General features: G+C 38.2%; 2 pseudogenes; both read left to right on the top strand.

Moving 5' to 3' along the window:
- Positions 1–15,680: 15,680 nt before the first annotated feature.
- LOC781441 (UDP-glucuronosyltransferase 2B17-like) lies at positions 15,681–44,614 on the top strand (annotated as a pseudogene).
- Positions 44,615–60,088: 15,474 nt separating this feature from the next.
- LOC781649 (UDP-glucuronosyltransferase 2B4-like) overlaps positions 60,089–70,131 on the top strand; it is a 20,965-nt pseudogene continuing 10,922 nt past the window's right edge.

The following is a 70,131-nucleotide window of genomic DNA, read 5'->3' as shown; positions in this document are numbered from 1 at the left end:
GGAATATTTATGGAATTAGGAATATAGCAACTGCTACCTGCTTCATATTATACAACTGAGATATTTCTGAAAATTTTTGATTCCATGACCTAATTCTCTATTTTTCATCATCTTTAAAATTAGTCACCTTATTGGGAATTTAAATTGGTACAACCACTGTAGAGAATCTTATGAAATTTCCTTAAAAATCTAAAATTAAAGCTACCATATGACCCTGCAGTCTACTCCTTAGCATGTATCCAGAGGAAAGCATGATCCAAAAGGATACATGCACTGTCATTGTAACACTGTTTACAATAGCCAAGGTATGGAAACAAATTAAATGCCCATTGATAGAGGAATGGATAAAGATTAGGTACATATATACAACGGAATATCACTCTGTCGTTAAAAAGAATAAAATAATGTCATTTGCAGCAACATGGATGAATCTAGAGATTGTCATCCTCAGTAAAATAAGTCAGACAGAGAAGCAGAAATATCATAAGGCATCCATTATATATGAAATCTGAAAAGAAATGTTACAAACGAACTTACAAAACAGAAAGATACTCACAGACTTATAAAATGAACTTATAGTTGTCAAGGGGAAGGATTGGGGGAGGGATAGTTTAGGGAGTTTGGGATTGACATGTACACACTGCTATATTAAAATCTTGTTGGATAACCAACAAGATCTACTATATAGCACATGGAACTCTGCTTAATGTTATGTGGGAAATGAATACATGTATATGTAAGGCTAAGTCCCTTCTCTGGTCACCTAAAATTATTGCAACATTGTTAATCATCTATACCCCAATATAAAGTAAAAAGTTAAAAAAAAATAGTTGCCTGGTTGCTTTCATTCCCATATTCAGCCCTTGATAAAGTGTAGACTAAGAAATAGACTAAAGACTTAAACATGAGACCTGAAACCATAAAGCTGCTATCTTAAAACAGGAGGAAAAGTTCTTTGACAAGGGTCTGAGAAACAAATATTGGGATATGACACGAAAAATACAAGGAACCAATGCAAAGCTCAACAGGTGGGGTTGTATCAAGCTCAAAAACTTCTGAAAAGGAACCTACAAAATTGGAAAATATTTTTGAAAAGTACATATCTGATGAGGCATTAATATACAAATATACTCATTACTTAATATCAATTTTTTTTAAATGACCGGAAGTACTGAATAGATATTTTCCCAAAGAAGACGTGCAAATGGCCAACAGGTACATGAAAAGAGACTTCATGTCACCAAGCATCAGGAAATACAAATCAAAATCCCACTTCATACCTGTTACAATCGTTGATGCTGTTCATTCACTAAGTTGTGTCCAACTCTGCAACCCTACAGACTGAAGCATGCCAGGCTTCTCTGTCCTCCACTACTCCCAAAGTTTGCTCAAATTCATGTCCATTGAGTTGGTGATGCTACCTCCTTGGAGTCAGCTCTCTCTGGGGTCACCAGAGATGCTGCCTCTTGGCTCAAGTCCTAATATTCCCATCAAATAAAACCTAACTCTCAGCTTTTAGGTTGTGCATATTTTTTTCCAGTCAACACTGCAAAAGGAGGTAAAATTTCAAAATGTATGTGTAATCAAGTGGGCTTCCCTGGTGGCTCAGCTGGTAAAGAAACTGCCTGAATGCGGGACACCTGGGTTCGATCCTGGGGTTGGGAAGATCCCCTGAAAAAGGGAAGGGCTACCTACTCCAATATTCTGACTTGTAGAATTCCATGGACTGTATAGTCCATGTGGTTCAAAGACTCAGGCACCACTGAGTGACTTTCAGTCTTTTCAGTCAGCTCCATATTTTTATAAAATTGCTTAAATTTTGCAAATTTTGCACTGTGTTGAGAAATTTATATGAATATAAATTAAGAAGGAGATTTTAGTATTATGACCAAGAGCAAAAGAATACCTAGACTCATCCATCAACCAGACTTCATCTCAATGTGCTCTGTGCTATGTTGCCTCAATAGTGTCCGACTTTTTACTACTCTATGGACTGCAGCCTGCCAGGCTCCTCTGTCCATGGGATTCTCCAGGCAAGAATACTGGAGTGGGTCGCCGTGCCCTCCTCCAGGGGATCTGCCTGACCCAGAGACTGAACCCATGTCTCTTTTGTCACCTGCATTGGCAGGTGGGTTCTTTATCACTAGTGCCACCTGAGAAACCCATTTATCAAAATGGTTTCTAATAAAATATGAAGCTTGCAAGCACCACGAGAGGGAGTCCTGCTCTCATTCCAACCACTTGCTACTCAGTGCAGAGTTGACAAGCTCTGATTCCAGGTTCCAAATGATTTTCAACTGTGCCCCTGCTCATATTCCCTTTTTTCAACTGAGTACCATATAAAATGGAGAATAGCATACTTGGTGTGTCACCTCAGACACATGGCATGGGCCACTATGAGTCCACTTAAACTGTTTGTGGAACAGAGATTAGAGACCAAAAGTCAGTCTAAAGATGGCTAGTTCCTCTCTGGTTTTAAGTGAGAAGAGGCAATAGAAATGTTAAGCCATAGTTTCCTGAATTTACTGTCTCTTCACTTGCCCATTCATTCAATAACTTATTTTTTTTTAATTTAATTTTATTCTTAAACTTTACAATATTGTATTAGTTTTGCCAAATATCAAAATGAATCCACCACAGGTATACCTGTGTTCCCCATCCTGAACCCTCCTCCCTCCTCCCTCCCCATACCATCCCTCTGGGTCGTCCCAGTGCACCAGCCCCAAGCATCCAGTATCGTGCATCGAACCTGGACTGGCAACTCATTTCATACATGATATTATACATGTTTCAATGCCATTCTCCCAAATCTTCCCACCCTCTCCCTCTCCCTCTCCCACAGAGTCCATAAGACTGTTCTATACATCAGTGTCTCTTTTGCTGTCTCATACACAGGGTTATTGTTACCATCTTTCTAAATTCCATATATATGCGTTAGTATACTGTATTGGTGTTTTTCTTTCTGGCTTACTTCACTCTGTATAATAGGCTCCAGTTTCATCCACCTCATTAGAACTGATTCAAATGTATTCTTTTTAATGGCTGAGTAATACTCCATTGTGTATATGTACCACAGCTTTCTTATCCATTCATCTGCTGATGGACATCTAGGTTGCTTCCATGTCCTGGTTATAAACAGTGCTGCAATGAACATTGGGGTACACGTGTCTCTTTCCCTTCTGGTTTCCTCAGTGTGTATGCCCAGCAGTGGGATTGCTGGATCATAAGGCAGTTCTATTTCCAGGTTTTTAAGGAATCTCCACACTGTTCTCCATAGTGGCTGTGCTAGTTTGCATTCCCACCAACAGTGTAAGAGGGTTCCCTTTTCTCCACACCCTCTCCAGCATTTATTGCTTATAGACTTTTGGATTGCAGCCATTCTGACTGGTGTGAAATGGTACCTCATAGTGGTTTTGATTTGCATTTCTCTGATAATGAGTGATGTTGAGCATCTTTTCATGTGTTTGTTAGCCATCTGTATGTCTTCTTTGGAGAAATGTCTATTTAGTTCTTTGGCCCATTTTTTGATTGGGTCATTTATTTTTCTGGAGTTGAGCTGTAGGGGTTGCTTGTATATTTTTGAGATTAGTTGTTTGTCAGTTACTTCATTTGCTATTATTTTCTCCCATTCTGAAGGCTGCCTTTTAACTTTGCTAATAGTTTCCTTAGTTGTGCAGAAGCTTTTAATTTTAATTAGGTCCCATTTGTTTATTTTTGCTTTTATTTCCAATATTCTGGGAGGTTGGTCATAGAGGATCCTGCTGTGATGTATGTCGGAGAGTGTTTTGCCTATCTTCTCCTCTAGGAGTTTTATAGTTTCTGGTCTTATGTTTAGATCTTTAATCCATTTTGAGTTTATTTTTGTGTATGGTGTTAGAAAGTGTTCTAGTTTCATTCTTTTACAAGTGGTTGACCAGTTTTCCCAGCACAACTTGTTAAAGAGATTGTCTGTAATCCATTGTATATTCTTGCCTCCTTTGTCAACGATAAGGTGTCCATATGTGCATGGATTTATCTCTGGGTTTTCTATTTTGTTCCATTGATCTCTATTTCTGTCTTTGTGCCAGTACCATACTGTGTTGATAACTGTGGCTTTGTAGTAGAGCCTGAAGTCAGGTAGGTTGATTCCTCCAGTTCCATTCTTCTTTCTCAAGATCGCTTTGGCTATTCGAGGTTTTTTGTATTTCCATACAAATTGTGAAATTATGTGTTCTAGCTCTGTGAAGAATACTGTTGGTAGCTTGATAGGGATTGCATTGAATCTATAAATTGCTTTGGGTAGTATACTCATTTTCACTATATTGATTCTTCCAATCCATGAACATGGTCTATTTCTCCATCTATTAGTGTCCTCTTTGATTTCTTTCACCAGTGTTTTATAGTTTTCTATATATAGGTCTTTAGTTTCTTTAGGTAGATATATTCCTAAGTATTTTATTCTTTCCGTTGCAATGGTGAATGGAATTGTTTCCTTAATTTCTCTTTCTGTTTTCTCATTATTAGTGTATAGGAATGCAAGGGATTTCTGTGTGTTGATTTTATATCCTGCAACTTTACTACAGTCATTGATTAGTTCTAGTAATTTTCTGGTGGAGTCTTTAGGGTTTTCTATGTAGAGGATCATGTCATCTGCAAATAGTGAGAGTTTTACTTCTTCTTTTCCAATTTGGATTCCTTTTATTTCTTTTTCTGCTCTGATTGCTGTGGCCAAAACTTCCAAAACTATGTTGAATAGTAATGGTGAAAGTGGGCACCCTTGTCTTGTTCCTGACTTTAGAGGAAATGCTTTCAATTTTTCACCATTGAGGATAATGTTTGCTGTGGGTTTGTCATATATAGCTTTTATTGTGTTGAGGTATGTTCCTTCTATTCCTGCTTTCTGGAGAGTTTTTATCATAAATGGATGTTGAATTTTGTGAAAGACTTTCTCTGCATCTATTGAGATAATCATATGGTTTTTATTTTTCAATTTGTTAATGTGGTGTATTACATTGATTGATTTGCGGATATTGAAGAATCCTTGCATCCCTGGGATAAAGCCCACTTGGTCATGGTGTATGATCTTTTTAATGTGTTGTTGGGTTCTGATTGCTAGAATTTTGTTAAGGATTTTTGCATCTATGTTCTTCAGTGATATTGGCCTGTAGTTTTCTTTTTTTGTGGGATCTTTGTCAGGTTTTGGTATTAGGGTGATGGTGGCCTCATGGAATGAGTTTGGAAGTTTATCTTCCTCTGCAATTTTCTGGAAGAGTTTGAGCAAGATAGGTGTTAGCTCTTCTGTAAATTTTTGGTAGAATTCAGCTGTGAAGCCGTCTGGCCCTGGACTTTTGTTTGCTGGAAGAGTTTTGATTACAGTTTCAATTTCCGTGCTTGTGATGGGTCTGTTAAGATTTTCTATTTCTTCCTGGTCGAGTTTTGGAAAGTTGTACTTTTCTAAGAATTTGTCCATTTCTTCCACGTTGTCCATTTTATTGGCATATAATTGTTGATAGTAGTCTCTTATGATCCTTTGTATTTCTGTGTTGTCTGTTGTGATCTCTCCATTTTCATTTCTAATTTTTGACTTGATTTTTCTCCCTTTGTTTCTTGTTGAATCTGGCTAATGGTTTGTCAATTTTATTTATCCTTTAAAAGAACCAGGTTTTGGCTTTGTTGATTTTTGCTATGGTCTCTTTTGTTTCTTTTGCATTTATTTCTGTCCTAATTTTTAAGATTTCTTTCCTTCTACTAACCCTGGAGTTCTTCATTTCTTCCTTTTCTAGTTGATTTAGGTGTAGAGTTAGGTTACTTATTTGACTTTTTTCTTGTTTCTTGAGGTATGCCTGTATTGCTATGAACTTTCCCCTTAGGACTGCTTTTACCATGTCCCACAGGTTTGGGGTTGTTGTGTTTTCATTTTCATTCGTTTCTATGCAAATTTTGATTTCTTTTTTGATTTCTCCTGTGATTTTTTGGTTATTCAGCAGCGTGTTGTTCAGCCTCCATATGTTGGAATTTTTAATAGTTTTTCTCCTGTAATTGAGATCTAATCTTATTGCATTGTGGTCAGAAAAGATGCTTGGAATGATTTCTATTTTTTTGAATTTACCAAGGCTAGCTTTATGGCCCAGGATGTGATCTATCCTGGAGAAGGTTCCAAGTGCGCTTGAGAAAAAGGTGAAATTCATTGTTTTGGGATGAAATGTCCTATAGATATCAATTAGGTTTAACTGGTCTATTGTATCATTTAAAGTTTGTGTTTGCTTGTTAATTTTCTGTTTAGTTGATCTATCCATAGGTGTGAGTGGGATATTAAAGTCTCCCACTATTATTGTGTTATTGTTAATTTCTCCTTTCATACTTGTTAGCATTTGTCTTACATATTGTGGTGCTCCTGTGTTGGGTGCATATATATTTATAACTGTTATATCTTCTTCTTGGATTGATCCTTTGATCATTATGTAGTGACCATCTTTGTCTCTTTTCACAGCCTTTGTTTTAAAGTCTATTTTATCTGATATGAGTATTGCTACTCCTGCTTTCTTTTGGTCCCTATTTGCATGGAAAATCTTTTTCCAGCCCTTCACTTTCAGTCTGTATGTGTCCCCTGTTTTGAGGTGGGTCTCTTGTAGACAACATATGTAGGGGTCTTATTTTTGCATCCATTCAGCCAGTCTTTGTCTTTTGGTTGTGGTATTCAACCCATTTACATTTAAGGTAATTACTGATAAGTATGATCCCGTTGCCATTTACTTTATTGTTTTGGGTTCGAACTTATGCACTGTTTTTGTGTTTCCTATCTAGAGAATATCCTTTAGTATTTGTTGGAGAGCTGGTTTGGTGGTGCTGAATTCTCTCAACTTTTGCTTGTCTGTGAAGCTTTCGATTTCTCCTTCATATTTGAATGAGATCCTTGCTGGGTACAATAATCTGGGCTGTAGGTTATTTTCTTTCACCATTTTAAGTATGTCTTGCCATTCCCTCCTGGCTTGAAGAGTTTCTATTGAAAGATCAGCTGTTAGCCTTATGGGAATTCCCTTGTGTGTTATTTGTTGTTTTTCCCTTGCTGCTTTTAATATTTGTTCTTTGTGTTTGATCTTTGTTAATTTGATTAATATGTGTCTTGGGGTGTTTCGTCTTGGGTTTATCCTGTTTGGGACTCTCTGGGTTTTTTGGACTTGGGTGATTATTTCCTTCCCCATTTTAGGGAATTTTTCAACTATTATCTCCACAAGTATTTTCTCATGGTCTTTCTTTTTGTCTTCTTCTTCTGGGACCCCTATGATTCGAATGTTGTAGCATTTAATATTGTCCTGGAGGTCTCTGAGATTGTCCTCAATTCTTTTAATTCATTTTTCTTTTATCCTCTCTGATTCATTTATTTCTACCATTCTATCTTCTAATTCACTAATCCTATCTTCTGCCTCTGTTATTCTACTATTTGTTGCCTCCAGAGTGTTTTTAATTTCATTTATTGCATTATTCATTAAATATTGACTCTTTTTTATTTCTTCTAGGTCCTTATTAAACCTTTCTTGCATCTTCTCAATCCTTGTCTCCAGGCTATTTATCTGTGATTCCATTTTGATTTCAAGATTTTGGATCAATTTCACTATCATTATTTGGAATTCTTTATCAGGTAGATTCCCTATCTCTTCCTCTTTTGTTTGGTTTGGTGGGCATTTATTCTGTTCCTTTATCTGCTGGGTATTCCTCTGTCTCTTCATCTTGTTTAAATTGCTGAGTTTGGGGTGTCCTTTCTGTATTCTGGCAGTTTGTGGAGTTCTTTTTATTGTGGCATTTCCTCGTTGTGTGTAGGTTTGTACAGGTGGCTTGTCAAGGTTTCCTGGTTAGGGAAGCTTGTGTCGGTGTTCTGGTGGGTGGAGCTGTATTTCTTCTCTCTGGAGTGCAATGAAGTGTCCAGTAATGAGTTATGAGATGTCTATGGTTTGGGGGTGACTTTGAGCAGCCTGTATCTTGGAGCTCAGGGCTGTGTTCCTTTGTTGCTGGAGAATTTGCTTGGTATGTCTTGCCCTGGAACTTGTTGGCCCTTGTGTGGTGCTTGGTTTCAGTGTCAGTATGGAGGCGTTTGATGAGCTCCTGTCAATTAATGTTCCTTGGAGTCAGGAGTTCCCTGGAGTCAGGGTTTGGACTTAAGCCTCCTGCTTCCAGTTATCGGTCTTATTTTTACAGTAGTGTCAATACTCCTCCTTCTATACAGCACCATTGATAAAACATCTACGTTAAAGATGAAAAGTTTCTCTACTGTAAGGGTCACCCAGAGAGGTTCACAGCATTACATGGAGAAGAGAAGAGGGAGGAGGGAGTTAGAGGTGACCCGAATGAGATCAGATGGAATCAATAGAGGAGAGAGTGGGCTAGCCAGTAATCACTTCCTTATGTGCACTCCACAACTGGACCACTCAGAGATGTTCACGGAGTTATACAGAGAAGAGAAGAAGGAGGAAGGAGACAGAGGTGGCCAGGAGGATAAAAGGGGGGAATGAAACGGAGGGAGACAGATCCAGCCAGTAATCAGTTCCCTAAGTGTTCTCCACTGTCTGGAACACACAGAAATTCACAGAATTGGGTAGAGTAGAGAGGGGTTAGGGAGGAGACACAGGCGACCTGGTGGAGAAAAAGGAGAGTCCAAAGGGAGAGAGAGCAGTCAAGCCATTTATCTCGCTCCCTAGTGAAAAATGGGTACTGACGATTGGGTTCTTAAAGGTACAGAATTGGTAACAAATACATAAAAGCGAAAATTAAAAATCTAGAGTAGAGTTTGGAATTTCAAAAATACGATGTTAAAGAAAAGAAGAAGGAAAAGAAAGAGAGAGAGAAAAAAAAAAAAAAAAACAAGGTCGTGAAAATTATAAAGAAAATATAGGTACAAAATTGATAACTAATACCAAAAAGCAAAAGTTAAAAATCTAGAGTAGAGTTTGGAATTTCAAAAATACAATGTTAAAAAAAAGAAGAAGAAAAAGAAAGAGAAAAACAAAAACAAACAAAGTCGCAAAAATTATAAAGAAAATACAGGTACAAAATTGATAACAAATACCAAAAAGCATAAATTAAAAATCTAGAGTAGAGTTTGGAATTTCAGATATACAATGTTATATAAAAGAAGAAGAGAAAGAAACAGAAAAAAAAGAAAAAAAGTCACAGAAATTATAAAAAAAAAACTATAGGTACAAAATTGATAACAAATGGCAAAAAGCTAAAGTTAAAAATCTAGAGTTTGGAATTTCAAAAATACAATGCTAAAGAAAAGAAGAAAAAAAAAGGTCAAAAAATTATAAAAAATGTATATATGAAGTTTGCTTTAAAAAAATAGGGTTTTTTTTTTTTTTTTGCAAAGTAATAGGTTATAAAAGTGAAAATTAAGGAATAATAGAGGACTTAAAATTTTTTTTTTTAATTAAAAGAAAAAAAAAGAATGATCGTAAAAATAGTAAAAATATATCTAGGACTTTCTCTGGTTTTGTTGTGAGTATTGTGGGTTCAGTTCATTTTTGGCTAGTTCCTTGGTCTGACATATTTCTCAAGATTTATAGGCCCCTTCCTATGTATTAGGTACTAACCACAGGGTTTTAATCTATTGCCTATAGCTTCCAAGGTGGTTCCCTCTGTTGTAGCTTCTTCTGTTTGCTGGTCTCTTCAGTGTCTGGTTTCCGCCCTGACACAAATGGGATGGTGGTGGACACTTTTTTTTTTTTTTTTTTTTTTAGGCTCACTTTTTCAGTCGTGCTGTGGGGAGGGAGGGACACTGCAAACAAATAACACTGGCATGTGCTCGCAGTGCCTCAGCCTCACTGGGTCTGCCCCCGCTCACGGTGCGTGTAGCCTCCCTGCCCACACTGCTCAGGCTCTAGGTTGCTCTGCCGGGAACCATCCGTGGCTGGCCCTGGGCTGCCTGCACCTCCCAGGTCCAAGCCGCTCAGGTTCAGGCACTCGGGTGGTCCTCAGAGGCGCAGACACCGTTGGACCTGCGTTTTGTGTCCTTCCCAGGTCCGAGCAGCTCAGGTTGTTTGGTGAGCGCAATTGCTGCAACTTATCTTCTCCCGGCGGCTTGGTTGTCTAGGTGTACAACCCGCACATCTTCTCAGGCAGATGTTGACCGTCCAGACCCCCAAGAAGTTTTAGTTAGCAAAGATGCCTGCTTACATTTTTATAGATAATGTCTCTCTGGGGCTGCGATTACCCCCTTCTGGCTCTGGCTGCCTGTCACTGGAGGGGGATGGTCTGCAGCCAGCTATCTCTGTTCAGTCCTTTGTTCTGTGCGCAGGCCCAGCGGTATCTTAGGTTAGTGCTGGCTTTTCGCGTGGTAGATATCCCACAGTCTGGTTTGCTAGCCCAAATTATTTCACTCAGATAGCGCTCAGGGTATTCAGGCCAGATCCTTACTCTAAGCGATGCAGCCCGTACCACGCCTCCCTGCCCAGCCCCTGCTTGCTAGTGGCATGTGCAGGTGTTTGCGCTGCTTCTCTGCTGGGGGACTTACCGTAGGGCTCACAATCTGCGGGTTTTAATTGTTTATTTATTTTTCCTCCCTGTTATGTTGCCCTCTGTGCTTCCAAGGCTCAGCACAGATTTGGCAGAGAGAAGGTTTCCTGGTGTTTGGAAACTTCTCTCTTTTTAAGACTCCCTTCCCGGGATGGAACTCCATCCCTCCCTCTTTTGTCTCTTTTTTTGTCTTTTATATTTTTTCCTACCTCCTTTCAAAGACTTGGGCTGCTTCTCTGGGTGCCTGATGTCCTCTGCTCGCATTCAGAAGTTGTTTTGTGGAATTTATTTGGCGTTTAAATGTTCTTTTGATGAATTTGTGGGGGAGAAAGGGTTCTCCCCATCCTACTCCTCCGCCATCTTAGCTCCTCCTCCCAATAACTTATTTATTTAACCATAGTTGCTGCATGCAGGATTTTTTTTTTTTTTAAGTTGTGACATGCAGGATCTTTAGTTGCAGCATGTGAACTCTTTAGTTGCTGCAGCATGTGAGATCTAGTTCCCTGACCAGGGATCAAACCCAAGCCCCTTGCTTTGGGAGTATGGAGTCTTAGCCACTGGACCACCTCACTTGCCCATTCATAATGTGACTCAATCAATCTAATTGCTTCCAAATAATCAGATAAACAATTCTAAACTTCTCAGCTAGGGTAGGAGTGGATGAGTATAAATTTGGGGAAAAAGTGGCAGAGTCAGATCTATCCTAGAAAAATATAAATAAGCCCCTTTATTTAAAATCTTCTTTAAAAATGTAAGATCGGTCTGAATTTTCTCAAAAAAAAATTTTTTTTTTTTTGGAACTACAGGTCAGGTTCTTTCTTGATCTGAATTCCTTCCAAACAACCTACACAGAATGTTATTTTAGAATTGGCCTGGCATGTATTACATAGCAATTTGTCTTTAAAATGTATATATTCCAGTAATTTCAGATTCTCTGGGATTTTACTCTATGGATTTGGATGCATAATCAGGCTTTAGTTAGATTTATGATGTTTTACAGATTTTTTAGATGTTTATAGATGTTTACAAGGCTATGGTTTTTCCAGTGGTCATGTATGGATGTGAGAGTTGGACTGTGAAGAAAGCTGAGTGCCAAAGAATTTATGCTTTTGAACTGTGGTGTTGGAGAAGACTCTTGAGAGTCCCTTGAACTGCAAGGAGATCCAATTAGTCCATTCTAAAGGAAATCAGTGCTGGGTGTTCTTTGGAAGGAATGATGTTAAAGCTGAAACTCCAGTACTTTGGCCACTTCATCCGAAGAGTTGACTCATTGAAAAAAACTGATGTTAGGAGGGATTGGGGGCAAGAGGAGAAGGGGACGACAGAGTATGAGACGGCTGGATGGCATCACTGACTCGATGGACGTGAGTCTGAGTGAACTCCGGGAGTTGGTGATGGACAGGGAAGCCTGGCGTGCTGCGATTTATGGGGTCGCAAAGAGTCGGACACGACTGAGCGACTGAACTGAACTGATGATGTTTTATAGATTATAAATTAAGATTATATCACCTAAGAGAACATCCTGATAATTTTAACATTTTCTCTAATAATGATAAACTGACTATAATATGGATGCTCCTTCTTGTGACTATTTGAATAATAACATTATTATTTCTGTCATTCCTATGGGCTTCTTTATTTCTATATCACAACTACTGACTAGACCCTCAGGGACAAAACACATTAGATGCAGGTCAATGATTTCTGTCTATGATGTACTAGGAAATGGGTTTTCCCACTACTATATAATAAAATGTTAGTTATATTGCCTCTCTAAGAAGAATTAATTGTTTTCTTACTCCCAAGCCATTGGCAATATATTATTGAGTTCACAACATAGAAGGACATTAAATTGCCTGAGAAATATCTTATGGGCAGGACATATAAGCAAGTCTCTGCAATATGTACTCCAAAAAACATAACAAGGATCATAGTAAAAATAAATAAATAAATAAACTGGCTTAGAGAATACCTAAATCAAAAAAAGCAAGCTGTTAATATAAATATTGACATTAAATTTGTTGCCAGTGAATGCTCAAAAGGAAATGAAAAGCATATGATTAGAAACTGGATGAAAGGTAAATCTTGTCATATAGTATCAGAAAGCTTAAAGAAAGTGTGTACTATGACTACATGTAATGAAGGATTTGTAAGTGACAAGCTTGTACATCTAGCTGAGATTTCCAAAGCTTCAAGATACTGACTGATTTCTTTTGCTGTTTATAGTAAAATGTGACAGTAGAGACATTAAAGTGATGAAAGAAGTGTTAAACAAAAAGTAACCTGGACTTGATGACTTGTGAAATTCAGTCTGTCCAGATTGCTAAGGAAACTAGTATTAAGAGATTGACTGTAAAACAAAACAAAAATGCTCTGAAGAAAAAGCCAAGTGTGTGGCTATCAAATTTTTTGCTAATACTTCAGAAAGATCAAAGATCAGAGTATTCAGTCACACAAAAGACTCTTTGGAGACACTGAAGGTGTGAATCATTCAAACCAGAGGGAGTGGTGGAAGTTACACTTTATCCCCATTTCCTCCTCCTTTGAAGCACAGTGTCTATAGTGTTATGCTAGATCTGAAATCATTATATTTGGGGAGCAGATAACTTGTTCCTTAGACTCAAAGGGATTATGCTCTAAAATGGATCATATTCAGAGCTTCTCCCATACCTGACTGAGATGATATAAAGGGTGAGATTTAGGATTTTGAGATCATACTGTAATGTGTTGAGACTTTTACAAACTAAAGGATGAGGTGTATATATTTTACATATGTGATGAATATGAAACTCTGGGGCCCAGAGGATAGACTGTGGTTAGCAGAATAATGACCAACAAAGACATCTAACCCCTAATCCCCAGACTGTGAAAATGCCAACACACATGGTGAATTTTAGTGAACTTTGTAGATGCTATTATAATTAAAAACTTTGAGATGAAGAGAATAGCTTGCATTATCCAGGTCTAGCCAATCTAGTCATATCCAAATTTTCTTAAAGGCAGAAAACTTTATCTAGGTTCAGAGAACCAGAAACATAGCAAGATGAGAAGAAATGAATCTGCTGATGCTGAGTTTGGAATGGAGGAAGGGGTTGGAAAGCAGGAACTACGGGAGAAATGCACCAGGGAATGCAGGCAGCCTCCTGAATCTGAGAAAGAAAAAGAAACAGATTCTTCCCCTAAGCCTCCAGAAAGACATGCTTAGCTGTGCCAGCACCTGGAGTTTAGTCCATCAGAATTCTGATCTAAGAAGTAAATTTGTAAAGTTTAAAGCTCTGAGTGCGTAGTAAGTTGTTACACCAGTAATTTTAAAAAAAGAACTAGTAAACTAATACAAAGTTAAATTCTATGATTCTGTCTTTCCCATCGTGGAAGGAAAATATTTCTTTATATTAACAGTTTCTATAGAGACATGGTGATAAGAAACAGAACACCTTATAACCCAATACTCATTTTGTAAATGGATCACTGGAATGATCTTCTTGTTATAGCTCATAGACACAAATACTGAAAGCTAAAATAAAATCAATCTGAGAAATAATAATTCAACAAGAAATCATTTGATTTGCAACCCAAACACTGACTCCAAGCAGGGTTTTATCCCTGGGTCAGGAAGATTCCCTGGAGGAGGGAATGGCAAGCCACTCCAGTACTCTTGTCTGGAGAATTCCATAGACAGAGGAGCCTGGTGGGCCACAGTCCATGGGGTCACAGAGAGTTGGACATGGCTGAGTAACTAGCACTTTAAATTTCACGTTCTTTCAAGTGCTAATTACCTCTCCTCTGGAAATTTTAAGACTTTCCAGATTAGCCAGCCCCCTTTTTGTAGGGTTCTTTCATCTCATATCTACATTCTCACAACCTGCCATAAGAAATTTTCAGAAATGAAATAAGGAAATATCTCGCCAGGACTTGAAACTTTCCAAGGCTCCTCACAGCTTACAGAGCAAATATTTATATAACCACAGTAAATTTCTTCTCATACTCTGAGGAAAATGTGTTCCTTCAGGCTTTCATGATTTTTCACATTGCTCTCTAAACCTAGATTCCCCGTACATACCTTTTATACTTGACAAAACAATAGTCAGTACTCTCTGCACCAACACCACTTTGTGAATATCACTTCTTTATTCTCCCAGGGAGATTTGTTCTGTGTTCTAAAGAGACTTACAAGAGGCTTCATAACCAAAATTGTCATGACTAAAAGTAATGCCTCCATCATGGACACGGAGATCCATTTCCCTTTCCTTTTCTAGATTTTCAAATCTATATTTTTCCTTTATCTCTTTTCTCAGTGTCCAAGATATCAAAGCTTATATCATTCGCAGAATGAATGTTTTGCTTAGAACCTATATCCAAATCCTTCTTAAGAGAGATTCTCATCTAATTTCAGGTCAATAGATTATTTACATTACATGCATCTTCCCCTTCCTGCTTCTAATTTGATAGGAATTTCTGGTAAGATTTTTTTAATATCGTATATCTCAATTACAAAAGTAAGATACAAAATGAAGTTCAGAAGAAGGTACTTAGGGAAGAAATTCTTTCGAAGAGTAAGTTTTGAGGAAGTGCTGAAGAAGTTAGAGGAATAGAAGGAAGGACACAAATGTTCAGAAAAGGAAATGATCATAATTCAGAAGCAATATTCTCAAAGGAAAGTGACTAAAGCTATACTAAACTGACTGAAGTTATACTCAAAGGATGCTCATGTTCATATAAAGGGGAAAAAAGGAAGGAATAACTTCACTCAAAAGAACAAAAGTGAGCTAAATGAAATGGAGCTAATAAAATAGATGTAAAAATATGCAGAAAGAAATGCTTGGAATGCTCAAATAAATCAGAATGTATCTGTGTTGACACATGCTGCTTTCTTATCTGCAAATTTCCTACATCCTAGGTAATTTCCTCTTATCCTAGAGCCAGAGCATTTACAGTGATTCTGGGATTTATTGTACACAGAAGCACAAAATCATGTATGCTTTTAAATATTTGCTTTCCAAAGCCTCTGAACTGGAGATTAGCTTGCAGAGAAATTGCTAAGGCAGACTCTTGGAAAGAATCTTTAGCTCATAGTCATTGTGACCTTTCCAAGTGGCAGTTATATTTTAACTACTTAATTGATTCTGTCCTGGATATAAAGGAGAGCTACCTCTGAAGTTAAGGAAGCTTATGAAGAAGGTTTGGATTTTATGAAGATGTCTAAGAGATGGGCTTTTCTTGTGCTTTCTTTTTATTTCAGCTGTGACTTCTGTGAAAAGGTTCTGGTATAGCCAATGGAATAGAGTGACTGGATCAATTTAAAACAATTTTGGATGAACTTGCTCAGAGGGATCATGAAGTGACTGTGCTAGCATCTTCAGCTTCCATCCTGGTGAATCCCAGTAAACCATCTACCCTTAAATTTGTGTCTTATCCTACATCCTTCACTAAGAATGAGCCTGATTTGTGTTTCATGAAATAGATCAAGATATGGGCATATGAATTACTAGAGAGTACATTGTGGGTATATGATTTAAAGATGCAAAAACCATATCACAAATATTCTGATACTGTTCAAAAGCTCTGTGCAGATGCAGTTTTAAACAAAAAAACTTATGAAAAATCTGAGAGAGTCCAGATGTGATGTTATTCTTAGAGATGCAATTTCTCCTTGTGCCGTGCTGCTGGCTAAACTACCTACCCTACCTTTGGTCCACAGTCTTCGATTTACCACTGGCAATACATATGAAAAACTCTGTGGAGGGCTTATATGACCTCCTTCCTACATACCTATTATCATAGTTTAAATAAGTGACAAAATGATATTTATGGAGAGAGTGGCAAATATAGTTTATGATCTATATTTTGACTCTTCACTTGAGACTTTTAACAAGAAGAAGTGGGATAAATTTTACAGTGAAGTATTAAGTAAGCCTGGTTTATTACATTTTCCCTCCAGTAGATGAAAAGAAATCTTATCTTCTTTGTGTGGGTTAGGGTGGTATAATTTGTATTTTCTTATGTTTAGTGTCAAAATGGAAATATAACAACTTCTTAGTCAAAAGGTATCAACTATTCAGGAGAATGTGCAAAGTAGTCTAGAACTCTGTGACATTGGAAATGTTCCTCTATTTGACAGTAATAGTCCCATATGTTAATATTCTTGAGGCTTATTTATTTTGAAAGCTATGTATGCATTGCACTTTTCATAAATTATAATGTCTTTTATTTATTGCTGTAAAAGCAACTATCCTAAAACTCACAGTTTAAAAGAGAAACCATGCGGTTTGCTCATGACCCTATGAATCAGAAATTTGGGCTGGGCTTAGGAAAATGTCTCTTCAATGGGTTTTGCCTGGGCTTAATCTTTATGCTACTGTTAGTTACCAGGCTTGGCAGAGGTGGAACAGTCCAAGAAAGTGTCACTCACATGGCTGGGGTTTGGCAAATTAGCAGGATACTTTGATTGTTTCCTCCAGGTGACCTGTCCAACAGAAAACCCTGGACCTTTTTAGATGGTAGCAGAATTCTAGAATAGGTTGTATGAAAGTTTTAGGTCTAGACTTGAAAGTCACACAAAATGACTTCTGCTACCTTCTATTAGTAAAACAGGTCAGGAGGCAAACCCAAATTCAAAGGGTGAAGAAATTGCCTCCACCTCTTAATAGGAAGAGTTACAAAGAGTAATAGCCATTTTAAATATGCTATAGTAAGAAACTTCGTTAAATATCTTTAAAATCAAATGAAGGTTAGCCATGAGGAAATATCTTTTTAAACCTGGATCAGTAAAATATACATATATATATATATATATATATATATATGTATATACACACACACAAAGCAATCTGATATTTTGTATAAACTTTGTGTTTATTTGTCTTTAAAATTAAACATTTATTTTTAATATAAATTTATTTTAATTGGAGGTTAATTACTTTACAATATTGTACTGGTTTTGCCATACATCAACATGAATCCACCACATTTCTATGTCAAAAAGAGTCGGACACAACTGAGCGACTGAACTGAACTGAACAGATGTTCCTTTTAGCTTTCAGAATCAAAGTTCCTGACATCTCACTCTAGATTCAAATCTTCTATTATTTTAATCTCTCTAACATCTCCATCATCTAGTCTCTCTATTAAGAAGAAAAATTGTGTAGTTGTGGATGAGTTTCTTCGAGAGTTATCTAGTATTATTCCTTCTCTCTCAACGGATTAAATGTCATTTATTAAGTAAACTTCTAGTCTTTCCCATTTAATGCTTTCCTCTATTCCTTGGGATAGATCACTTAATAAGGCTTTCTTATCCCTCCTTGCTCTTCTTTGGAACTCAGCATTCAGATGGATATATCTTGCCTTTTTTCATTTGCCTTTAGCTTCTATTCTTTTCTCAGCTATTTGTAAGGCCTCCTCAGACAACCATTTTGCCTTTTTGCATTTCTTTTTGGGAGATGGTTTTGATCTCAGCCTCCTGTACAATGTTATGAACCTCTGTCCATGGTTCTTCAAGCACTTTGTCTATCAGATCTAATCCCTTGAATCTATTTGTCACTACCACTGTATAATTGTAAGGGATTTGATTTAGGTCACACCTGAATGGTCTAGTGTTTTCCCCTATTTTCTTCAATTTAAGGCTGAATTTGGCAATAAGGAGTTAATAATGTGAGCCACAGTCATCTCCCAATCCTGTCTTTGCTGACTGTATAGAGTGCCTCCAACTTTGGCTGCAAAAAAAATATAATCAATCTGTTTCAGTATTGACCATCTGATGATGTCCATATGTAGAATCTTCTCTTGTGTTGTTGGAAGAGGGTATTTACTATGACCAGTGTGTTCTCTGGCAAAACTCTGTTAGTCTTTGCCCTGCTTCATTTTGTACTCCAAGGTCAAACTTGCCTGTTACTCCAGGTATCTCTTGACTTCCTACTTTTTCATTCCAGCTCCCTATAATGAAATGGACATCTTTTTTGGTGTTACTTCTAGAAGGTCTAGTGGGTCTTCATAGAACCATTCAAACTCAGCTTCTTTGGCATTAGTGGTTGGGGCTATTCTTGGATTACTGTGATATTGAATGGTTTGCTTTGGAAACAAAGAGATCATTCTGTCGTTTTTGAGATTGCATCCAAGTACTGCATTTCGGACTCTTTCGTTGACTATGAGGGCTTTTCCATTTCTTCTAAGGGATTCTTGCCCACAATAGATATAATGTTCACCTAATGAATTAAATTCACTCATTCTGGTCCACTTTAGTACATTGATTCTTAAAATTTCAATGATCACTCTTGCTACCACCTGTTTGACCACTTCCAATTTACCTTGACTCATGGACCTAACATTCCAGGTTCCTAGGCAATATTCTTTACAGCATCAGACTTTACTTCCATCAGCAGTCACATCCACAACTGGGTTTTGTTTTCACTTTGGCTCAGGCTCTTCATTCTTTCTGGAGTTATTTTTCCACTCCACTTTATCCATTAGCATATTGGGCACCTACCAACCTAGGGAGTTCACTTTTCAGTGTCATATGTTTTTGCCTTTTCATGCTGTTTCTGAGGTTCTCAAGGCAAAAATACTGGTTTGCCATTTCCTTTTTCAGACTTTATTTTCATGGGCTCCAAAATCATTGAAAATGGTGACTGCTCCATGAAATTAAAAAACACATGCTCCTTGGAAGACAAGCTATTACAAACCTAGACAGCATATTAAAATAAGCCTAGACATATTAAAAAGCAGAGACATTACTGTGCTGACAAAGGTCAGTGTAGTCAAAACTATGATTTTTCCATTAGTCGTGTACGGATGTGAGAGTTGGAGCACAATGAAGGTTGAGCACCAAAGAATTGATGCTCTTGAACTGTGGTGCTGGAGAGACTCTTGAGAGTCCCTTGAACTGCAAAGAGATCGAACTAGTCAATCCTAAAGAAAATCAGTCCTGAATATTTATTGGAAGAACTGATGCTGAAATTGAAGCTCCAGTACTTTGACCACCTAATATGAAGAACTGACTCATTGGAAAAAAACCCTAATGCTAGAAAAGATTGAAGGTAGGAGGAGAAGGGGATGACAGAGGATGAGATAGATGACTGGATGGAATCACCAAATCTTGGAGATGAGGTAGCGGAATCTCTGGGAGTTGGTGATGGACAGGGAAGAAACCTGGCATGCTGCAGTCCATGGGATTGCAAAGAGTCAGTTAGGATTGAGTGACTGAATTGACTATGGAAATCTAAAACATCAGGGATTAATATTAGAATATAAAAAAACATCGGGGGTTAATATTTGATTATCGATGTTTGCTTTCTGATTCTATAGCACCTGCAGTTTGAAAAATTAAGCAAAGGGTGACAGTCCAATAGATTTTTCATATCTGACTTCTAATCTTGATTCTGTGAGTGTATCCATTCAACAACAAATATTTATTGAGCTTCCTCTTCATTGCTGTTGTTTACTAATTTGGGGAGCAGAAGGAAATTAGTAAATATCTTTTGAGAATTTACTCTCTTCCAGGAAATCTAAGACCATCATATTTATTAATTCATAGGATAGAGGCATAGAGATCTTATTCATATGCAATATTATTCTCATTTTATACATATAGAAACTTAAGTAAGGTAACCTATTCAAGTTTTCATGGGGAGGAAGTGACAGAGATGGGATTAAAACATAGCAGTCTGGCCCCAGAGTAATCACTTTGCATATTGCATTATATGAAAGAAAAATAGGAGACTCTAATTTCAAAACTCCATCTATGATTTGGAGAAATATTATGGTAAGCATCAAGTGTGCTACAAAATAGAGAAGATTAGTTTCTCTTCATTGTGGTGGTCTTCATAAAAGACGTTCTCCATATCACTAAACTAACCAAACTTCTCTTTGCCAAGAGAGATGTTCCCTCACTACCTTTTACTCAAATATATATATATATATATATATATATATATATATATATATATATTTGTGTTTGGAAATTACTGTAAAAATTTTGGAAACCGTCCTTGGCAGAAATTCTTTATTGCTCTCAATGGCTAAGAAGATTTACAAGCATAATTTAAGATTACATATATATTGTATATGCAATATTTAAGATTAAGATTACATATATATTGAATGGGGAGGCCTTACAAATAGCTGTGAAAGGAAGAGAAGTGAAAAGCAAAGGAGAAAAGGAAAGATATAAGCATCTGAATGCAGAGTTCAAAAGAATAGCAAGAAGAGATAAGAAAGCCTTCCTTAGCGATCAATGCAAAGAAATAGAGGAAAACAATAAAGTGAGAAAGTCTAGAGATCTCTTGAAGAAAATTAGAGATACAAAGGGTACATTTCATGCAAAGATGGGCTCGATAAAGGACAGAAATGGTATGGACCTAACAGAAGCAGAAGATATTAAGAACAGGTGGCAAGAATACACAGAAGAACTGTACAAAAAAGATCTTCATGACCCAGATAATCACGATGGTGTGATCACTCACCTAGAGCCAGATATCCTGGAATGTGAAGTCATGTGGGCCTTAGAAAGTATCACTATGAACAAAGCTAGTGGAGGTGATGGAATTCCAGTTGAGCTATTCCAAATCCTGAAAGATGATGCTGTGAAAGTGCTGCACTCAATATGCCAGCAAATTTGGAAAACTCAGCAGTGGCCACAAGACTGGAAAAGGTCAGTTTTCATTCCAATCCCAAAGAAAGGCAATGCCAAAGAATGCTCAAACTACCACACAATTGCACTCATCTCACACACTAGTAAAGTAATGCTCAAATTCTCCAAGCCAGGCTTCAGCAATACCTGAACTGTGAACTTCCAGATGTTCAAGCTGGTTTTAGAAAAGGCAGAAGAACCAGAGACCAAATTGCCAACATCCACTGGATCATAGAAAAAGCGAGAGAGTTCCAGAAAAACACCTATTTCTGCTTTATTGACTATGCCAAAGCCTTTGACTGTGTGGATCACAATAAACTGTGGAAAAGTCTGAAAGAGATGGGAATACCAGACCACCTGACTTGCCTCTTGAGAAACCTGTATGCAGGTCAGGAAGCAATAGTTAGAATGGGACATGGAACAACAGACTGGTTCCAAATAGGAAAAACAGTATGTCAAGGCTGTATATTGTCACTCTGTTTATTTAACTTATATGAAGAGTACATCATGAGAAACGCTGGGCTGGAAGAAGCACAAGCTGGAATCAAGATTGCTGGGAGAAATATCAAGAACCTCAGATATGCAGATGACACCACCCTTATGGCAGAAAGTGAAGAGGAACTAAAAAGCCTCTTGATGAAGGTGAAAGAGGAGAGTGAAAAAGTTGGCTTAAAGCTCAACTTTCATGAAACGAAGATCATGGCATCCAGTCCCATCATTTCATGGGAAATAGATGAGGAAACAGTGGAAACAGTGTCAGACTTTATTTTTCTGGGCTCCAAAATCACTGCAGATGGTGACTGCAGCCATGAAATTAAAAGACGCTTATTCCTTGGAAGAAAAGTTATGACCAACCTAGATAGCATATTCAAAAGCAGAGACATTACTTTGCCAACAAAGGTCCGTCTAGTCAAGGCTATGGTTTTTCCAGTGGTCATGTATGGATGTGAGAGTTGGACTATGAAGAAAGCTGAGTGCCGAAGAATTGATGCTTTTGAACTGTGGTGTTGGAGAAGACTCTTGAGAGTCCCTTGGACTGCAAGGAGATCCAACCAGTCCATTCTGAAGGAGATCAGCCCTGGGATTTCTTTGGAAGGAATGATGCTAAAGCTGAGACTTCAGCACTTTGGCCACCTCATGTGAAGAGTTGACTCATTGGCAAAGACTCTGGTGCTGGTAGGGATTGGGGGCAGGAGGAGAAGGGGATGGCAGAGGATGAGATGGCTGGATGGCATCACTGACTCGATGGACGTGAGTCTGAGCGAACTCCGGGAGTTGGTGATGGACAGGGAGGCCTGGCCTGCTGCAATTCATGGGGTCTCAAAGAGTCGGACACGACTGAGCTACTGAACTGAACTGATAGGAGGTAGAGGCTTGAAGAACAGAACCAAGGCCAAAGTCTAGGAACAAATCTGCTAAAAATTAATCAAGAATCACAGGTCATAGAATATAAACTCTTAGACGAGGTTCCATAGCAGGGTCATGCGAGTTAATGTGAAGTGATAAAGGGCATCACATGCCAAACAGTCAGTGTAGAAAGCTGGTTGGTGAATGAAGTGGGAGGATGATTAGGCCTATCTAAAATAAAAGACTAAGCAAATAATCCAAAGACCAATGTTTCTAAAATAAATAATTCAGAGATTAAAGTTTCTAAGATAAATGTTAATCAGGAATCATAGGTCATAGAAAAGCAGCTTGTAAGTGAGGTAACATAATAAGCACATGCACAGCAAAGTGAAGGAAGACATGGCAAAAAATAGCAAAAAGTCACAATAGGATGCTGGGCTGTGAATGGAGTGTATGTGTGAATATATACTAAGCAAATAATCCAAAGCCATAAAAAAGCTTAGAGAAATTTTAGGTAAGTACGGGGACAGAAGTGCAAGTGACTGGTGCAAATAGACTTTTGCAACCAAGGCAGGTTTTCTAGCCTGGCTTTCCAGAATTTTTATGTCATTCTTTGAACAAGGAGCCTTCACAGCATTGCTGATTTATTCTAAGAATAGAAATTAACAAAGGAGATCCTTTAACCAAGTTATAAATACTAAAAAGGAATATTTTTATCAGTCTTTAGCAGGTGAATCTCCCTTATCACTCATTCTGATGTGCTTTTTAATATTTATTTTTAGTTTTTCCAATATTTATAATTTTTCTGGAGACCAAAGACACAAACTTAGACAGAGGAACACACTTGACAGACTGAATCATAAGATAGTTCCTTAGCTGCCCATCCTTTTTTCCTTTTTAGGGAGTTATCAAGTAGCCTTCCATTGCCATTAGATTGTAGTAATCTATACAGTCAGAATGTTTCAAAACTTTTAGGACAGGAAAAATAAATAACATAAAGATGGATGTGAAAGCCATCATTTCATTTAGTGCATCTCGATCATCATACACTTTCTTGATCACAGATGGTTCAAGAATTTAGTGCCACAATAAGTTTCTTCTTCAAAACATACAGAAAAGGTTGAGACTGTAGCTATAGGAGGGGAGGCTATTGATTCCTGGTGAGATCTGCATCATTAAGGAGGCTTCTTAAACCACTGTAGGGTCTCTTCTTACCTTTATCTATCCTCTGAAAAGTTCTCATGAGTAATCAGGATCCTCTGGTGGCTGGCTAGGTGACCTGAAGACCAGATTGAAACAAGTGTGAGAAGTGCAAATTCTTCATGCTGTTGGTCCATATTTAATGTGGAAAGTCATTAACAATCTTTAGAAAACAGTATCTATGTGACTGAGATCAAGTTGGTGAAGTAGAAAGACCCTAGACTTATCTCCTCCCATGGACACACTAAAATACAACTACTCACAAAGCAATTATCTTTGAGAACAACCTGAAGACTAGCAGAAAAGACTTTCCACAACTACAGATATAAAGAAGGCACCACCACAAGACAAGTAGGAGGAGCAGAGATACAGTCTAACTGGGACCCATAACCTGAAGTTGGTCACCTACAAACAGAAGGAATATCAGAACCATAGAGGTCCTCCTCCAGGAGACAGGGGTTTCAGCCCCCACATCAAGCTCCCTATTTTCATAAGATATACCCCAGAATATCTGGCTTTGAAAACCAGAGGGGCTTACATTCAAGAAAACAGGAGACTGTAAACAAAGACTGTTCTCAAAGGGTGTACACAAAATCTCACTTAGTTTGAGTGCCAGTGAAATCAGTAGTTTGAAAGACACCTGGGCAAGAACCACTTGCTGATCTTGGAGCATCTCCTGGGGAGGCATTGTGCAGCTGGGACTACACCTGGGGATATGGCTCTGGTGGTAGCCATTTTTGGAATCTCATTCCATAATTCTGACACCAACCCTGGCAAGCACCATTTTAGAATCCTCCCTCTAACCTATTAGCACCAGAAGCTTCCCTTGCCAATGGGTTCATAGCAATCACACAATGCTGGGTTCTCCCTGGAAGATGGGATCCTCAGTTAGTTTAAAAATGTTTAAAAGGTCAGAACATTAGGTAAAAATGCACAAATATCATGAAAGTGATACAAATCTAATGCTATACAGTGATAAACAAGATCATTTAGATTGCAATATTCGTCACATATGTAAATAATTACAGAGGGAAATTGACTTAGAATTAAAATCTATTAGTGAACAGGAGGAGAAGGGGACGACAGAGGATGAGATGTCTGGATGGCATCACTGACTCGATGGACATGAGTCTGAGTGAATTCCGGGAGTTGGTGATGAACAGGGAGGCCTGGCGTGCTGTGATTCTTGGGGTCGCAAAGAGTCAGACACGACTGAGTGACTGAACTGAACTGAACTGAACTGAGTGAACTTGTAACATGTGATACAAGAGTTAATCTTTAATAGTTACATGAACCTAGAAAGATTCAAAGGTGCCAAGGGAAGAAGATATTATGAGCTATGTAAGTTTCTCACTTACATGTGTTTTTCCCTCTCTTTTTTCTCTACATATGTTTGTTCAAATTGTAAAATGCTGGCATTATTTGTTCATCTTGGCCAATACAGAACTGAAACTTTATTGGTCTCTCTTCTAAGAAAAAATGGATATATATTCACAAGTTACCATATATTCCTTTACCTATTTTCTTTTTCAGGAAGATGCACTACATTGTATGAATTGATGGGTAAAACTGATTTTGGTTGATAATAAGCTATTGGGATTTTGAATTTCCCCAATCAGTCTTACCAAATTTTGATTTTGTTGGAAGACTCCACTGAAAACCTGCCAAACCCCTGCATAAGGTAAAATTTTGATCCTGAAGAGAGTTTTTTCCATTCCCAGCCCAAATACTGTCTTATGGAAATGACATGCTGCTGCTGCTGCTGCTAAGTCGCTTCAGTTGTGTCCGACTCTGTGCGACCCCATAGATGGCAGCCCATCAGGCTCCTCCTCCCATGGGATTTTCCAGGCAAGAGTACTGGAATGGGGTGCCATTGCCTTCTCCAGGAAATGACATGGACACTATATAAAATGTCTTCACACCATTCTTTCATTTACTGTGTGTTTCATGTTTCACTATTACTGAATATTCTGGGATATATAAGTCATAAAAAGTATGAGAGAAGTGCAAGATTATATGGATATAGCCACTATGAAAAAGTCTTCCAACACATGAGAAATGATATTTTTTCAACAAATGTGTATTCTTTGTCTGCCAAATGCCAAATTCTATACTCTTACAGAAGAAGGAGGGGTAGAAGAGAGAGACACAATGGTAGTCCTTGGGGATCTTATAGACTGGTCAACCAGAAAAATATGAATGTTAAACAATTACTTATAATAAAGTACAAATTAAAAGATACATAAGATTGAGGTGATGTGGGAGTGATCTCTCATATTTTATTAAAGTAAATTGCAATGGAATATCTAAAAGAATCAGAGTATGATAATGCCATATTAAAATTGGAAATATATGAGAGTATTCAAAGACTATGGAACTGAGTGACTGAATTGATGGAATCGGGTGCTTTAATATATGGTACTATGGTACTATGCTAGGTAATAAATATATAAAAACAAGATTCTGCCATAGTACCTTTCCTATAAAATATGGATGCATGAGAATAAAGGAAGAAACGTTTGGTCTACTTTATAGGCCATAACTACTGAGAATAAAAATAATCTACCAGATACATAAAGCCCTTGGGCTTCCCAGGTGGCGCTAGTGGTAAAGAACCTCAGGTTTAATCCCTGGGTCGTGAAGATCTGCTGCAGAAGAGCATGGCAACTCACTCTAGTATTTTTGCCTGGAGAATCCTATGAGCAGAGGAATCTAGCAGATTACAGTCCGTAGTGTCGCAAAGAATCAGACACAATTAGAATGACTTAGATCACATGTCCCAGGGACAGGGGAGCCTGATAGGCTGCCGTCTATGGGGCCGCACAGAGTTGGACATGACTGAAGTGACTTAGCAGCAGATCACATGTACATGAAGCTCTTACACAGTGCCAGAAACATAGTGATTCATAACTATTGGCTACCATGACTTAATTTTTTTAGTGAACTTTTGGCCAAAGAAATTTGCCTCAGAAATCAAAAACAGAAGAAAATATTAAAATAGTATTTGAAGTTTTAAGCAGTCTCACCAGTATCTACACTGGAGGGATTCCTTCTGATGTGTGTGTGTGTGTGTGTGTGTACTGTTAAACTCATGGTATTTTTTCCAAAACCTTTGTGAATGCACTTCAGTATTTTTTCCTGATCTTATCTGAGGTGAAAGAACTTCACAACTCAAAACAGACCAGAAATCATTGCATTCTGATAATACAATTCATGAAAATAAGTCTCTCTAAGGAATTGGTGCTAGTGGTAAAGTACTGGCCTGCCAATGCAGGAGATGTAAGAGTCGCAGATTGGATCCCTGGATTGGGAAGATCCCCTGGAGGAGGGCATGATAAACAATTCCAGTATTCTTGCCTGGAGAATCCCATGGACAGAGAAACTGGGCAGACTATAGTCCATGGGTGTGCAAAGAGTTGGAATCTAGTGAAGTTACTTAGCACTCATGACACAATGCCTAATTTCATAGGTATAGTTCTATTTCAATCATGTAAACTTCCTGATTTCTTTAATACCACAGTTGGTAAAGAATCTGCCTACAATGCAGGAGACCTGGGTTTTATGCCAGGGTAGGGAAGATCCCCTGGAGAAGGAAATGGAAATTCATCCCAGTATTCTTGCCTGGAGAACTCCATGGACAGAAGAGCTGGGCAATCTACAGTACATGGGGTCAAAAAGAATCAGACATGACTGAGAGACTAACTTTCAACTTTCACTTTTTAAGCTGCCTGATCTCACACCAGGTTTGGAAACAAATATAGTAAGGTAAATACCAAGGAAGAAGTTTCTGGTTTAGTATTAACCTACACAATGTTGTTGCTGTTCAGTTGCACAGTCATGTCCAACTCTTTTCGACCCCATCAACTGCAGCATGCCAGGATTCCTTGTCTGCTGGGAGCGAGCTCCGCCCATAGCAAAGATCATGAGGAAGGAGGCTTGGCATACGCAAAGGCAGGATTGAGCCTCAGGAGTCCCCCTGGAAATTCTTGAGCATCTACCCCCCAAACCAGAGTCTGCCTACTTTCTGCTTTGTGCTCTCACCTACACCTCTGACTTTACGGGGGGCTGTGCCCCACTACCTCTCTCCAAAAAAAGAGTTAGCTTACAGCTCCAGTTAATAATCCCTGGGTGTGACAGTGTTTCAACATACAAACTCCTTTGGAAATCCTCTAGCCTGCCTGAATAGGTTTTTCCGGCCACATGTGATTGTTCAGAGCCTCCCAACTGTGAGAGGCAGAGGTCCTAAACCGTCTAAACACAGATTCCTTTGAGTAGTTAAAAGATTGATTAGAAATTGTATTGGTGAAGGATTTTTCACTTGTTGGGCCAATGTTTGCTGCTAAGTCTCCATATCCCTTACCTACTGTGTCCTTGGCAGTGTATTGATTGATATAATGGGTGTATAGAAAAGTAAGTAGTAGCCTCAATGTTTGTAACCTTGGACCCTTGAATTAATTCTTTTTCTTGTTACAGCCCACCACACCTTTGCCCTATAGGAATGCAATTTTATCTAATGCTTTTGGAGGGTGGTGCCTGACTTTAGAATAATACCTTTAGAGAAAAATAAGTTTCTTAAAATGTTAACAGGCCTCCGGGCCAGAAGATGATGCAAATCACCTAAACTTTTGCATATGATAAGTTTGCAGGAAGAAAGCCAGGCTTACTTCATGACTCTACCCCTTCCCCCATTATCCTCTATGCATAACTTAAGGTATAAAAACTACTTTGGAAAATAAAGTGCAGGCCTTGTTCACCGAAGCTTGGTCTCCCCATGTCGTTCTTTCTTTCACCTTCTGGCTGAATTTTTCCTCTGAGGCAGGGAAGCTCGTCAAGCCTACTAATTTTGCCTGGGCTTCTAAGATCTGACCGGGGAGGCCTTAGTGTCTCCTCTCCTTCGGGAGAACTGGAGGACGCCTGCGGCCTTCGTAGGTGACGTAAATTCCCTGCTTTGGAATTTTATTCAGCCTCTTTTCTTCACTGAATTTTCCTACTGAGCTATTTTTATTTCAGCCACTTTCTCCACTGAATTTCCTCACTGAGATATCCTCATTCTATTACTCTTTATATCTTTGATGAATATTTAAATAAATAGGTCGCCGACGCCGTCTCTCCTTCAGATACCCTGGATCAGCCGGGGCTGGACCCCGGCACTTGTCCTTCACCATCTCCTGGAGCTTGCTCAAACTCATGTCCACTGAGGTAGTGATGCCATCAAACCATCTCCTCCTCTGTCGTTACATCTCTTGCCTTCAGTCTTTCTCAGAATCAGGATCTTTTTTTAGCAAGTCAGCTCTTTGTATCAAGTGGCTAAAGTATTGGAGTTTCAGCTTCAGCATCAGTCCATCCAATGAATATTAAGGATTGATTTCCATTAGAATTGATTGGTTGGATCGCCTTACTATCCAAGGAACTCTAAAGAATCTACTCCAGTGCCACAATCCAGTTCAGTCCAGTTCAGCTCAGTCATGTCCAACTCTTTGTGATCCCATGGACTACAGCATGCCAGTCCTCCCTGTCCATCATCAACTCCCTGAAATTGCTCAAACTCATATCCATTGAAATCATGATACGATCCAACCATCTCATCCTCGTCATCCCCTTCTCCTCCTGCCTTCAATCTTGCCCAGCATCAGGGTCTTTTCTAATGAGTCAGTTCTTTGCATCAGGTAGCCAAAGTATTGGAGTTTCAGCTTCAGCATCAGTCTTTCCAATGAATATTAAGGACTGATTTCCTTTAGGATGGACTGGTTGGATCTCCTTGCAGTCCAAGGGACTCTCAAGAGGCTTCTCCAACACCACAGTTCAAAAGCATCAATTCCTCTGTGCTCAGCTTTCTTTCTCATCCATACATGACTACTGGAAAATCCATAGCTTCAGCTAGATGGACCGTTGTTGACAATGTCTCTGCTTTTTAACATGTTGTCTAGCTTGGTCATAGTTTCTGCCAAGAAGAAAGCATCTTTACTATCATAGCTGAAGTCACCATCTTCAGTGATTTTGGAGACCAAGAAAATAAATTCTCTCACTGTTTCCATTGTTTGCCCATCTATTTGCCATGAAGTGATGGGACCAGATAACATGATCTTAGTTTTCTGCATCTTGCATTTTAAGAAAGCATAAAATCTTTGATGTTCAGGCTTCTTTATGGTCCAGCGATAAAGAAAACACAAGCCAGTGTAGGAGCTACAGGAGATGTGGGCTTAATTCCTGAGTCAGGAGATCCACTGAAGTTTTTCAGTAGCTCAGTCATGTCTGACTCTTTGCCACCCCATGGACTGCTGCATGCCTGCCTTCCCTGTACTTCACCATCTCCCAGAGCTTGCTCATACTCATGTCCATTGAGATCGTTATGACATCCAACCATCTTATCCTCTGTCATCCCCTTCTCCTGTCTTCAATCTTTCACAGCATCACGTCTTTTCTAATGAGTCAGTTCTTTGCATCAGTTGGCCAAAATATTGGAGCTTCAGTTTCAGTATCCATCCTTCAAATGAATATTCAGGACTGATTTCCTTTAGGACTGACTGGTTTAATCTCCTTGCTACCCAAGGGACTCTCAAGAGTCTTCTCCAACACCACAGTTCAAAATTTTCACAATAGGATCCACATTTAAAAATGTAGATGAAAGTTTTCTGTAACTTTATGTCATGAACCATAATTAGTTCTAGATAGCTGGATCAGATGTTTTACCCAAGTAGTCACCCTCTCATGGTGTAAAACCCACCAAAAATAAATAGCTTACAGGCAAAATCTGTCACATTCACTGTATATCATAGCATCAATATCCTTAAAATATCTAGGCCAAGATCAGAAATAAAATCAAATTTATACTCAACATTTAAACATCCCATATAAAAATAGTGATAATATATGATATTGCAATTTCATTAGGTTTTGAATAAAAATAGGGTGAAATAAGCTATGGAAATTTTGAAAAGCTATTTCCTTAACAGAGATGAAATTAATGTAGCCTGCCCAATGTTATCAGAGCATGAGCTAGGAAGAAAACAGAAATAACATTTTAAGACAAGAAAAAAATAATTTTAGCAGTCTTTCTCTCTTTCAGACAATTACTATAATATCATGAGAAGTTTAATAGATCAGAGTCTTAGCTGAGGCTTAAATTTAGGGAACTGTGGATATTGGGAATTTGAAACACCAATAAATAAATAATAAATCATGGTTAATAAATTGAGAGTTCTTATTTATTTATATAGAGATGATTTAACTAGAGCGTTTTTTTCTTTTGACAAGCAATTATATGCAACCTCTTACTCTGTTTATATTATCATGAAAAAGTGAAAAGCAAAAGTATTAGTTGCTCAGTTGTGTACAACTCTTTGCCATCCCATGGACTAGAGCCAACCAGGTCCCTCTGTCCATGGAATTCTTCAGGTAAGAATATGGGAGTAGGTTGCCATTCCCTTTTCTAGGGGATCTTCCCTATCCAGGAATTGAACCTGGGTCTGTCTCCTGCCTTGAAGGTAGATTCTTTACCATCTGAGCCACCAGGGAAAACCCATCACCCTTATATTATCATACTTAGCCTTATAATCAGGAAAGCCTATATATCAGAAGTCCTGTCCTGAAAACTGCCAAGAAGAAAAGTAGATCAATTTAGTAACAAATACATTGGACAAAGATGACATACAAATTCATGAAGCTGAGCTACAGACTGTTTTTCATTTTATTTGAGGAATTCTGTTAGGAGTTCAGGTCCTTTTAAATGCCTATCTTTTGTCAACTTCTCCAAAACAAACCAAGAAAGAAAAAGGAAAAAAAAAATAATAACTTGATTTCGCTAGGATAGGATTGTTTAACTTATTATAGGAAACAAGACAGCACTTGGACGGAGTTTCATCAATTTTCAGTAAAAGGAAATCAGAGAAAGATAATTCTAAGGTGTTGAGTTCTGGTTGGTGATATTAAGGAGAACTTAGTAATGTAAGGGACAGTTTGAAATTTAGCAAAGTTGAAGTCATAACTTTGGATTTGTGGACATAGTAAGGTCCTGAATCTTGTCCTGGTGAGCAAGCCATATGTTTTAATAAGCATACTATTTTACTTGTGTGCTTGTATAATCCTGTCATCCTGGGACAAGTTACTAAGCCATTGTTTCAGGTCTTAGCAATATTTTACAGAGAATGAGAAAAAAAATTCCTGGTCCTGTTATTGTTTGAGACATGGAATAAAAATTACATTGTTTTCAAAACTCACTGAAGAAAATCAATGTGTTTTCACAATGTGAAATGTTTTTCCCTGGAGACTTTCATTTTAGTGACATCCTGTGTTAGTAAGTGATAAATAAATCACCATTCTTGTTAGTAGTCAATTGATAATACGTTGGTTAAAAGAAATAAATTGCATATCACATCTCTTTCTAAATGGTTTTAATAGTATAGCATATTAGAAGATGATGCTATTCTAACAATTCTCTCTCTTTAGAAATGTATGTATTCATGTTCTTCAAACAAACTAAAGAAAGAATGAATGAAACAAAAACCCTCTCTCTGCTGATTCCCCTTCAGAATACAACAAACTATTTTTCTTTTCAGGAAATCAAAGAGTTTGTCCAAAGCTCTGGAGAAGATGGCTTTGTATTACTGAGTTTGGGGTCAATGGTTGAAAACCTTCCAGAAGGAAGGGCTAACATGATTGCATCGACCCTTGCCCAGATTCCACAGAAGGTCTGTTAAATTGCCTTTGTACTGAACAACTACTTGAATGAATCTCTTTAAAGTCTGGAGTGGGTCCATTAGAATGTTTTTTTGCAAAGGGGACAGAAACAGAGAATATCATAACATGGTTAGACCAAAATGAATTGGTATATCTCATTTTTCTTTGGAAGTTGAATTTTAAAATGGAACAAGGGGGACATATGTGCTTAATGTTCCGATTCAAGTTTTACTTTGTTCTGAGAGACATTTCTATCTTAGAGATTATGTTTGGTATTCTAGTGCTATTAAGTTAATTAGTAAGAACACAAAAACATCCAAATCTTGCCCCACAAATCACAATGTTTCCCAGAGGACTTCCTGGGTGTACAGTGGGAGTTCTGAGTAGCTGAGAATTATCCTGTTGCAGTTCAATTCGTAGCTGCACTCGATATTCGATATTTAAAATAGAATTTTGAAAAAGACTGAGTTGAAGCACAAAAATTCAAACCCTTCCTCCTACTCCTGCTCCCTCTTTTCCCAAGATGAAAATAGCATGTGTCTTAAAACCAGTCGTTGAGGAAAAGATCAAGAGAGAAGCCTGGGATCCAGGGTTTTTTCTGTTAAAACAGAAAAAGATGACAGGAAGGAGCATGGGCTCCAGTTCAAAGTCTTTTAGCCCTGACCATTGGAGAAGGTGATGGCACCCCACTCCAGTACTCTTGCCTGGAAAATCTTATGGATGGAGGAGGCTGGTAGGCTGCAGTCCATGGGGTCGCGAAGAGTCGGATACGACTGAGAGACTTCACTTTCACTTATCACTTTCACGCATTGGAGAAGGAAATGGCAACCCACTCCAGTGTTCTTGCCTGGAGAATCCCAGGGACGGGGGAGCCTGGTGGGATGCCGTCTATGGGGTCGCAAAGAGTCGGACACAACTGAAGCAACTTAGCAGCAGTAGCAACAGCAGTACTGCCCATTAGCAGTTTGACCTAATCAACATACTGTTCTGACTGACTGGATTAACAACTACTTTCTCAGAGGTGGGGGGGAGGAGGAGAGTTTAAAAACTGGGAAGCATGGAAGAATCAGTGTTAGCAGAGAAAAAATTAGAAAGACGTTTCCTACTAAAGTCCTGTAGTTATTTATGGCAGTATAAATCCATCAGTACTACTTGCCCTAAACTACCCCAAATAACCCTTTCTATTTTCATCTGTGAGAAACTGGCATCAGGATGACAGCCTCAACAAGTAATTTAATACCTACCTTAAACAAACAAACAAAAAAGAGCCTTACCCCCACTAACTATACAAAAAAATCTTCATGACCCAGATAATCACAATGGTGTGATCACTCACCTAGAGCCAGACATCCTGGAATGGAAGTCAAGTGGATCTTAGGAAGCATCACTATGAACAAAGATAGTGGAGGTGATGAAATTCTAGTTGACCTATTTCAAATCCTAAAAGATGATGCTGTGAAAATGCTGCACTCAATATGCCAGCAAATTTGGAAAACTCAGCAGTGGCCACAGGACTGGAAAAAGTCAGTTTTTATTCCTATCCCAAAGAATGGCAATCCCCAAAAATGTTCAAATTACCAAATAATTGCACTCATCTCACATGCTAGAAAAGTAATGCTCAAGTTTCTCCAGCCAAGCTTCAATAGTATGTGAACTGTGAAGTTCCAGATGTTCAAGCTGGATTTAGAAAAGGCAGAGGAACCAGAGATCAAATGTCAACATCTTCTGGATCATCAAAAAAGCAAGAGAGTTCCAGAAAACATCTACTTTTGTTTTATTGACTATGTCACAGCCTTTGACTGTGGGGATCACAACAAACTGTGGAAAATTCTGTGGAAAATTCTTAAATAAATGGAAATACCAGACCACCTGACCTGCCTCCTGAGAAATCTGTATGCAGGTCAAGAAGAAACAGAACTTGACATGGAATGACAGAATGGTTCCAAATCAGGAAAGGAGTATGTCAAGGCTGTATATTGTTACCCAGCTTATTTAACTTATATGCAGAGTACATCATGAGAAACTCTGGGCTGGAAGAAGGACAAGCTGGAATCAAAATTGCCGGGAGAAATATCAATAACCTCAGATATGCAGATAACACCATCTTTATGGCAGAAAGTGAAGAGGAACTAAAAAGCCTCTTGATGAAAATGAAAGAGGAGAGTAAAACGTTGGCTTAAAGCTGAACATTCAGAAAACGAAGATCATGGCATCCAGTCCTATCACTTCATGGCAAATAGATGGGGAAACAACGGAAACAGTGAGAGACTTTATGTTTTGGGCTCCAAAATCACTGCAGATGGTGACTTCAGCCATGAAATTAAAAGTTGCCTGTTCCTTGGAAGAAAAGCTATGACCAACTTAGATGGTAGAATAAAAAGCAGAGACATTACTTTGCCAACAAAGTCTGTCTAGTCAAGGGTATGGTTTTTCCTGTGGTCATGTATGGATGTGAGACTTGGACTGTGAAGAAGGCTGAGTGCCGAAGAATTGATGCTTTTGAACTGTGGTGTTGGAGAACACTCTTGAGAATCCCTTGGACTGCAAGGAGATCCAACCAGTCCATTCTGAAGGAGATCAGCCCTGGGATTTCTTTGGAAAGAATGATGCTAAAGCTGAAACTCCAGTACTTTGGCCACCTCATGCGAAGAGTTGACTCATTGGAAAAGACTCTGATGCTGGGAGGGACTGGGGACAGGAGGAGAAGGGGACGACAGAGGATCAGATGTCTGGATGGCATCACTGACTCGATGGACGTGAGTCTGAGTGAACTCCGGGAGTTGGTGATGGACAGGGAGGCCTGGCGTGCTTGGATTCATGGGGTCGCAAAGAGTTGGACACGACTGAGCGACTGAACTGAACTGAACTGAACTAATTGTAAAAAAATACAATTAGTCTCTTGACGGCACAAACTGGTAATTTGCTTATTTCAGTTTATAATGATCAGTGAAAATTAATGTGGCACTCTTTTTTAAAAAGAATTATTTCTTTTATTATTCTGCAATCCCTAGCTTTGTACAAAATATGTTCATGGATAATTCCAATATTGATACCTTTGGAGGAAAAAAAATGAAATAACGTCTTAATAATTTTGCACTTCCAAGATTATAGGAAGTGATTTTCCAATATGCAGTGTAAAATAGTTTATATTCTCTCTACTAGTTGAAGAAATTTTATCTCATTATACTACATAGAAGAAAGTATAATATTGCTCTCAAAATAAAATAGAAGTCAACCATTTCTAAAAATGCTTCATGGAGAAAGTAACCATAAGAAAATCTTCACCGATTTCTCTCAGAAATTACTGAGCAAGCAAAGTATTTTCTAGATTCAAACCACAAGTTTGTTATATAAGATAGTCACATGAAATTAAGTTGCAGAAATTTCAGTCAGCTTTTTGTGTACACTATAGTTCTGATTGATTCTTGAATGCTTTTAACTATTAAATTACATTATTTACAAGCTAATTTCCCTCAAGTCTTTAGAACTGGTCATAGCATATTGTAGTAAACAAAATGATAGTTGATCAACAAGGTCCAAGGTTTTTGCTGCTTTGATTTTTTTTGAACTATTATTTAACATTATTCAACATTCCTGAGCAGAAATGTCCACATCTATTCATTGAAAGAAGTGGGGCAAGATGACTTCTTACTAGATTTTCGTTTCTAAAATGTTCTGAGCCTGTGATCTTATTAGTGGAGTTGAGCCTTTTATTGGTCATAGTAGGTTGTGTGGAGATTCAGTGGGAAGAAACCAGATATGTTAAGAAACAGTGCTCAACTTTTTAAGTGGACCCCATATTATGATCTTCTGGGTAAGAAGGTGGCAAAAAAAAAAAAAAAATACTAAGTTCTAATTAAGAGAAAATCTCAGGGACAGTAGTGGAACAGCAAGGTAAAACATCAACACCAGATAACAATTCTCTTTCGCCTATAAATTTTGAATAGCTTCTTGACTGGTCATCTTGTCTTTCCACTCTTTTATCTCAGCTCTACTACTATTGTAGTGCTTTTATCTAAAATGATATAGGAAACATTCATACTTTTCCTTGAACTTTCAGTAACTCACATTGCCTAAAAGTCAAAGTGTAGCAGATATAAGATGACTTTGTAAACAGCACATTCATCATTTTTCCTCCATTGCCAAATGCCCCCTGAGATTCTCCATACATTATCAGAATGAATCATTCCCTCTATTCCTACAAGGAAGAAACAATGTTTCTTCACTGCACATGATTTTGAACATGGTGTTCTTTGAATCAAGAATCAGTCCACACTTGTCCACTGGACAAAGCAACTCTGCACTAACATCCCCTCTAATGTATAGCTTTCTCTCATTTCCTCAGACAGACTTCCTTTGGAAATTCACAAATGTTTGCATGATCCCATGAGCATAGCAATCCTCAGCAGAAAGCATTGCCTTCTTTATTGACTTACACTGTCAATTTCTGTTTCTAACCATGGGACTCAGAATTTATTGTTCTCATTCATCTCTTTCTTAGGTCACCCGAAAACCAAAGCTTTTATCACTCATGGTGGTGGCAATGGCATCTCTGAGCCATTTACAATGTGATTTACCATGGTGGGACTCCCTGTTTTTTGACCAACCCGATAATATTGCTCACATGGAGGCCAAGGGAACATCTACTAGACTTGAACACAATGTGAAGTACAGATTTGCTCAATGCATTGAGGACTGTAATTTATGACCGTTCATGCGGATAACATTTCTTTAACTTGGTAGTATGTATAGATCGAGAAGTTCTCTTTTCAACAGTGAATATGAGTTCCTTTCCCTTATTAAGAGGCTAATTTTAAAATACTTAAAATTATATAACCAATCTGAATTTTACTTTTACATTCAACCAGTTGTTTCAAAGTTTATTTTAATCCTACCAATTTAACGAGCAACTGCTGCTGTTTAGACTCTAAGTGGTATCTGACTCTTTGCGACCCCATAGACTGTAGCCCACCAGGCTCCTCTGTCCATGGGATTCCCAGGCAAGAATACTGGAGTGGGGTATCATTTTCTTCTCCAAATGAGCAACTAATCAGGGTAATAATTTCCATGACAAAAAAAAAAAAAAAAAATCTGAAAGCTATATAGCATATTGTAACAAGTATGTATTTTTTACTGTATGACAGAATCCATACAAGGGTTCCCTGACGGCTCAGTGGTAAAGAATCTGCCTGCAATGCAGGAGATACGGAAGACATGTGTTTGATCTCTGGGTTGGGAAGATCCCCTGGAGGAGGAAATAGCAACCCACTCTAGTATTTTTGTCTGAAAAATCCCACAGGTGGAAGAGACTCGTAGGCTAAGGTCCAAAGGGTCACAAAGAGTTAAGACACAACTGAGCAACTGAGCATACACAGCACGTCCATAGAAGACTGAAAATTGAGAAAGGAATTATTTCAATTCAATGCTTAGAATTTCTGAAACTCTAAAAATACTAAGAATTTCTAATCTTCTTGTCTCTATAGTTTTGCTTATTCTGGACATTTTACTCCAATAGCATCACACAATATGTGTTTTTTTTTTTTTTTTATAACTGACTTCTTTAATTAGCAAAAAAAATTAGTTAGATCTATATTGCAGCATGTACCAGTATTTTTATTATTGAATAATATTCTATAATATATCCATACCATATCACAGTCTAATTAATACATTCATCAATTGATGGACATTTCTTTTTTTTTTTTTTTTTTCACTTTTGTCTATAATGAAAAGAAGCTACAAACACTGTTATACATGTTTGTGTGAACATAGCTTTTTATTGCTTTTTGGTAGCTATCTAGATATCATACACTGGGTCATAGGATAATTTTATATTTATAAGAAACTACCAAACTGTTTTCCAAAGTGGTCACATTCTACATTTTCACCAACAGTGTATGAGGGTTCTAATCCTCCATATCATTGTCAACACGTGCTATTATCTATTATAATTTTTATTTTAGGCATGATAATGAATATGGTCTCTCTGCAGTCTTGACTTACATTTTCCTTAGAACATATGGTCTGAGGTTCATGACATTGTACAGGAGACAGGGATCAAGACCATCCCCATGGAAAAGAAATGCAAAAAAGTAAAATGGCTGTCTGGGGAGACTTTACAAATAGCTGTGAGAAGAAGAGAAGCAAAAAGCAAAGGAGAAGAGGAAAGATATAAGCATCTGAATGCAGAGTTCCAAAGAATAGCAAGAAGAGATAAGAAATAAGATAAGAGATCTTATCTTATTGATAAGATTCCTCAGCGATCAATGCAAAGAAATAGAGGAAAACAACAGAATGGGAAAGACTAGAGAGCTCTTCAAGAAAATTAGAGATACCAAGGGAACATTTCATGCAAAGATGGGCTCGATAAAAGACAAAATGGTATGGACCTAACAGAAGCAGAAGATATTAAGAACAGGTGGAAAGAATACACAGAAGAACTGTACACATTAACAAGTGGGGGCTGGGCAGGGAGGCGCAGCGCGGGCTGCATCGCTTAGAGTAAGAATCTGGCCTGAATACCCTGAGCACTATCTGAGCGAAATAATTTGGGCTAGCAAACCAGACTGTGGGATATCTACCACGCGAAAAGCCAGCCCCAACCTAAGACACCGCCAGGCCCGCGCACGGAACAAAGAATTGAACAGAGATAGCCGGCTGCAGACCTTCCCCCTCCGGTGACAGGCAGACAGAGCCGGAAGGGGGCAATCGCAGCCCCAGAGAGACATTATCTATAAAACTGTAAGCAGGCTTCTTTGCTAACTAAAACTTCTTGGGGGTCTGGACGGTTAACATCTGCCTAAGAAGGTGCGCCAGTTTTACGCCCAGATAACCGAGTGGCGGGGAGGCGATAAGTCGCAGCATTGGCGCTCGCCAAACACCTCATCACTTGAGCTGCTCGGACCTGGGAAGAGCACAATACTCAGGCCCAACTGAGTCTGCGCCTCTGAGGACTACCCGAGTGCCTGAACCTGAGCGGCTTGGACCTGGGAGGTACATGCAACCCAGGGCCAGCCTCGGATTGTTCCCGGCGGAACAACCTAGAGCCCGAGCAGTGTGGGCAGGGAGGCTACACGCGCCGTGAGCTGGGGCAGACCCAGTGTGGCTGAGGCACTGCGAGCGCATGCCAGTGTTATTTGTTTGCAGCATCCCTCCCTCCCTCCCCACAGCGCGACTGAACAAAGAGAAGAAATACAGTTCCACCCATCAGAACACTGACACAAGCTTCACTAACCAGGAAACCTTGACAAGCCACCGGTACAAACCCACACACAGCGAGGAAAAGCCACAATAAAGAGAACTCCACAAACTGCCAGAATACAGAAAGGACACCCCAAACTCAGCAATTTAAACAAGATGAAGAGACAGAGGAATAGCCAGCAGATAAAGGAACAGGATAAATGCCCACCAAACCAAACAAAAGAGGAAGAGATAGGGAATCTACCTGATAAAGAATTCCGAATAATGATAGTGAAATTGATCCAAAATCTTGAAATTAAAATGGAATCACAGATAAATAGCTTGGAGACAAGGACTGAGAAGATGCAAGAAAGGTTTAACAAGGACCTAGAAGAAATAAAAAAGAAGAACTGTACAAAAAAGAGCTTCCCGACCAAGACAATCACGATGGTGTGATCACTCACCTAGAGCCAGATATCCTGGAATGTGAAGTCAAGTGGGCCTTAGGAAGCATCACTACGAACAAAGCTAGTAGTGGTGATGGAATTCCACTTGAGCTATTTCAAATCCTGAAAGATGATGCTGTGAAAGTGCTGCACTCAATATGCCAGCAAATTTGGAAAACTCAGCAGTGGCCACAGGACTGGTAAAGGTCAGTTTTCATTCTAATCCCAAAGAAAGGCAATGCCATAGAATGCTCAAAGTACTGCACAATTGCACTCATCTCACATGCTAGTAAAGTAATGCTCAAAATTCTCCAAGCCAGGCTTCAGTGATACGTGAACCGTGAACTTCCTGATGTTCAAGCTGGTTTTAGAAAAGGCAGAGGAACCAGAGATCAAATTGCCAACATCCGCTGGATCATGGAAAAAGCAAGAGAGTTCCAGAAAAACATCTATTTCTGCTTTATTGACTATGAGGATCACAATAAACTGTGGAAAATTCTTCAAGAGATGGGAATACCAGACCACCTATCTGCCTCTTGAGAAACATATGCAGGTCAGGAAGCAACAGTTAGAACTGGACATGGAACAACAGACTGGTTCCAAATAGGAAAAGGAGTACGTCAAGGCTGTATATTGTCACCCTGCTTATTTAACTTATATGCAGAGTACATCATGAGAAACGCTGGGCTGGAAGAAGCACAGCTGGAATCAAGATTGCTGGCAGAAATGTCAATAACCTCAGATATGCAGATGACACCACTAATATGGCAGAAAGTGAAGAGGAACTAAAAAGCCTCTTGATGAAAGTGAAAGAGGTGTGTGAAAAAGTTGTCTTAAAGCTCAACATTCAGCCAACAAAGATCATGGCATCTGGTCCCATCACTTCATGGGAAATAGATGGGAAAACAGTGGAAACAGTGTCAGACTTTATTTTTGGGGCTCCAAAATCACTGCAGATTGTGATTGCAGCCATGAAATTAAAAGATGATTACTCCTTGGAAGGAAAGTTATGACCAACCTCGATAGCATATTCAAAAGCAGAGACAATACTTTGCCAACAAAGGTCCATCTGGTCAAGGGTATGATTTTTCCGGTGGTCATGTACAGATGTGAGAGTTGGACTGTGAAGAAAGCTGAGCACCAAAGAATTGATGCTTTTGAACTGTGGTGTTGGAGAAGACTCTTGAGAGTCCCTTGGACTGCAAGGAGATCCAACCAGTCCATTCTGAAGGAGATCAGCCCTGGGCGTTCTTTGGAAGGACTGATGCTAAAGCTGAAACTCCAATACTTTGGCCACATCGTGTGAAGAGTTGACTCATTGGAAAAGGGTCTGATGCTGGGAGGGATTGGGGGCTGGAGGAGAAGGGGACGACAGAGGATGAGATGGCTGGATGGCATCATCGACTTGATGAACATGAATTTGAGTGAACTCTGGGAGTTTGTGATGGACAGGGAGGCCTGGCGTGCTGTGATTCATGGGGTGGCAAAGAGTCGGACATGCCTGAGGGACTGAACTGAAATGAACTACGGCTACTATGCGGCAAATATTTTCATGTTTTTATTGGCCATTTGTATCATTTTAGAGACGTGTCTCTTCCAGTCCTTTATCCACTTTTTAACTTGGTTGTCTTTTTTATTATTGAGCTATTAGAACTCTTATGTGTTGTATACACAAGTCTCTTTCAGATATATGTTTTACAAATATACTCTCCATCAGTAAGTTACTTTTCTCTTGCCAGTGTCCTCTGAAACACAATTTTTTATGAAAATTGGTAGAATATATATTTAATAATTAAATATTTCCATACTTTATTGAATCTGTTAAAACTGTTAAAATTTCCCACAAAGGAAATTTCCAGCTCAGATGCCTTCATCATCAAATATGTCCAAATACTTAAGAAAGAAATATATAGATCTTCTACAAACTTTTCTAGATAATGTCAAACATATTAGGTCTTTTCAGGTCATTTGATGAGGCCATAATGCTTACTATCAAAACAAGGCAATGACATTACAGGAAAAAATATTTTTTAACACAAATCCTTCCACAAATCAAATACAGAACTAGAATGCCAATTAAAAAGTACAGTACATCTTGATCAAAATGGGCTTATTCCAGGATTGAAAGTTTGTTTAAATATATGAAAATGAATATAATTCAATAAATTGTCAACATAAAAGAGAAAAATATTATGACCAGTCCAATGATTAAATAATTGATAAAAGTCAACATCCATACATGATATCAAAAGAAATATTTTACAAACTAAAAATAGAAATTACTTTAATCTTACAGTTGATATATTTTTAAAAAAGCAATACAAATGTTTACACTTCCTGGCAAAATATATACAGCTTTATCCCCTTCATTAGAAATCAAGAAAATATAAATTAAACCTCATTTTTCCTTCAAAATAAAAGCTAAAATTTGAGAATTATCACAACCAAGCATTGACAAGTATGTGGAGAAATAGGAAACTTTCCATACTGCTGATGAGAACACAAATTAATAAACCACTTCAGAAAACTGTTTGGTAATATTAAAGAGACCTAAATATGCATTCAGCCTTCTCTCAGCAATTCCACTCTTAGATATATAACTAATAAATGTTTATAAATATATAAACTAAAATACATATATCAGCATAATTACAACCACATAACTAGTAATGACCGAAAGCTGTTAGCAATCCAAATGCCCAATGATCAAAGAATGAATAAATAATTTATGGTACTGTCAAACAAGGGAATACTATAGAACAGTGGAATCAACCAACATCTACACGAGTCAGACACAAATAACTACATACCATATGATTCCAATATGTACACAAGTTAAATCATTGTACCGTGTTAGAGGTCAGGCTAGTACTTAATCTGGGGAAGAGAGAAGTGACTGGAAGCTTCCACCAGGAAGGAATGCCTATCAGGAGTTTATAATACTCTACAGCCTGATCTGGGTAGGAGTTATATTTGTGTTTCACTTGGTGATGATTTTCTAGCTTATTTGAGTTTTGAGCTGTTTAACTGAAATTGTGCAGCTTTCATGCCTGCTTCATACTTAAGGGTTTATTTTAGAAAATATAACAAATTTTAAAATGTCTACAGAGTAAATAGCAAAATAAACAAATGAAGAAACAAACAAAAACAATGGAAGAATTGCCATTGACTACTATCTTAATGTGATCAAGAAAAGATACTCTGCCACTCTGAACATAATACTGAGACAAAGTCTTCGATCAAAAACCTGAAACATGCTCCAGGGTATTGTGGAGAAGAATGTTCCAGAAGAACAAAAGGGACTGCAAGTTCAAAGGTGCTAAGGTAAGAAAACATTTGCAACATCAAGAAACAGCTAGAAGGCCAATGTGCCTACAACAGAGTGCCTGAAAAAAGTGATCAAGGAAGAGATTACCAGAGGTCTGGGCATGTAGGATACTATGGACCAGAGAACAGATTTGGGTTTTATTCTAAATGTGATAAGAAGATGGAAATTTTGAGTAGAGAGATGTAATAACTTAATAGGTATCTCCAAAAAATAATTTTGTCCACTGGTAGAAAATAGATGGTGGAATGGAGAAGAGTCAAAGCACCTGGACTGGTTAGGAGTCATTTCATTTTTTATTACACTATTACTCTGTTCTATTTTACTACCAGAAGAACATCATCCTGAACTCGCCTTTCCACTATCCAACGTACAGTGTTTAGAATGGCTCTTATCAATTCCTATGGTAGAAAAGATTGAAGTTTCCCACCTGACCTTCCATTTTCAATTTTTAAATAACTGTCAATTATAAAATTTCAACTTAAAAGGAAAACTTTCAATGAGGACCTAGCTAAAAATAGACTACTACTTCTGTAATTGTAGCTTCCCTTGTGGCTCAGCTGGTAAAGAATCTGCCTGCAATGCCAGAGTACCTGGATTTAATCCCTGGGTTGGGAAGATTCCCTGGAGAAGGGAAAGGCTACTCACTTCAGTTTTCTGGTCTGGAGAATTCCATAGACTGTACAGTCCATAGGTCACAAACAGTTGGACAGGACTGAACAACTTTCACTTTCACTTTTCTGTAACTGTATGACATTTACTTTGAATAATTTGTATGACTCTTTGAAAACCATCAATGCCATTGGTATACTTAAGCAAAGTAGCTTCCTTTCAAAGTTTGTATCTTTGTACTTCTTTAGATAGAAAGAAAATGCTATGAGGCTATCAAGAATTCACCATGATCAGCCTATAAGGCCCCTGAACTGAACAGTCTTCTGGATTGAGTTTGCCACATGCCACAAAGGAGCCAAGTACCTGAGGCCAGTTACCCACGACCTCACCTGGTACTATTCCCACTCTCTGGACATGATTGGGTTCCTGCTGGCCTGTGTGGCAACTGTTGTATTTGTCATCACAAAGTGTTGTCTGGTTTGTTTATGGAAGTTTGCTAAAACAGGAAAGAAGGAGAAAAGGGAGTATCTGTATCTGAGAACTGTAGCAAGTTTACTCCATGGATGGAACTCATCTAACAAGAAAGTTATGATAAGGATCCTCTCCTCCTGTGACAAAATGACTTTTCACAATTCAGCATCTCAGATTAAAGTTTGTTTTCAAGGGATTTTCTGTATAAGAGTTGAAATAAGTTATGCCAAGAGAAAAGTTGGTGAAAAATAAAATAAACATGAAACTATATGGGTATATATTGAAAATTATTATTTTAACTCAAAAGTTATACTGAAAAGAAATATCTTTGAATATGATAGTGTTTTACATGTTGTGAATAGACACAAGAACAATGAGAAGTCTATTTATAATATCCATATTACTTTGCAGATATTCAAAGTATTTTGTCTTTACTTTGGTGCAGAATAGTATAGATTTAACTTGCTACAGAAACTGTTCAATAATTGGAATTGTGTTTAAAAATTCACAATTTTGTTTCATTTTTAAGACCTCTAAAACTTCTTTGTTATTACTGTGCATCAGTGTGCCTCAGCATCACTTCTTATCTAAAACCGTTATAACTCATTTCCCAGTGGAATATTTGTGGAATTAGAAATATAATAGCTGATACCTGCCTCCTATTATGTTGTTCTTTAGTCGCTAAGTCTTGTCCAAATCTTTTGGGACCCCATGGACTATAACCTGTCAGATTCCTCTGTCAGTGGAATTATCCAGGCAAGAATACTGCAGTGGATTGCCATTTCTTACTCCAGCGGATCCTCCCAATCCAGGGATTGAACCAGTGTCTCCTACGTTGTGGATAGATTCTTTACCACTGTGTCACCTAGGAAGACCAGTAGGCTTAACTATTCTTCCTTAAATCTATCCTGCAACACAGGCAACCTAAAAAGGATCGGTAGTCATTGTACAGTGAGAACTACTACAAATCCCCAACAAAAAGTCAAACAGTCCAATACGGAAATAAATAAAGAATATGAACAAGAAATTGACAGGAGTGAAATGGCCAATGACCTGTAAAAACTAACAAAGGCCACTCATGTTTTCAGAAATGCAAATTAAGTCAATTAGTTATTTTCCTACAAGTGATTTGTGGAACAAATATTATGGTAGAACTATTTCTCTGGAAATGGATCCCTTTTTTCCTTTTTCTTTTTTGCTATTTTTTATTGGAATATATTTGCTTTTCAGTTTGTTAGTGTCTGCTCTATCATGTCATGAATCAACTATTGGTATACATATATCCCCTCCCTTGTGAGCCTTCATCCCATCCCCTGACTCCACCACTCTAGATCCCATCTCTCTAAGATTACCAAGTTTAGCTCCCTGTGTTTAGAGCAGTTTTCTGCCCCTATCTAGTTTACCCATGGTAGTATATACATGGGCTTCCCAGTTAACACAGTGGTAAAGAATCTGCCTGCCAATGCAGGAGATGCAGATTCGATCTCTAGGTTGGGAAGACCCCTGGAGTAGCAAATGAAAACCCATTCCAGTACTTCTGCCTGGAAAACCCCATGGACAGAGGAGCCTGGTGGGTTACGGTCCATGGAGTCACAAAGATGGGCATGTTGAGTGACTGAGCACACATGTGCAGTGTAAACATGTCAGTGCTACTCTCTGAACTTACTCCCTTTCTTCTTCCCTATTTGTATGTCTGTTCTCTATGTTTGCATGTCCATTCCTTCCCTGCAGGTAGGTTCATCAGGACCATTTTTCTAGACTCCATAAATAAGCATTAATATATGATATTTTTACAAGTCTATATCCAGTTATCTGTCAGGCAGAAAGACTTGCGTATGGTCATCATTATATTCTGAATACTTCCACTAGCACTTAAGTGGCTGTCAGTGTACAAACCTACAGCATAGGTATGTATGAGTGATATGGTCACTGGAGTAAACAGGTAGATTATAGGAAATACTGTTGAGTGCTCTCCATGTCACATTACTAGATAAAGAACAAGTTCTAGGAATTACATAGCCTAAGCATGACACTCTCCTTTGGAAATAAAATTAAATATATGTAAATTTATATAACCACAGAGGAAATGATCTTAAAGAATATACTGAATTTCCAATGATAGGAATTTAAATTTTTATTCTCTAAATTTCATTATTTGACAGTCACAATTAATTATGTGACTTTAAAAATAATTGGTGAAATCAACATATTAATTCATGATATTAACTCCTAAGATTCTAATATCATGTTATCAATGTATCAGTTTCATTCAAAAATTGAAATGACTGGAAATTTGGGATAATATCAATATCAAATTAGGGCCTTTTTTAGGACACCTATTTTATGTTTTAAGTATTATAAATAAATATATTACCACATTGTATTTACAATATCAATAGTTGTAAAATCTTAACTCACAAAAATGTCATTACTGTGATTTAAGTATCAATATTTAATGAATTTTTCAATAGCTTAAGTACTTCTGCTGGCATACATCTACACTTAGATTTGTAGTGCTTCTGAGACATAACTGCAAGTACTATGACAGCTCTCCCATTGAGTAATTTCCTCTCTTTTGAACTTTAGTTAAGTCTGGTTGCTCTCTCACAAATGTTTCAGCTTAACTTCCATGGCTCAGTTATGAAATACAACACATTCTGTCTCCATTTTTCTTTCTGTCTCTATCTTTATGTCTACGTCTGTTTATCTTTATCTCTTTCTTTCTCACTTCTCTATCTCCCTACTCCTCATACCCCAAGTTTCCATGATAAATGACCATCTTGTGAAGAGAGACATAGATATGCCTAAGAAGTCCCAGTGGTTCCAGGCTTCCACCAGTTTGACTTCCCAAATCAATCCCTGCTATGTCCTTCAGATGAATACAACCGATCACCACAAGACTCTAACCATCTGAGTCATGATGTAAAAGCATCACTTAGCCAAGCCCAGCCAACACCCACAACTAATTATGAGAGGTAAAATGATTATTGTTGTTCTAAACCAGTATGAAAAGGTATGACCAACCTAGATAGCATATTGAAAAGCAGAGACATTACTTTGCCAACAAAGGTCCATCTAGTCAAGGCTATGGTTTTTCCAGTGGTCATGTATGGATGTGAGAGTTGGACTGTGAAGAAGGCTGAGCGCCGAAGAATTGATGCTTTTGAACTGTGATGTTGGAGAAGACTCTTTAGAGTCCCTTGGACTGCAAGGAGATCCAACCAGTCCATTCTGAAGGAGATCAGCCCTGGGATTTCTTTGGAAGGAATGATGCTAAAGCTGAAACTCCAGTACTTTGGCCACCTCATGCGAAGAGTTGACTCATTGGAAAAGACTCTGATGCTGGGAGGGATTGGGGACAGGAGGAGAAGGGGACGACAGAGGATGAGATGGCTGGATGGCATCACTGACTCGATGGACGTGAGTCTGAGTGAACTCTGGGAGTTGGTGATGGACAGGGAGGCCTGGTGTGCTGCGATTAAGGGGTCTCCAAGAGTCAGACACGACTGAGCGACTGAACCAAACTGAACTGACTGAAGCCAGTATATGTAAGGGCAAATTATACATACTAACAGATCACAGGGACAATAATTATACTTTTGTCATAATATTACAATTAAAATATAACAGTCAATGTTACATTTTGAAAATAACTGTAACCCAGAATTGGGAGCCACCACCATACCATAATGATTTGGAGGTTGCACTTGGAACACAGATAGCCAAAATTTAAGTCCCTGCAAAACTATTACAGAGTTATGTGGGGTGGGCAAGTTAATCACTGACATTATTTCAGCTGTTCAGTGAAATACAGATTAGGTAGTTGCATTAACTGAGCCTCCCATTTGGTGCAGTGGTAAAGAATTCACCTGCCCGTGCAGGAGACACGGGTTCTATCCCTGAGTCAGGAAGATCCCCTGGAGGAGGAAATAGCAACCCACTCTGTTTCCTTGCCTGGAAAATTCCATGGACAGAGGAGCCTGGTGGGCTACAGTCCATGAGGTCCCAGAGAGTTGGACACAACAGTGCTATGCACACAATTGGTATTAACTAACTCGTGAGGTTGATGAAAGGCTGAATGTGCTAACATTGTTAAGCAGTAAAAATAATTGCTGTATAAAGTGAAATGCAATTTGCATTAACTATTATCATTTAAATGCATAGGAAAATTTCCATTTTTTAGTCTTCCCATATACATGATGTATTTTTAAATATAACATGTTTCAAATGTAAATGAAAATAACAACATTTCCTATTAAAGATGTAGGAATTAAATTTATGGTACAGGATTGGATTAAGATGGTGGAATAAGAAGACAGTGAATCACCTCGCCCCATAAACATATCAACAATTCACCTTTATGTGGAACAATTCACACAGGAAACTAATTGGAAACTGGAAAAACTCTTTAACAACTAATGATATAATAAAGATTACCATGTAACTGGGTAAGATGGATAAAAACGTAGGTTTGGGTCTTCTGCCCCTTGGAATGGATCTGAAAGGAAGAGAAGGTTTACAGAGATAGACTCTTACCCTGGGGATTATGTAAGTGGAGCCATAGAGTGTACATCCCAGTCCTGAGGTCTTATGTGGAGGAGACAAGCCCTTTAGGCTGCTGAGACAGATAGAAGGGCTAGAGAAGCTTAGAATCTGTTCTCAAAGAGTGCACATGTGCTGGCTTGCCAACAAACAGGGTAGGGAAGCTTTGTGCTGATAGTTGCTGCCTCACTGCACTCCCAATCCAAGCTGGTATATGTCAATTATAAAGATATATGCACCTAACATCAGAGATCAAAATACACGAAGCAAAATATATTGAAGGAAAAGAGACTTCCCACGTGCCCAGTAGTTAGGAATCTGGCTGCCAGTGCAGAGGACACCGGTTCAAACCCTGGTCAGGGAAGATCCTACATACCACGGAGGAACTAAGCCTGTGGTCCACAACTACTGACCCTGCACTCTAGAGTCCACAAAGTGCACTACTGAAGCCCAAGCACCCCAGAGGTCATGCTCCACAACAGGAGAGATTACCATAATGAGAAGCCTGCACACCACAACCAGAGAGTAACCCCCGCTCACCACAACTAGAGAAAGACCCAGTGCAGCCAAAAGGAAATAAATAAATTTGGAGCTTCTCTAGTGGCTCAGACAAAGAAGGCAATGGCAACCCACTCCAGTACTCTTGCCTGGAAAATCCCATGGATGGAGGAGCCTGGTAGGCTGCAGGACCTCTGCAGTCCATGGGGTTGAGAAGAGTCGGATACAACTGAGCGACTTCACTTACACTTTTCACTTTTCACTTTCATGCATTGGAGAAGGAAATGGCAACCCACTCCAGTGTTCTTGCCTGGAGAAAATCAGGGACGGGAGAGCCTGGTGGGCTTCCGTCTATGGGGTCGCACAGAGTCGGACACGACTGAAGCAACTTAGCAGCAGCAGCGGCAGCAGTAGCTCAGATGGTAAGGAATCTGCCTGCAGTGCAGGAGACTCGGGTTTGATCCCTGAGTCCAGAAGAACCCCTGGAGAAAGGAATGGCTACCCACTCCAATATTCTTGCCTGGAGAATTCCATGGTCAGAGGAGCCTGGTGGTCTACAGTCCATGGAGTTGGACATGACTGATTAACTGACACTGAAGCCCAAGCGTGCTAGAGTCCATGCCTCACAACAAGAAAAGCCACCAAAATAGAAACCTGCATACCACAACTGGAGAGTAGCCCCTGCTCAGCACAACTAGAGAATCCAGCATAGCCAAATATAAAGAAATTAATAAATCTACAAAAAGAGATCTTAAAAGAGAAACAGACAACCCAACATTAATATTTGGATGCTATATTGCTTTATGTTCAGTAACAGTTATAAAACTAGACAGAAGATGAACTAGGAAATGGAAAACCTCAATAATGCTATAAACTAACTAGGTTAAAGAGATATCTGCAGAATACCCCATTCAAAATGGGTAACATATGCAATCTACTCAAGTGCACATAACGTTTTCTAAGATAAGCTGTCACTAGGGAATAAAAAAATCTCAATAAACTTAAAACAACTCAAATCATATGATGTATAGTCTCTGGCCAAAACAGAATGACAATAAAAATCAATACCAAAAACAAAATTTCAGAAGCGTACAAACACATGGCAATTTTCCAATATATTCCAAAAATAAATGAATCACATATGAAAACATAATTAAAATTAAAAAAAAAAATTTAAGAACAATTGGCTCAGGTGGTAGACTCTGTCTGCAATTACAGGAGAACCTCATGATCCTTTGGTCAGGAAGATCCCCTGAAGAAGGGAGTTGCAACCCACTCCAGTATTCCTGTCTGGAGAATCCCATGGACAGAGGAGCCTGGAGAACTACAGTCCATGGGGTCACAAAGAGTCAGACATGACTGAGTGACTAATACACACACACACAAGAAAATGCAAAACATAACAAAACTTATCAGAATGTATTAAGAGGGACATTTACAACTCTGATTTCTTAGAAATGTTACTGATAGTTTCCTTTCTTTTGTAACTGTTTTTCTGATTTCTATTTCATTTATTTTACTCAGATATTTAACATTTCCTTCTTTATACTAAATTCTTCTCTTTTTTCAACTCCTCATGTTTCAGGGTAGGATATTTGAGTTTTTTTTCTTAATATGTACATTTATTACCGTAAGCATATCATATTACTCCTTCCTGTATCTCATACATTTTGGCATTTTTTGTTTTCATTTTCATTTGTTTCAAGATATTTCTTATTACTTACTTCCCTTTTTATTTCTTCTTTTACTCATTGGTTGTTCAAGAGGGCATTGTTTAATTTACACTTGAATTTTCCAGTTTTTCTTCTTTTGTATGATTTCTAGTTTCAGATCATTCATTATTTCCATTATTTTCTTATTGATTCTCTGCCTAGATGATTTCTCTGTTGTTGAAAGTGGGATATTGAAGTCTTTTATTATTATTGCTTTGCTATTTTTCCCTTCAGATCTGTGACTTTTTTTTAGACCATATTCAGGTGCTTCTATACTGGGAGTATATATTAACATAGTTATACACTTTCATAAAATTGACCCTTTTACCATTACATAATGGCCTTCTTTGTCTCATGTTAGAGCTCTTGACTTAAAGCCTATTTTGTCTGATAGAAGTTACTCTCAATTTCTTTTGGTTTTCCTTTGCATGGAATATCTTTATTTATAATTTCATTATTAGACTATGAGTATCCTTAAAACTTCAAAGAAGGCAATGGCAACCCACTCCAGTACTCTTGCCTAGAAAATCCCATGGACTGAGGAGCCTGGTAGTCTGCAGTCCATGGGGTCGCTAGGAGTCAGACACGACTGAGCGAATTCACTTTCACTTTTCACTTTCATGCATTGGAGAAAGAAATGGCAACCCACTCCAGTGTTCTTGCCTGGAGAATCCCAGGGACAGGGGAGCCTGGTGGGCTGCCATCTATGGGGTCATACAGAGTCGGGAGCCACTGAAGTGACTTAGCAGCAGCATCCTTAAGACCTAAGTGAGTCTCTTATAAGCAGCATATAGTTGAATCTTGCTTAGTCTTTTTTTTTTTTTTTTTGACCTATTCAGCCACTCAATATCTTTTGATTGAACAATTTCGTCTCAGTGAGTAAGTTCAGTTTAGTTGTTCAGTCCTGTGTTTGCGACTCCATGAACCACAGCATGCCAGGATGCCTTATCCATTACCAACTCCCTAAGTCCACCCAAACCCATGTCCATTGAGTCAGTGATGCCATCCAACCATCTCATCCTCTGTCGTCCCCTTCTCCTCTTGCCCTCAATCTTTCCCAGCATCAGGGTCTTTTCAAATGAGTCAACTCTTCGCATCAGGTGGCCTAAGTATTGGAGTTTCAGCTTTAACATCAGTCCTTCCAATGAACACCCAGGACTGATCTCCTTTAGGATAGACTGGTTGGACCTCCTTGCAGTCCAAGGTAGACTCTCAAGAGTTTTCTTCAACACTATAGTTCAAAACCATCAATTCTTCGGCGCTCAGATTTCTTTATAGTCCAACTCTCACATCTGTACATGACCACAGGAAAAACCATAGCCTTGATTAGACTGACCTTTGTTGACAAAGTAATGCTCTACTTTTTAATCTGCTGCCTAGGTTGATCATAACTTTCCTTCCAAGGAGTAAGCATCTTTTAATTTCATGGCTGCAATCACCATCTGCAGTGATTTTGGGGCCCAGAAAATAAAGTCAGCCACTGTTTCCACTGTTCCCCATCTATTTGCCATGAAGTGATGGGACTGGATGCCATGATCTTCGTTTTCTGAATGTTGAGCTTTAAGCCAACTTTTTCCACTCTCCTCTTTCACTTTCATCAAGAGGCTTTTTAATTCCTCTTCACTTTCTGCCATAAGGGTTTTGTAATCTGCATATCTGAGCTTATTGATATTTCTCCTGGATACCTTGATTCCAGCTTATACTTCCTCTAGCCCAGCATTTCTCATTTTGTATTCTGTATATAAGTTAAATAAGCAAGGTGACAATATACAGCCTTGATGTACTCCCTTTCCTATTTGGAACTAGTCTATTGTTCCATGTCCAGTTCTAACTGTTGCTTCCTGATCTGCATACAGATTTCTCAAGAGGCAGGTCAGGTGGTCTCGTATTCCCATCTCTTTCAGAATTTTCCACAGTTTATTGTGATCCACAGCATCAAAGGCTTTGGCATAGTCAATAAAGCAGAAATAGATGTTTTTCTGGAACTCTCTTGCATTTTCCATGATCCAGCAGATGCCGGCAATTTGATCTCTGGTTCCTCTGCCTTTTCTCAAACCAGCTTGAACATCTGGAAGTTCATGGTTCACATATTTAGTCTACTTATATTAAATTGAGTCTACTTATATTAAGTAGAGAGGAGCAACCCCACATCCAAGGAGCAGTGGCTGCGCAGGCACAGAAGGGCTGAGAGGAGCTACTCTGCATTCAAGGTCAGGAGGGATGGCTGTGAGGAGATACCCCTCATCCAAGGTAAGGAGCAGAGGCTGCACTTTGCTGGGGCAGCCGTGAAGTGATATCCTACGTCCAAGGTAAGAGAAACCCAAGTATGATGGTAGGTGTTGCAAGAGGCAACAGAAGGCAGAAACACTGAAACCATAATCACAGAAAACTTGCCAATCTGATCACACGGACCACAGCCTTGTCCTACTCAATGAAATTAAACCATGCCGTGTGGGGCCACTCAAGACGGGTGGGTCATGGTGGTGAGGTCTGACAGAATGTGGTCCACTGGAGAAGGCAATGGCAAATCACTTCAGTATTTTTGCCTTGAGAACCCCATGAACAGTATGAAAAGGCAAAATAATAGGATACTGAAAAAGGAACTCCCCGGGTCGGTAGGTGCCCAATATGCTGCTGGAGATCAGTGGAGAAATAACTCCAGAAAGAATGAAGGGATGGAGCCAAAATAAAAACAATACCCAGTTGTGGATGTAAGTGGTGATAGAAACAAAGTCTGATGCTGTAAAGAGCAATATTGCATAGGAACCTGGAATGTTAGGCCCATGAATCAAGGCAAATTGGAAGTATTCAAAAAGGAGATGGCAAAAGTGAACATCGACATTCTAGGAATCAGCGAACTAAAATGGACTGAATCGGTGAATTTAACTCCGATGACCATTATAGCTACTACTGTGGGCAGGAATCCCTTAGAAGAAATGGAGTAGCCATCATGGTCAACAAAAGAATCCGAAATGTAGTACTTGGATGCAATCTCAAAAACGACAGAATGATCTCTGTTCGTTTCCATGGCAAACCATTCAATATCACAGTAATCCAAGTCTATGTGTCAACCAGTAAAGCTGAAGAAGCTGAAGTTGAACGGTTCTGTGAAGACTTACAAGACCTTCTAGAACTAACACCCAAAAAAGATGTACTTTTCATTATAGGGAACTGGAATGCAAAAGTAGGAAGTCAAGAAACACCTGGAGTAACAGGCAAATTTGGCCTTGGAATATGGAATGAAGCAAGGCAAAGGCTAATAGAGTTTTGACAAAAGAACACACGGGTCATAGCAAACACCCTCTTCCAACAACACAAGAGAAGACTCTAACATGGACATCACCAGATGGTCAACACTGATTGATTATATTCTTTGCAGCCAAAGATGGAGAAGCTCTATACAGTCAGCAAAAACAAGACCAGGAGCTGACTGTGGCTCAGGTCATGAACTCCTTATTGCCAAATTCAGGCTTAAATTGAAGAAAGTAGGGAAAACCACTAGACCATTCAGGTATGACCTAAATCAAATCCCTTATGATTATACAGTGGAAGTGAGAAATAGAATTAATGGAATAGATCTGATAGATAGAGTGCCTGATGAACTATGGACTGAGGTTTGTAACATTGTACAGGAGACAGGGATCAAGACCATCCCCATGGAAAAGAAATGCAAAAAAGCAAAATGGGTGTCTGGGGAGGCCTTACAAATAGCTGTGAAAAGAAGAGAAGTGAAAGACAAAGAAGAAAAGGAAAGATATCAGCATCTGAATGCAGAGTTCCAAAGAATAGCAAGGAGAGATAAGAAAGCCTTCCTCAGCGACCAATGCCAAGAGATAGAGGAAAACAATAAAGTGGGAAAGACTAGAGAGCTCTTCAAGAAAATTAAAGATACCAAGGGAACATATCATGCAAAGATGGGCTCGATAAAGGACAGAAATGGTATGGACCTAACAGAAGCAGAAGATATTAAGAATAGGTGGCAAGAATACACAGAAGAACTATACAAAAAAGATCTTCATGACCCAGATAATCACGATGGTGTGATCACTCACATTCACCTAGAGCCAGACATCCTGGAATGTGAAGTCAAGTGGACCTTAGAAAGCATCACTACAAACAAAGTTAGTGGAGGTGATGGAAGTGCAGTTGAGCTATTTCAAATTCTGAAAGACGATGCTGTGAAAGTGCTGCACTCAATATGCCAGCAAATTTGGAAAACTCAGCAGTGGCCACAGAACTGGAAAAGGTCAGTTTTAATTCCAATCCCAAAGAAAGGCAATGCCAAAGAATGCTCAAACTACCACACAATTGTACTCATCTCACGTGCTAGTAAAGTACTGCTCAAAAGTCTCCAAGCCAGGCTTCAGCAATATGTGAACCATTAACTTCCAGATGCTCAAGCTGATTTTTTGAAAAGGCAGAGGAAACAGATCAAATTGCCAACATCTGCTGGGTCATGGAAAAACTGAGAGAGTTACAGAAAAACATCTATTTCTGCTTTATTGACTATGCCAAAGCCTGTGATGGTGTGGATCACAGTAAACTGTGGAAAATTCTGAAAGAGATGGAAATACCAGACCACCTGACCTGCCTCTTGAGAAACCTATATGCAGGTCAGGAAGCAACAGTAAGTACTGGACATGGAACAACAGACTGGTTCCAAATAGGAAATGGAGTACATCAAGGATGTATACTGTCACCCTGCTTATTTAACTTCTATGCAGAGTCATCATGAGAAATGCTGGGCTGGAAGAAGCACAAGCGGAAATCAAGATTGCCAGGAGAAATATCAATAACCTCAGATATGCAGATGACGCAACCCTTATGGCAGAAAGTGAAGAGGAACTGAAAATCCTCTTGATGAAAGTAAAAGAGGAGAGTGACAAAGTTGGCTTAAAGCTCAACATTCAGAAAACTAAGATCATGGCATCTGGTCCCATCACTTCATGGGAAATATATGGGGAAACAGTGGAAACAGTGTCAGACTTTATTTTGGGGGGCCCCAAAATCACTGCAAATGATGATAGCAGCCATGAAATTAAGATGCTTACTCCTTGGAAGGAAAGTTATGACCAACCTAGATAGCATATTCAAAAGCAGAGACTTTACTTTGCCAACAAAGGTCCATCTAGTCAGGGCTATGGTTTTTCCAGTGGTCATGTTTGGATGTGAGAGTTAGATTATGAAGAAAGCTGAGTGCTAAGAATTGATGCTTTTGAACTGTTGTGTTGGAGAAGACTCTTGAGAGTCCCTTGGACTGCAAGGAGATCCAACCAGTCCATTCTTAAGGAGATAAGTCCTGTGTGTTCTTTGGAAGGACTGATGTTAAAGCTGAAACTCCAATCTTTGACCACCTCATGCGAAGAGTTGACTCATTGGAAAAGAATCTGATGCTGGGAGGGACTGGCAGTATGAGGAGAAGGGGACGATAGAGGATGAGATGATTGGATGGCATCACTGATTCGATGGACATGAATTTGAGTGAATTTCCGGAGTTGGTGATGGACAGGGAGGCCCGGCGTGCTGCAATTCACGGAGTCGAAAAGAGTCGGACATGATTGAGTGACTGAACTGACTGAACTGAACTTATATTAAAATAATTATTAACAGATGTCATCATTTTGTGTATTGATTTCAGATTCTTTTGTAATTACTTCTTTCTCTCTTGCTGTTTTACTTTGTAAGTTGATGTTTTGGGAGAAGTGTGCTTTTATTGTTTTATCACTTGTATAGTTATTATGTTTCTGCTTTATTATTACCAAAAAGCTCTCATAAAATGTCTTACAGTAAAACATTCTAATTTAAAAATAATCTATTCCATATAAAAATTCTAAATGTTTACTGGCACCCTCCACATTTTATGTTATTAATGTCTCACTTAAAATATTGTTGTACTTTTTATTCATTAATAAAATATTGTAGATACAGATTTTTAAATATATTTCTGTTTTTAATCTATATGGTAGAGTTTATTTATTTATTTATTATTGCAGTATTAGAGCATTCTGTGTTGCATTATATTTTTATCTTTACCCTTAAGTTTTATGTTGTCATATGTTTTCATGGTACTAATTAACGTCTTTTTGTTTCAGCTTGAAGAACCTCATAAAGCATTTCTTCTAAGCCAGGTCCAATGTCAATGAATTCCTTCAGTTTTTGTTTGTCAGGAGAATTATTTATCTTTCATTTCTGAAGGGCGAATTGGTGAACAAGGGATTCTTGGTTGATGGTATTCTCTTTGAGTACAACATACACTTTCTTCTGGCCTAAAAGGTCCTACAGAGAAATCTACTGATGATTTCATCAGTCTTCCCTTGCATATGATTAGCTTTTTTTTTTTCCTTGATGCTTCCTAAATTCTATATTTCTCAATTCTGAGTGCCTGGTTATAATGCTTTTAAATGAAGAGTTCCTTGGATTGAATCTGTTTGGGGATATTTGGACTTCATGTACTTAGATGCCCACAGCTTTCCACAGATTTGGGAAATTTCATCCATTAACTATTTAAATTAATTTTCTGCCTGCTTTCTCCCTCTTCTCCTGGTATTCCTATAATATGAATACTCCTTCCTTGATAGTGTCCCACAGTTCATGCAGGTTTACATCTTTTTCATTATACTTACTTTTTTTCCCCATCTCTGGATAATATCAAGAGATCTGTCACCAAATTTGAGTATTCTTCCTTCTATTAATTCTTGGTGACTCTACTGTTGAAGCTCTTCATTAGACTTTAATTCATTGTAATAATTTAAGGGTTAAAGTTAGAGATAGCAATTCTATTCTTTAATTCATTGTATTCTTCAGCTCTATAATTTATGTTTAGTTGGTTTTATAAGTCCTTTCTCATTTTTAAACTTTTTATTTGCTCATGCTTTGTTTTTCCTGATTTTATTGAATTGTCTATGTCCTATAAAATGTCACATATCTTCCTTAAAATAATTGCTTTGAATTATTTTCTGGTAACTCATAGATCTCCATTTCTTTGAGGTCTATTACTAGCAAATTGTCACTTTGGTGATGTTAATTTTCTTTGTTTTTCCACTTTTCTCATTGCTTTTGATGATGTCTTTGTATTAGAGGTAATTGTCACCTTCTCCAGCCTTTCTGAACTCAACTTTTTGGGGGGGAAGATTTTCACCTCAAATTGGCTGTGAGGGTGCTAGGTGAGTGGGATGTAATATCTTTGTTCTCAGGAGTGCATGACTGCATAATTTCTCTGCATCTCCATCAGCATAGATCAACATCTGTGCAGACTGCATGGGTCTTCTGTGACCAAAGCTAGAGAGTTCCCACAGGTAGTGGTAGTGTTGGCTAGGGCCATTGAAGTGCTTGGCAATAAAGGCTTCTGAGGTCCTACTGTTCTCCTCTTTGGCCCATGGAAGTTAACTGTAGCTGAGAAGATACAAATTGGCACTCAGAAAGGCAGTGGAGCCAAAGACCTTAGGTCAGGCTGATGTGGAACAACTGTATCACTTTGTCCCTGAGGTACAACTGTATTGGCTGGGGCAGCAGTAACAGTCTCAAGGGTACAAGCATATATAATTCTCCCATGGAACTGGGGTCTATGTTTGTTGTTTGCTTCAGCAACACTGGGAGTAGGGAGAATGCAGCGGTGGTGCAAGCCCTGATATGACAGAATTCTGCAGTAGCTTAGGACTAGGAGTGCAGTGACATATAGCAGTACAGCCGTGGAATGATGAGTCAAAATTCCAACTCTGGCCTCAGGAGAAGTCACAGAGTAGTATCATGGTCCCATTGATGGCCTATTAAAGCCACATGTCAGGACCCATGAAGTGGACTGTAGAGCAGCAGTGGTGTGTTCCCAGTTGTGGTGGGTCAAAGCACTGACTTGGCACACAGAGTGAGGTAAAGTGTAGGAGCACTGTGGCCCAAACAGTGCTAAAGTGAAGCTGAGATTTAGGACCCAGGAATAAGTTGTAGAACAGCAGCAGCTCAGCCTAAGTAATAACCAGTCAAAGCTACAACTCCCAGTTGTAGCTTTGTAACTAGGAATATAGAGTCAGGTTCAGCAATAGCAGCATGACTTTGTTATGGCAAGACCAAGCACTAAGGTAGAAGCTGGGGGCAAAGCAGGCAGCAGCAGCTCTCATCCCATACATGTAGGGCACTGTGGTCACAATCAAGGAAGGTAGGGTGGGTATGGAGGTGATAGGTCCCGAAGGTCAGGTATTCCCCACAGCGACTTGTCAAAATAGGAAGACACAGTAGTAAAGACTCTGGACAGCTCTGTCAGCTGGAATCAGTGCTGGTAAAGACTGTAAGTCCTCAGTAGCAAAGACTGCAAATGTCTATGATGGTGAGACTTGCTGGAATTCTGTTTTCCTTTTCCCCATGGGATGAAATTCCATTGACAGAATCCTTGCTGGTGTCAAGCTACTCTGAACTAGAAGAGATGGTGATCTAGTTAAAAAGCTTTCCCATGCTTTGCTACATGGCCATCCTGTTTTTGCATTCTGCAAAGGTTTCTGCTCCATTTTTGTTGTAGTGCAGAACTTATCCAGTGTAATTTAAATTGGTTTCTACTTGTTCATTTATTGTTTTTGTGGGGGGTACAGGTGTTTGGAACTCCTAACCTTCCAACTTATGGATGTCATCTTATCTACTTCAGTGTCAAGGAGACTGCAAACATAAGATCCACTCACATGCTATTGTTATTACAGTAGTCTATACATTTCTCTCTTACATGTTAATAACATAGTTGACTTGCATGTGCAAAATCATTGACTTTTATATCAGTGATAATACTGACAAAACAATATTAAACACTTTATTATCATGAAATGTTCTACACTTTGACCTTTCAATTGATTTCCACAGCTGCTGACTACTCATAAAATTTAGTTATTTGAAGTGTAGGAGTTAACTTTTAACTTCCTGATTGATTTCTCCTTGGATAAAAGCATGAGCAATACCAAAATGATAGAGTAATTTTTAAATACTGCATATGAGCAAGATGTCTATGAAATCGCTCTCACTTCTGCTGCTACTACTGCTGACTTGCTATTTTAGCTCTGGGACTTGTGGAAAGGTGCTGGTGTGGCCAGTGGAATTTAGGCATTGGATGAATATGAAGGCAGTTCTGGATGAACTAGTCATGAGGGGTCATGAGGTGACTGTTCTAATATCTTCAGCTTCCACTATTACTGATGCCAACAAACCATCTGCTTTTAAGTTTGAGATTTTCCATGTATCTTTAACTAAAGATGATTTTGAGAATGCTGTCAAGAATTTGATTGAGAAATGGACTTATATGGCAAAAAAATTCGTTTTGGAAAAATGTTTCATCATTGAGAGAATTGAAAAGTTTACTTTGGGAATTTTCTGGAATGCTTATGAAAATGTGTAAAGAAGTTGTTTCAAAAAAGAAACTTATGACAAAACTACAGGAATCAAGGTTTGATGTCCTTTTTGCAGATGCTGCTGGACCCTGTGGTGAGCTGCTAACTGAGATACTTAGAATACCTTTAGTGTACAGTCTCCGTTTTTTGCCTGGCTATTTGTTTGAAAAATATAGTGGAAAACTTTCATTCCCACCATCCTATGTGCCTGTTATATTTTCAGCATTAAGTGATCACATGACATTCATGGAAAGGGTCAAAAATATGATATATGTACTTTATTTTAACTTCTGGTTCCAAATATTTGATGAGAAGACATGGAATGAGTTTTACAGTGAAGTACTAGGTAAGTCGTCTTTTTGGTTGGTAGCATGAAGTCCTAATTTTCCAAGTGCCTTCGAAGGTGACCACATAAACATAAAGCCACAGGATTTGTCTCTTACAAGGAAATGAGGGAATGAAAATACAAAATGACCCATCAATCCCATAAATATTATGGAAACACTTAAATCATAGGGTAACGTAGAACCTTGTGGCCCCTTACTAGTACAGGACACTCCAGGAAATTGTAAACCACAAATTGAGGCACTTAGGATATCTCCAAACAATTATATACGTAACTCATGAAACTTCATCTTTCAACTTAAAAACGTCACTGGAAACCTCATAAAATATCTTGATAAATGAAGACAAGTAGATTAAGGTATTACAAACACATTTGTAGTGTGAGTATCTAGGTAGCATTTAGAAATTGTTTTTACTTGTGTAGCTCAGTTTCCATATATTATTCATTATATGCATAAAAGTTTCCTGATCATATTTCATTATATCATATCATATTATATGTATACACACACACATACACACACATATATATATATAGATATATATTTGTTTTATCAAAGAACATACACTTTCAAACAACTTTTTCTACATTATTTCAAATTTCTTTCCCCATATTATCTAATATATTCATATGGCAATATTCTCATTTGATCTAGTATTTGTTGTTACTTTTGTTTTTGCTTTTCCTTTAAGGTAGACCCACTACATTTTTAGAGACAATTGGAAAAGCTGATATGTGGCTGATTCAAACCTATTGGGATTTTGAATTTCCTCGCCCAGTGCTGCCAAATTTTGAATTTGTTAGAGGCCTCCACTGCAAACCTGCCAAACCCCTACCTAAGGTCACCTACTCCTCTTTGTTGTGCTTTGTTAACTTTTTACTTTCAGTAAGAATAATCTTAAAAATCCTAGAATTTTGATCATAGTAAATCATATAAGGGAAGCTGGATAAAGTGACCTTCCAGTTAGAAATTGATATATTTCCATACCAACACAATACCTGAGTTTCATTATCATTGCAAAATAAAGTGGGATACCTGAGAGACTGTGAAAATATGTCAGTTAAATTAAGGCCTTGATAATTCAAAATAATAGAGATAAAATATTCATTAAAAAATAATTACAAAGGGACAAGCATAGTCCGGAAATAAGTGCTAACATGCAGAGGAAAGGTGTGGACACAGTTTCTGCCACCAGACACTCTATCTAGAAAGACAGAATGAAATCAAGTAATAAAATGTGTTACTATAAGGAAAGATGAAAATGCCAAAGAAACATCCAGCAGGAATCATATAAAATACTTTGGAGGCATTGATAATTATGGTGAAATCTAAAGGATGCTCAGGAATAATTGAAGGTAAGGAATATTGACATTTTAGGAATCAATGAAGTTAAATGGTTTGGAATGGGTGAATTTAACTGATGTTACCATTATATCCACTACTTGGGCAAGAATCCCTTAAAAGAAATAGATTGGCTATATTGGTCAACAAAAGAGTCTGAAACGCGATATTAAGATGCAACCTCATAAACAAAAGAATGATCTCTGTTCGTTTCCAAGGCAAACCATTCAATATCACGGTAATTCAAATCTATACCCCGACCAGTAATGCTGAAGAAGCTGAAGTTGAATGGTTCTATGAAGACCTACAAAACCTTTTAGAATTAACAACCACAAAAGATGTCCTTTTCATTATACGGGACTGGAATGCAAAAGTAGGAAGTCAAGAAACACCTGGAGCAACAGGCAGATTTGGCCTTGGAGTACAGAATGAAGCAGGGCAAAGAGAACTCATTGGTCATAGCAAACACACTCTTCCAACAACACAAGAGAAGACTCTACACATGGACATCACCAGATGGTCAACACCAAAATCAGACTGAATATATTCTTTGTAGCCAAAGATGAAGAAGCTCTATATAGTCAGCAAAAACAAGACCAGGAGCTGACTATGGCTCAGATCATGAACTCCTTATTGCCAAATTCAGACTTAAATTGAAGAAAGTAGGGAAAACCACTAAGCCAGGTATGACCTAAATTTAATCCCTTACGATTATAAAGTGGAAGCGAGAAATAGATTCAAGGGATTAGATCTGATAGACAGAGTGACTAAAAAACTATGATTGGAGGTTCAACATTGTACAGGAGACAGGGATCAAGACCATCCCCAAGAAAAAGAATTGAAAAAAAGCAAAATGACTGTCTGAGGAGGCCTTACAAATAGCTGTGAAAAGAAGAGAAGTGAAAAGCAAAGGAGAAAAGAAAAGATATATCCACTTGAATGCAGAGTTCCAAAGAATAGCAAGGAGAGATAAGAAAGCCTTCCTCAGCAATCAATGCAAAGAAAGAGGAAAACAATAGAATGGGAAAGACTAGAGATCTCTTCAAGAAAATTAGAGATACCAAAGGAACATTTCATGCAAAGATGGGCTCAATAAAGGACAGAAATGGTATAGACCTAACAGAAGCAGAAGATATTAAGAAAAGGTGGCAAGTATAGACAACAGAACTATACAAAAAAGATCTGCATGACCCAGATAATCATGATGGTATGATCACTCAACTAGAGCCAAATATCCTGGAATGTGAAGTCAAATGGGCCTTAGGAAGCATCACTACGAACGAAGCTAGTGGAGGTGATGGAATTCCAGTTGAGCTATTTCAAATCCTAAAAGATGATGCTGTGAAAGTGCTGTCCTCAATATGTCAGCAAATTTGGAAAACTCAGCAGTGGCCACAGGACTGGAAAAGGTCAGTTTTAATTCCAATCCCAAAGAAAGGCAATGCCAAAGAATGTTCAAACTACCGCACAATTACACTCATCTCACACGCTAGTAAAATAATGCTCAAAATTCTCCAAGCCAGGCTTCAACAGTACGTGAACCAAGAACTTCCAGATGTCAAACTGAATTTAGAAAAGGCAGAGGAAACAGAGATCAAATTTCTAACTTCAGTTGGATTATTAAAAAAGCAAGAGGGTTCCAGAAAAGAATCTATTTCTGCTTTATTGACTAGGACAAAGCCTTTGACTGTGTGAATCACAATAAAGTGTGGAAAATTCTTAAAAATATGGGAATACCAGACCACCTGACCTGCCGCCTAAGAAATCTATATGCAGGTCAAGAACTGAACATGGAACGGTTAGAACTGGACATGGAATGACAGACTGGTTCCATGGAATCAAGATTGCCTGGAGAACTATCAATAACCTCAGATATGCAGATGACACCACCCGTATGGCAGAAAGTGAAGAAGAACTAAAAAGCCTCTTGATAAAAGTGAAAGAGGAGAGTGAAAATGTTGGCTTAAAGCTCACCATTCAGAAAACTAAGATCATGGCATCCGGTCCCATCACTTCATGGCAAATAGATGGGGAAACAGTGGCTGACTTTATTTTTCTGGGCTCCAAAATCACTGCAGATGGTGACTGCATCCATGAAATTAAAAGATGCTTACTCCTTGGAAGAAAAGTTATGACCAATCTAAGTAGCATATTAAAAACAAGAGACATTTCTTTGCCTATAAAGATCCATCTAGTCAAAGCTATGGTTTTTCCAGTAGCCATGTATGGATGTGAGAGTTGGACTCTATTGAAAGCTGAGCACCAAATAATTCATGCTTTTGAACTGTGGTGTTGGAGCAGGCTCTTGAGAGTCCCTTGGATCTAAAGGAGGTCCAACCGGTCCATCCTAAAGGAAATCAGCCCTGAATATACATTGGAAGGACATAAGCTGAAGCTAAAGCTGAAATCCCAATATTTTGTCCACCTGATGCGAAGAACTGACTCATTTGAAAAGACCCTGGTGCTGGGAAAGATTGAAAGTGGGAGGAGAAGGAGATGACAGAGGATAAGATGGTTGGATGGCATCATCAACTCAATGGACATGAGTTTGAGTAAACTCTGGGAGTTGGTAATATACTGGGAGGCCTGGTGTGCTACAGTCCATGGGGTTTCAAAGAAATAAACATGACTGAGCAACTGAATGCTACCTAACTAAACTGAACTGAAGGTATAGGAAGATACAAAAGAAAAGCATAGTCATGACAGTTACCAAGAAGTCCAAGTTCAGTCTAAACAGGAAGAGGCTGAGTAAAGAGGCAGAAAATGCTGGAGATTTAAGTTGCAGACATATAATTATAAGGAGTTTGGCACATCTAGTAGGACATAAAGGAGAAAATTAAAAGGGTAAAGAAAAGGGAGAGATGGTCACATTAAAAATAAAATCACAGGATATAGTTACCTTGTTGGATTGTAAAGTGGCAAGAGTGGAAAGGGACATCATTTAGCAGGTTGTTGCAAGATATAGGCAGTGATGGAAAACCAGACAAAAATGTCCATAGAGATATAACCACACTATTTTATAATAATAGCACCAACCTCATATTGTACTTGAGGGAAAAATGTGTTAATACATGTGAATTATCCAAAATGTCACTGGCTCATACTCAGTGATCCAGAAGAAATATTATTTTCTTTAATTTGTTACTATCACATACTGTCAATAACCCAATGTGTGTCAGCCACATAGATCTAATTTTTAATTGAAATTGAAATTATTTTCCTAATCATCAAGATTATATTATCCAGCAAACTGTCAGGGAATAGACATCCCATGGAATCTTTTAAAAGCAAATTTTAAAAGTTAACTTAACTAAAAAGGTAATAAAAATAATTTAATAAATTCAACAAAATTTACTTAAATAAAGCTTAATTGACATTTAAACTTTTTTTAGTATTAAGAAATTTAAGTTTGCACCGTTTTTGTGTCTCCTGTATAGAGAATATCCTTTAGCATTTGTTGGAGAGCTGGTTTGGTGGTGCTGAATTCTCTCAGCTTTTGCTTGTCTGTAAAGCTTTTGATTTCTCCTTCATATTTGAATGAGATCCTTGCTGGGTACAGTAATCTGGGCTGTAGGTTATTTTCTTTCATCACTTTAAGTGTGTCTTGCCATTCCCTTCTGGCCTGAAGAGTTTCTATTGAAAGATCAGCTGTTATCCCTTATGGGAATCCCTTTGTGTGTTATTTGTTGTTTTTCCTTGCTGCTTTTAATATTTGTTCTTTGTGTTTCATCATTGTTAACTTGATTAATATGTGTCTTGGGGTGTTTCGCCTTGGGTTTATCCTGTTTGGGACTCTCTGGGTTTCTTGGACTTGGGTAATTATTCCCTTCCCCATTTTGGGGAAGTTTTCAACTATTATCTCCTCAAGTATTTTCTCATGGTCTTTCTTTTTGTCTTCTTCTTCTGGGACTCCTATGATTCAAATGTTGGAGCGTTTAATATTGTCCTGGAGGTCTCTGAGATTGTCCTCATTTCTTTTAATTTGTTTTTCTTTTTTCCTCTCTGATTCATTTATTTCTACCATTTATCTTCTACTTCACTAATCCTATCTTCTGCCTCCATTATTCTTCTATTTGTTGCCTCCAGCGTGTTTTTTATCTCATTTATTGCATTATTCATTATATATTCACTCTTTTTTATTTCTTCTAGGTCCTTGTTAAACCTTTCTTGCATTTTCTCAATCCTTGTCTCCAGGCTATTTATCTGTCATTCCATTTTGATTTCAAGATTTTGGATCATTTTCACTATCATTATTCAGAGTTCTTTATCAGGTAGATTCCCTGTCTCTTCCTCTTTTGTTTGGTGGGCATTTATCCTGTTCCTTTACCTGCTGGGTATTCCTCTGTCTCTTCATCTTGTTTATATCTCTGAGTTTGGGGTGGCCTTTCTGTATTCTGACAGCTTGTGGAGTTCTCTGTATTATCTTAAAAAACTGGAAATAGAACTGCCGTATAACACAGCAATCCCACTGCTGGGCATACACACTGAGGAAACCATAATTGAAAGAGACACGTGTACCCCAATGTTCATCTCAGCACTGTTTATAATAGCCAGGTCATGGAAGCAATCTAGATGTCCATCAGCAGATGAATGGATAAGAAAGCTGTGGTACATATACACAATGGAGTATTACTCAGCCATTAAAAAGAATACATTTGAATCAGTTCTGATGAGTTGGATGAAACTGGAGCCGATTATACAGAGTGAAGTAAACCAGAAAGAAAAACACCAATACAGTATACTAACACATATATATGGAATTTAGAAAGATGGTAACAATAACCCTGTATGCAAGACAGCAAAAGAGACACAGATGTGTAGAACAGTCTTTTGGACTCAGTGGGAGAGGGAGGCGGGGGATGATTTGGGAGAATGGCATTGAAACATGTATAATATCATATAAGAAATGAATCGTGAGTCCAGGTTTGATGAAGGATACAGGATGCTTGGGGCTGGTGCACTGGGATGACCCAGAAGGATGGTATGGGGAAGGATGTGGGAGGGGGATTCAGGATTGGGAACACGTGTACACCCGTGGCAGATTCATGTTGATGTATGGCAAAACCAATACAATATTGTAAAGTAATAAACCTCTAATTAAAATAAATAAATTTAAATTTAAAATAAAGTAAAATAAAATAAAATATATTTAAAAAAAAGAAATTTAAGTTTTTGGCAATCAGATGAGCAAGATGAAATGTAAAAAACAATTTTGTAAGGATTGAGGCTTCTTACCAGTGCTCTAGATAAAATGAAAAATCTTCTTCAACAATATAAATGTTGCCTTAGTAATTTGCAGCCAAATCCAAACCTTACTTGCTTTCACATCAGCATTTAAACCATTCTTCATTTGAAATCCCAGCGGTTTACATCTTATAGCATAAAAGAGATAACTCTATCTATTATAAGAGAACAGATGTTTTCTGCCTACACTGATCCTCTTTTTCAATTGTTCAGTCATGTCTGACTCTTTGCTACCCCACAGACTGCAGCACACCAAGCTTACCTGTCTTTTACCATCTCCTGGAGTTTCCTCAAACTCATGCCATTGAGTAGGTGATGCCATCCAACCATGTCATCCTCTGTCATCCCCTTCTCCTCCTGCATTCAATCTTTCCCAGCATCAGGGTCTTTTCTAATGTGGCTCTTCACATCAGGTGACCAAAGTATTGGAGTTTCAGCTTCAGCATCAGTCCTTCCAAAGAATAGTCAGGGTTGATTGCCTTCAGGATTGACTGGCTTGATCTCCTTGCAGTCCAAGGGACTCTCAAGAGTTTTCTCCAGAACCCTATAGAAAACCTCAGTAAACGTTCCCTTAAGGAATGCAGGTCTCAACATCATAGATGATTAACAGAATGAGCACAGAGAAAATCTACCCTGCATATATAAGAACCATAAAGACTGTACAGATTAAAAAAAAAAGAGAGTCCACAATTTCTACCAATTGAATCTAAAACCATCTGTAGTTTCAAAATATAAGGAATTCTATGTATAAAGTAATATTCCTTATGAAAGAAAGCAAAAAATCTAGTCCGTTTTAAGTTGACTTAAGACATAAATAGAAAGTCATCTTTAGCCAACTGTTTGTGGTCTCTTTTTAAAAATTAATTAATTTTTGTCTGTCCTAGGTCTTCATTGCTGTGCTGGCTTTCTCTAGTTGCAGAGCATGGGCTTCTCACTGAGGTGGCTTGCAGGCTCTAGACTTGCAGGCTCAGTGGTGTGGTGCTCGTGTTTAGTTGCCCCTGGGGATGCCCTGAGGCGTGTGAGATCTTTCCAAACCAGGGATCAAACACATTCCCTGCATTGCCAGGAGGATTCTTAACCACTGGGTCACCAAGGAAGTCTTGTGATCCCTTAATAGATCATTTTGTCTACTCTTTATTGATGGCAAAATGAAACTGATATCTTTTTCAAGGGTAAAATTCAATATCTGTTTTATTCTCTCTGTTTTTTAAATTGATTCCAATTTTATTGGAATGTAGCTGATTAACAATGTTGTGATAGCTTCAGGTGGACAGCAAAGGGACTCAGCCATGCACATACATGTCTCCATTTTTCCACAAACTCCCTTCCCATCTAGGCTCCCACATAACATTGAACAGAGTTTGCTATGTTATCATTTAGGTCCTTGCTGGTTATCCATTTTAGGTATAGCAGTGTGTAATATCTGTTTTGATTGCAAATTGCTTGGATTACCTATAGTAATCTTCCCAGAGTCCAAAGGCTGACATAGATAGTGAAAGTTCTGTGCTATCTAACCCTATTTTTGAAATTTCAATTTTTTCATTTCAGGAAAGTGATAATTTTAGTAGGAGGGGAGGTTAGGAGAAGAGGAAGAAGAATGAAGGGAAACATTAATAGTAGTATGATCATGATAAATTAGCAATATTTGCTATTATTTTCAAGCTAAAGAAACAAGATTTAATTCCAACTCAATGACTGTGAGGACTTCATTGCATAAGGAAACTGCTTATTCACACCATTAACTTTTCCAGTAATTATTGGATTCTAAGAAAATTTCTGCCCTTTTTAAAGAATTAGGATATTTGACAAAATGCATCGAGTCATAAAAATGCTTATAGATTTTGCTTCATAATATACTTCTATGAAACTATACAGAAAAAAATAATCAAGATGTCTTAACACAATATGTCAGGCAATAATTCAAAAATGTCAATACTGGAAATAATAGAAATAAAGCAATGTTTAAATAATTTATAAATGCTCACATCATACCACTACAATGATTTCATTAAAGAATGCTTAATTACACTGTCAGCTATGAGGTTTAGTTGGAAAATAATAAATATAATAAGAGCACAATTTTCTTCTAGGATAAAACAATATAAGCTGGAATTACAATTATATATATATATATATAATGCATATTCAATGATAGAAGTAGAATAAAGATTAGAATGAAAGCACAAATTTTAACATAATGTCCTTTATGTTTATCCAGGTTGTCAAAAATGGCAGGATTTCCTTCTTTCTCACTGGTGAATAACATTACATTCTGAGTGTGTGTATTCATGCGTGTGTTTGTGTGTATATTTATCACATCATTTTTATGGATTCATCCATTGATGGGCACTTAAGTTGTTCCCTTGATTATTGTGAATATTGTTGCACTAAACATGGGAGTGCATGTATTTCATCTACCTTATTTTTATTTCCTTTGGTTATATACGCAGAAGTAGAACTGCTGGCTCATACAGTAGATGTATTTTTAATCTTTTGAGGAAATTTCATTTTGTTTTTGATAAAGATGGAACCAATTTACATTCCGATTGCCAGTGTAAAAACATTCACTTTTATTCACATTCTCACCAACACTTTTCTTGGTGGTGGATTTTCTAATTTTGAATTGCATTTCCCTGATAATTATTGATATTGATATTGATAACTGGTGACCATTTGGATGTCTTCTTTGAAAAATGTCTCTTTTGTTTATCTGCCTATTCTTTAAT

The sequence above is a fragment of the Bos taurus genome, chromosome 6 (genome assembly GCF_002263795.3).
Source record: "Bos taurus isolate L1 Dominette 01449 registration number 42190680 breed Hereford chromosome 6, ARS-UCD2.0, whole genome shotgun sequence".
Classification (NCBI taxonomy): Eukaryota; Metazoa; Chordata; class Mammalia; order Artiodactyla; family Bovidae; genus Bos; species Bos taurus.
This window is presented reverse-complemented; position numbering and strand designations above follow the sequence as displayed.